At 49.8% G+C, this 71778-nt stretch overlaps 1 protein-coding gene across 1 annotated transcript; it reads right to left on the reverse strand.

Annotated features, from left to right (window-relative positions):
• Positions 1-9771: 9771 nt before the first annotated feature.
• Positions 9772-56973, reverse strand: LOC146334032 (TLE family member 5). Its single transcript, XM_084825385.1, has 7 exons — positions 56713-56973; positions 39403-39500; positions 24493-24556; positions 18713-18757; positions 16010-16072; positions 11529-11603; positions 9772-9993 (listed from the first exon to the last, which is right to left on the reverse strand). The coding sequence occupies exons 1-7, from the start codon at positions 56737-56739 to the stop codon at positions 9772-9774; spliced, it is 594 nt and encodes a 197-aa protein (XP_084681511.1). The 5' UTR covers positions 56740-56973.
• Positions 56974-71778: the final 14805 nt, after the last annotated feature.

Raw genomic sequence — 71778 nt, forward strand, 5'->3', positions numbered from 1 at the left:
TAGGACTTTGGGGCACAAGCCCAAGGCCCTGCTCAGCAGAATCTGGAGTGGTCCCCCAAAGTCAACAACCATTTTGAAGAAAGTGAAGTCATATCTTACCAGCTGAAGAGCCCTCCCTGTTAGACCATTAAGTCTAGAGTGTAAAATTACCTAACTGCACCACTGCCATCTCTTAGCCGACCCCATCTTAAGCCTGTGACCAATCAGTGCAGACTTTATGGCTTCAACACCATAGAATCACAGAATCATAGAATAGTAGGGTTGGAAGGGGCCTACCAGGCCATCGAGTCCAACCCCCTGCTCAGTGCAGGAATCCAGGTCAGAGCATCCCCGACAGGGGGCTGTCCAGCCTCGTCTTGATGCTTCCAGCGTGGGAGAGCCCACCGCCTCCCTGGGCAATGGGTTCCATTGTCGTATTGCTCCAACAGTCAGGAAGCTTTTCCTGAGGTTCAGCCGGAATCTGGCTTCCAGCAACTTCAGCCCATTATTCCGTGTCCTGCACTCTGGGGTGATTGAGAAGAGATCCTGGCCTTCCTCTCTGGGACAGCCTTTCAAGGACTTGAAGAGCGCCATCCTATCTCCCCTCAGTCTTCTCTTCTCAAGGCTAAACATGCCCAGTTCTTTCAGTCTCTCTTCACAGGGCTTTGTTTCCAGTCCCCTGGTCATCCTCGTTGCCCTCCTCTGAACCCTCTCCAGCTTGTCTGCATCCTTCTTCAAGTGTGGTGCCCAGAACTGGACACAGTACTCCAGATGAGGCCTAACCAGTGCTGAGTAGAGGGGAACTAGTACTTCCCGGGATTTGGAAGCTATGCTTCTATGAATGCAACCCAAAATAGCATTTGCCTTTTTTGCAGCCACATCACATTGTTTGCTCATATTCAGCTTGTGATCAACAACAATTCCAAGATCCTTCTCGCTTGTCGTGTGGTTGAGCCACGTATCCCCCATCTTGTAACTGTGCATTTGGTTTCTTTTTCCGAGGTGCAGAACTTGGCATTTGTCCCTATTAAATGTCATTCTGTTGTTTTCTGCCCAGCACTCCAGTCTATCAAGATCACTTTGAATTTTGTTTCTGTCTTCCAAATTATTAGCTATCCCGCCCAATTTTGTGTCATCTGCAAATGTGATCAGCATTCCCTGCACCTCCTCCTCCGAGTCATTCATAAAAATGTGGAAGAGCACTGGGCCCAGGACTGAGCCCTGCAAAGCACCAAGGTGGCTTCCCTCCACCCCTTCATCCAGCCTGATAACAAGTTCTGCAGAACTCAAAAGCTTGCTCAGTTTTGTGACATTTTGGCTGGTCCTAAAGAAGGATTTACCCAAACGTGTGACCAATTGAAGAAATCTGTGCCCATGCAATCCAGATCTTGCACCAACAAAATTGGGATACCAGGATGTGGTATACATTAAGACCCAGGAATGTCTTTGTGCAATCTTGTATTGTGCCCTGTTTATTCTGCATTTTAAAACTCTCTTGCGTCATTTCCTCTGAGTTTGGCCTGCCATAGGAAGAGAGCAAGACCAGAGAAACTCTGCCCCCCCAACCGTTAGGAATTATGGGAAGGGCTGTAACGCAGTGGTAGAGCCCCTACTTTGTATGCAAAAGGCCCCAGGTTCCATTCCTTGGATCTCCAGAGAGGGCTGGGAAAATACCCCTTACTGAAACCTTGGAGAGCTGCTGGCAGTCAGTGTAAACAATACTGAGCTAGATGGGTCAATGGCCTGAATGAATATAAGGCAGCTTCCTATGTTTCCTAGATATCTTAGTCAAAGCTCTCTGCCTTCTCAGATTATGGCAGCCATAGCCTACATGTGTGAAAACATTTCTTAAGGGCTAGAAACTTGATTAAAAAACAAACAAAACACAAATCCTGATGGCTGAGATTCCAGAGAGATGAATTCTGTGGCTTTTTTGTGTTCTTGGGACATGCACAAAACACTGATTCCTCTAGATTCACCCATGCAAGCCAGATGGCCACAAGCGTGAAGAAGAGTTCTGGGGGAGCCGCCACCACCACCACTGAGAAAGCCCTGTCACACATACCCACCAACTTGACTGAGTAGCTGAGTAGCCCAGAGAGCAGAGGCCTATGAGGCTGATTTCAGGGCTCACTTTTGCAATACTTAAAAACCTAGCTAAATTCAATTTCAGGCAAAATCAGACACTTTCCCTTCTTTCTGATGCACCTCTGAGATATAATTCACTTGCCTGCCTCCCCAAAACTGCCTACAACACATCATCCCTTGCAATTCTCCCCAGATCCCTTCCCTATCAACAGGTTTAGTGGTCTAGAAAAACCTTCCCCACCTGGAGCCCTGCAAATGTTTGGGACTACAGCTCCCATCACCCAACCATTGGCCATGTTGTGGGGGCTGATGGGAGTTGTCCCAAAAATCTGGAGGGCACCAAGCCACTCTGGGCGATGTACAACACACCATAAAACAATTTAAAACAATAAAATTCTACCATAATTTTTTTTTTTAAATGCCCTAACCCACCCCAAATGCCTGCCTGAACAACCATGTTTTTAATGCACGACGGAAGCTCATTAAAGAGGGGGCATGACGGAGTTCCCTAGGGAGGGAGTTCCACAGAGTGGGGGCCACCACAGAAAAGGCCCTGTCCCTCGTCCCCACCAGTCTAGCTGTCCTGGCTGATGGGACAGAGAGAAGGCCATCCGAGGCTGATCTTGTTAAGCGGCCTGTCTGGTGTTGCTGGAGGCGCTCCTTAAGATAGGCTGGGCCGGAACCATATAGGGTTTGAAAGGTTAAAACCAACACCTTGAATTTGGCCCAGAAAACAACTGGTAACCAGTGCAACTCCTTCAGCACTGGAGTGATGTGATCTCGCTGGCGGCTGCCTTTAATCAGGCGAGCTGCCGCGTTCTGTACCAGCTGCAGCTTCCGAACCATCTTCAAGGGTAACCCCACGTAGAGCGCATTACAGTAGTCTAAACGAGAGGACATCAGAGCATGTACTACCGATGGGAGCAGATGGCCGGGAAGGAAGGGACGCAGCCGCCGTATCAGATGGAGTTGATACAGCGCTGTCCGGCTCACAGCTGACACCTGAGCCTCCATGGACAGCTGGGAGTCCAAAATGACCCCCAGGCTGCGGACCTGGTCTTTCAAGGGTAGCCGTACCCCATTCAACACCAGATCAACATCCCCCAGCCTCCTCTTGTCTCCCACCAAAAGTACCTCGGTCTTGTCAGGGTTGAGCTTCAGCTTATTCCTCCCCATCCAGCCACTCACCGTCTCCAGACATTTGGACAGGGATTCTACGGCCAACCTTGGTGAAGATTTGAATGAGAGGTAGAGCTGCGTGTCAGCCGCATATTGATGACACTGCACCCCAAACCTCCTGATGATAGCCCCCAGCGGCTTCACATAGATGTTAAATAGCATCGGGGAGAGGATGGAACCCTGTGGCACCCCACAAGTAAGTGGCCACGGGTCCAAAACCTCCTCTCCCAGTGCTACCCTCTGGTACCTGCCGGAGAGGAAGGACCGGAACCACCGCAATACAGTGTCTCCAATGCCCAACCTCTCCAGGCGGTCCAGGAGGATACCGTGGTCAACGGTATCAAAAGCCGCTGAGAGGTCGAGGAGAACAAGGAAGGAGCATTCACCCCTATCCAGAGCCCTCCTCATATCATCCACCAAGGCGACCAAGGCCGTTTCTGTCCCATGCCCAGGCCTGAAGCCCGACTGAAATGGGTCTAGATAATCCGTTTCTTCCAAGTGTGCCTTCAACTGCACCGCCACCACCCGCTCAATCACCTTGCCCAAAAATGGCAGTGAGTGACCAGGATGTCTTTCCTGGTCACTCACTGCTAGCTCAGATCCTGTCAGGCTATACTTGAACTGCAGATTTTTTGCCCCAACGTGCATCACTTCACACTTGCTTACCCTGAACCACATTTGCCGTTCTCCCAGTTTGGAGAGATCCTTTCAGAGCTCTTCACAATCCCTCTTTGTTTTAACCACCCTAAATAATTTGGTGTCTTCTGCAAACCTGGACACTTCACTGCTCACTCCTAATTCCAGATCATTACTCGAAGCCAACATGGATTTGTCAAGAACAAATCCTGCCAGACTGATCTGATCTCATCTTTGGATCAAGTCACCTCCCTTGTGGACTGTGGGAATGCTGTAGACATCATATACCTCGACTTCAGCAAAGCTTTCGATGAAGTGCCCCATGATATTGTGATGAGCAAACTAGCTCAAAGTAGGCTGGATGAAACAATGATCCGGTGGATCCACAGTTGGCTACAGAATCGGACTCAAAGAGTGCTTATCCATGGGGCCTTCTCAAACTGGGGAGAGGGAACGAGCGGGGTACCGCAGGGCTCAGCCCTGGGCCTGGTGCGCTTTAGCATTATTAATGACTTGGAGGAGGAGGTGCGGGGAATGCTGATCAAATTTGCAGATGACACAAAATTGCGTGGGATAGCGAATACCTTGGAAGACAGAAACAAAATTCAAAGTGATCTGGATAGACTGGAGCGCTGGGCAGACAACAGCAGAATTACATTGAATAGGGATAAATGCCAAGTTCTGCACCTCGGAAAAAGAAACCCAATGCACAGTTACAAGATGGGGGATACATGGCTCAACAACATGACAAGCCAGAAGGATCTTGGAATTGTTGTCGATCACAAGCTGAAGATGAGCCAACAATGTGATGTGGCTGCAAAAAAGGCCAATGTTCTTTTGGGCTGCATTAATGGAAGCATAGCTTCCGAATCCCGGGAAGTACTGGTTCCCCTCTACTCAGCACTGGTCAGGCCTCATCTGGAGTACTGTGTCCAGTTCTGGGCACCACACTTGAAGAAGGATGCAGACAAACTGGAGAGGGTTCAGAGGAGGGCAACGAGGATGATCAGGGGACTGGAAACAAAGCCCTGCGAAGAATAGGGATGTCAGAGAATTCCGCCACGGACTCCAGTGAGTCCCTGGAATCCGTGGCGGAATGGCCTCCCCCCCGCCACCCCATGGAATCCCCCCGGGATGGAGCTCACCTGGTGGTGGATGTGGCAGTGGCGGTGGTGGCTCTGGCTGGTCTTCCAGAGGGCTGCTGCTGGGCTGCTGCGGCTACAAATGGTGGCCGTCGTAGCGGCCGCCATTTGCATGCTTGCAGTCAGCTGTGATAGGCAATGTTAAGTATTCATGTAGCCTATCATGGCAAAGAGCAGGGGTGCAAATGGCGTAGTGGACGCCATTTGTGTTGCTACTCTTTTTGCTACTCTATCATGGCAAAAGCAGGGATGCAAATGGTGTCCGCTATGCTGGATGCCATTTGTGTCTGCAGCCTGGCAGCAGATGGAAGTCTGGCTGTGGATGGGCCTGGCCGGTGGCTCTGCGGACTTGCTGTGGAGTGGAGCTGGCCAGGGAGGATTCCGGGGGGATGGTCAGATTGCTGCCCCCCGCCCCGCAGATGCCCTGGACCAGAACGGTGAGTGGATTTCATACACCCCTATGCTCAAGTAGGGATGGCGGAGAATTCTGCCACAGATTACAGTGAGGCCGAATGCACTGGCATTCAGCCCCCTGAAATCTGTGGCGGAATGGCCTCCCACCCTCTGCCACCCCACAAATCCCCCCGGGACGAGACTTACCTGGGGCAGATGTTCCGGGCGGCGGTGGCTCCAGTGGCGGCTTCGGTGGCAGCTGGTCTTCTGACCGGCTGCTGCCGCCGCCGCCATTTGCAGTCTGGTCTTTTTTTTTTTTTTACCCAGACATGATAGGCTACATAAAGACTTATGTAGCCTATCACATCTGGGTAAAAAAAAAATAAAAATGGCGTATGCAAATGGTGGTGGCTACAGCAGCCGCCATTTGCATTCCTTATTTTTCGCTGTAATAGCTTACATAAATATTTACGTAGGCTAAAACGGTGGGAAAAAAGGAACGCAAATAGCGCCCACTACGCTATTTGCGTTCCTTTATTTTCGCTGTAATAGTCTATGTAAATATTTACGTAGACTTAAGACGGCGAAAAATAAGGAACGCAAATGGCAGCGGCTGTAGCCACTGCCATTTGCGTACACGTTTCTTTTTTACTTTGCTGTGATAGGCTATGTAAATATTTACGTAGCCTATCACAGTTAAGTACAGGGATGCAAACAGTGGTGGCTATGGCTGCCGCCATTTGCGTCCCTGCTGCCCAGCAGCCGGATGTCCGGCTGCAGGCGGAGCCAGCTGGTGGCTCCACAGAATCCCCATGGAGCAGAGCTGGCTGGGCAGGATTCTGGGGGGAGGGACGGAGTGCCTCCCCCACCCCCACCGCGAAGCAGATCCGCGAAATGGTAAGTGACTTTCGTACATCCCTATTAAGCTCAAGTGGCGTGCACAGCAAGGCAGTAGCTCCCTCTTGTGGCAAAACAGCCATGGTGACACAGAGAGTAAAGGTGCTTGACTTGAGAAATTTGAGACCCCAGGAGTTTTCTAACCATTCCTGTTTTAAGCTTGGAAGCTTTTGGGTGTCCATAAATGAAAGAAAAGAAAGAGGAGGAGGAATGGAAAGGAAATAGTTACAGTTCAACCAACCATCTGATTTCTTTATTTGAAAAGGCACAGCTATTACAACCCCAATACAGAATTAATTTTTCTCAGTTCCTCTTAGTATAGGTCAAGTGATTAATAAAGACATAAAGCAAACAAGATTTTTCTCTCTCTTTCTCTAAAGGAATATATACAAACATGAAAAATGTCTCCTTTTGTTGTAAAATTTCTTTTGTTAAATGAAAAAAGTCAAGTGGGCATTCAGAAAGATAAAAGAAAAGCTGCAGTATCCTTTTTAACAAACAAACAAACCCAACATCGATAGAGTTCAAAACAAAAAAGGGGGGTGAGAATGCTTTAATGTCTTTCCCACCCCCCATTCTTCTCTGTTCCCCTCCTCACACAGAATTTCAAAAAAAGTCACACTGAAAAAGGGGGTCAGCCATTGTATGTTAGAAAGATTCCAAATTCACCAGGAAACTGGGGATGGTGCAGAGGGGGGAGGCAGATAGGGAGGGGGGTGAACCCAGAGATGGGGATACAGAATGAATACCTGTATATGTGCATATATATATATATATATATATATGCTTCTGTGCTACCTTAAAAACAAGAGACATGCATAATGACAAAAGTGGCTCATCATCTAAAACAGTGCTGGGGGGGAGGGGAGGGAGTGTGTGTGTGCAGGTGCAACAGCTTCTAGAACTCCAGCAGAAGATACTGCAGAAACATTATGTGGGAGAGCAACAGGGAGCAACTGTGTGGATGAAATTCAGACCAGGAGGGGGGTGTCTTGTGGTACAAAGGGTTAGATGAAAGATGCATGGGGGGGGGGGGTAGAGTTTGGCAGGGGGAGGAGTGAGCCAGCCAGCTCTGTGATGGACACCCCCTAAGATACCATTTTCTGGTGGTTGTTTGTGTATGCTAAGCCCTACCCATTTATGGGTGGAGATTAGAGTGAGCCAATGGATCAGAGCACAAGAGCTCATAGGAGAGTTCTGCTGCTCTGCCCTCACAAGGTGAGAGAGGACTTGGTGGTGGTTGTGGCTGCAGTGGCAGGAAACACTGTCCCACTGTGGGCTGAATGGGGTGGGGTTTGCCAGCGTCCATCTTCTCCCGCAGATTATTATTATTATTGTATGTAGTAAGGTACAATAAGGCAGGGATGCAGAACCTCTTTGCAGCCTGAGGGCCGAATGCTATTTTGGACCAGCTCTTGGGGGACCACCCATTCCAGTTGTGGGCAGGGCAAAAGGAGTGGGGCCCAAAATACAAACAATACCAGCATATTGTAGCATAAAGCTCTTATTGCCAGTAACTCAATCATAGGAGAGGCATTTCAGCCATTTAGAATGGGGGAAAAAACTGCACAAAACCTGGGAAACCACCAACCTATCAGAACTCAGGGCTGGCACTAATAGGAGCTCCTGCAAGAGCCAGGGGGAATTACCTCAGCCCACCTGAATCAATGGAAGGAGGACATAATGGGGTTGTGTCAAAGCTTTGCCCGCTCAATACCAGCTGGACCCAACAACCAATCAATGGAGGACTGGGGCCCATCTGCCAGGCAAATTGCCCCCTCTCCTAGCCAGTGGACTGAGCAGACACTAAGCAAACACTGGCACACTTGAAGGTCAGGCATATAGGGGCAGGCAGGCTGGCAGGATCTACTTTGGGTGTTTGTTTTGTAATTATAACTAGAACTCCAAAGTCCACAAATCTGCTGCAAAATAGCACCTTGGGGGTGGAGCCAGATGCAAAACAGCAGCTGAAGGGGAGGAGACAATTACAAACTGCACTCACAAGTCACACACTGAGATACACCTATGCATCCAAATTGACATCTGAGCAGAGCCAGATCATGCAGTCCCAGCACTGTATTAACAGGGACACTGGTGTCATCTGCCAGCCCACTCAAAATTCCCTGTTCCCACTGAGCTGCAATCCCCCAGCAGCTGGGGTAAAATGAATTTTCCCAGCAACCACATTTTGTTCCCTGTTATAATGTGAAGTGTTTTGGGGTGGCCCAGTATTGAACAGGCAACAAAGACCCATTCACTTGACAAAAGACCTGCTCCTGGTGGAGATAAAACTGCTAGAACTGGTTGGTTGACATGGATCCACACAGCTGCCTGCATTTTGGGCCTCTCCTTGGGGGCGTGGCTATAGGGACTGTCACGATGAGCACCAGAACTCTGAATTTACCACTACACTGCTGTATCTGAGTTATGACAGAGCGGAGATGCTAAAGCCCAACTTAGAAAAAAAGAAGAGCCCTTTTTGTTGGACAACTGGGAGTCACAAAGTCTTGCTAATCTGTTGCAAAGCATCCAGCAATCAACTGGGGAATCCCAGTCTACCCTCTGCCCAATGACGCTGTAGAGCTGGGGTGGACAACACCCAGGGCCCCCCTGCCCCTGCTGCTGGATTTGCTGGGGGGCAGGGGGGGCAGCAATTTCAGTCACAGGGAAGGGGTGCAGCCCCTGGTGGGTTCCAGGGGGGCAATGTGACCCCCTGACTATGGCCACTCCTGCTGCAGAAGACCAATCAAGCTGAATGTGCCACCATTTTAACTTTGTGCCCAACCCTGAGGAAACTCAAAATCTGTAGAAGTCTCTTGCATACAGCTCCATCTTGCCAGAAGTTTATCACAAAGCAAGCCTTACCCCATGCACTCCTGTCCCTTTATGGTGGCACACTGCTGGCTCAGGTACAGGTGGTCCCAATCCCCACCAACCTTTCCCTTGGACCTCAGCATACCCCTATGAAGGGAGTAGCAAGAGTTGCAGCCCAGGTTGTCCTGGAACACAGAATCCCAGGCAAGTTGCTGCAGGGGGTGGATACATCAACAGGACTTTAGTGTTCTGAGGCAGGCACCCATATTCAGAAAATGAATTTAAAAGCGCAGGGGAGGCAGGCAGGTCAAGCTCCTGCATTGTCCTGCCCCCCTCCCCCTAACACACTGACCCCCAGGGCAACCAAGCTGTGATTTTGGAGACATCACTCATGCAATGGCCATCTGCTATAAGTGGCTGGAATCAAAGAGGGAGAGGGGCCAAATGTTATTGCTGCATAAGTGGGTGGGGCAAACCTGTCACTCCCCCAGCAAACAACATCCACAGTTGCACCAAACATGGCAGGTCAGGGGGAGATACTGCACCTTTTGCTGACTCTTTCCTGCCCACCCGCCTGCTACCATTCTCTCCCCCCCCCTTCACAACCCAGGATCACCCACCCAACCCACGACCCCAAACCAGTCTAATCGGACTTCTCTCCGTCATCATCTTGGTGGGCGTCTCCATCATGGCCGTTCTTGTCCTCCTTGGAGAGGTGAGCTTGTGAGCCCAGGGCGGAGAGGGAGAGGAGCCCAGTGCTGGCGCTGACGGCGGGGAGGGAGGGGGGCTGCAACCCCACTGGCAGCGGGGTCAAGGGCAGGGCCAGGGCTTGGAGCTGGGACAGCTGGTGAGCCTGGAGCTGCTGCTGTAGGGAAACGAGAAAAGAGAGAAAGAGGCGGGAAGAGAGGGATGGGTGAGCAGCTGCCACTTGACCCACCAGACACATTGATCGATGCATGGGTCAATTTGCAGATGGGGAAAGCCAATATTTCTGAAGCAAGGAGCGTACACTATTGTTTAGGGCAGGGGTGCAGTAACTCCACCCCGGGGGCCAAATCCAGCCCTCTGGTGTTTCCCAGATGGCCACGCCCCTTCCTCTGGCTACAACCCCTTTCCTCCAACACCAAACATCTGGTGGATTCTGGCTTTTGCACAGTTTTTCCCCCATTCTAAAAGCTTCAAATGCCTCTCCCAAGGTGTCATTACTGGCAGTAAGTGCCATCAGCTAAAATATGTTGGTGTTTTGTGGCCCCTACCCCTTTTGCCTTTGAGTGCACCCACCACTGGACTGTGACCCTTGAGAGCATCTCCAAAACTGACTTTCGCCTTTGGGCGGAAAAAGGTTCCCCACCCCTGGGCTACTGGGTCATACTCTGAGCTAGGACAGGTGACCACCATTTTCTTTACTTACTTGTGTTTTAAAAAGGTAGTGGAGAGAATGAAGACAGGTGAGAAAGGAGGGAGAGAAGAAGGATATATACTAATAATTCTCAGAACTGGGTGTCATGGGAAACTATATGTGCCAAGGCTCCTCACTGATATGTCAAAGGGCACTAGTATGCCACAGGAAATTAACAAATTACATAATTGAGAAACAGCATGGTGTAGGGATTAGGGTGTAGGACTAGGACAGGGGGACCCAGGTTCAAATCTCTGCATAGCACTGAAGCTCTCTGGGTGACTTTGGCCATTCACTATCTCTCAGCTTAACCTACCTCACAGGGTTGTAAGGTCTGGGGGGGGGAACAGTGTACCCCATCCTGAGCCCCTAGGAAGAGGGCCAAGATAAAAATATAATAAAGGCTGTAAAATACATAGACAACTCTGAGCTCAAGTATGCAGTCACAGATGAGGGTGTCTCTCGCATCTCTGCATGCATCTGCATGTTCTGCATTGTGTTGCCTCCTGCCAACTCAACCTCTACTGGGGCAAGTACTGGGTGCAGCTGGATCATTCTCCCACTCTCAACTGAGAGACACAGCAGAAAATACCCACCCACAGAGATGGGTGCTGACTGCCTCCCTACATGAGGCGTGGTGACCCACATGGATCAGACAGAGGAGGAGGAATGATGGTGAATCATGCCAGCTGACTGAGGATTTGAACCCAGGTCTCTCTAGTCTTAGTCAGTCCCTCTAACTGCTACACCATGCTGCCTCTCCGAGGTTGGAGGAGCAATGACTTTATGGGTGACGGTGGAAGAATTAGACCTACAAAAAGGTCATAGCGCATCGACCCATGACGACTGGTCCCTTGCCAAGGGACTTGGGAAGTTACAGGGCTATTCATGAATCCCCTGAGAGAACAACCTCAACAAAACCAGGGAGTGTGCAGAAGCTGTTCTCCCTGACACCTCCCCCCCAGAGCAGCTACCAAGATCCCGTAAGGAGCGCCACAGACCCGGATAATGGAGTTCAGCTCTGGTGCGGTCACTTGCTTGGCTCGCTCAATGGCTCCAAGGACCTGCTGCTGGTGCTGGAGAAGGAGAAAGAGAGAAAAGGTGACCATAGGTTCCACATGGGCTGGCGAAAAGGAGGTATGGCTGTAACAGGCAACAAGAGAGAACAGGTGGAGCTGGTTTAAGAGAGACTTGGGAGTTGTTGAAGGAGGCAGAGTTAAGAGCAGGGGAGGGCAACCTCCAGCCCATAGGCCCAATTCAGCCATCTGGCCTGCTGGAACACTCCTGGATTCCAATCCGTGCCCCCTGGAGGAATCCCTGCTGTTTCCTCTGATCTGTGGTCAACAGGGGATGTGTGATGGCGTGGGGAGAAGGCATGGGGCAGGTGAGGCAGATTTATTGCCTGCAGGCCAGGTTGGGGCCTGCAGCTGCCCTTACCTAAAAAGCTGGTTCACAGCAGATGTGAGGATAATTTTCTCAATGTGCCTGCCAGGGACCAGCCCACAGAGTGCTGGGTGGGTGGGTGATCCAGCCCCCCAGTCCATTTGCCCCCCCCCACCCCCCACCCCCCGTCAGAGGAACAAAGGGCACAGATATAATGGGAAATACAAGAAGAAGGAGAAAAGGTGGAGAGAGCTTTCCGAGGGCAAGGATGTGGCTGAAGTTCAGGTTGGCTTGGCTCAGGATATGACCGTCTCCAGCTCAATAACACCCAGCTCCATTATGAATTGAGTGTCGTGTGTCAAAGACGTTCTTGTCTGGCTCAGAAAGTACTGAGCTTTGAGGCTTGCACATGTCAGCCAGGAGCCCTGGGACATGTGGTTTCCCATGGCCCCCAAGTACTAGGCACCTTAGAGACTCCCTATCCAAGTTCTACCTGTGGAGGAAGCCCTGGGGTGCAGTTGCAAGTGAGCAAGTGGCACTGGGAAGTATAGTTCCCAGAGCACCCTATTGTCCTGGAAACTGTATTGCCCGGGAAAAGCTACATTTCCCAGGGTCCCTGGTGCTTGGCATTTCAGCATCACAGGCACCAGGAGTGAATGGAGGCCTTGTGGAGTGGTAAATAGGGAAGGCTTGGGGGAATGGGGCAGGTTTGTGTAAGGCAGTTGGGCCCTGTCACACTTCTAATGAGACCCAGTGTGGTCTACTGATAAGAGTGTTGGACTGGGAGCTGGGAGATCCGGGTTCTAGTCCCCACTCGGCCATGGCAGCTCACTGGGTGACTTTGGGCCCATCACAGACTCTCAGCCCAACCCACCTCACAGGGTGGTTGTTGTGAGGATACAACGGAGAGGAGGAGGATCATGTAAGCCGCCTTGGGTTCCTTGCAAGAGGAAAAAAGGCGGGGTATAAATGCAATAAATAAATAAATAAATAAAATGTTATCAAGAGTGCGCCAGGTTGCCAAGGTCAATTGCAAAAGCAAACTGAGTGGAGCTTACCCAGCATCAGATAAAGTGGAAACGGAAGGGGGTAGGGAATGGAAACCGCCCCTGCCCATTTTTTCCAGGTTAGTTTTATCTATTTTATTTACTAAATTTCTTAATTGCCCATCTGGCCGGTCACCCGGCCACTCTGGGTGATGTACAATAATACAACAGTTTAAAACAATAAAATTCCACATTAAGACATTGTATTTCTAAAAATACCCTAACCCACCCCAAATGCCTGCCTGAACAACCACGTCTTCGACATGTGGCAGAACCTCATTGAAGAGGGGGCATGGCGGAGTTCCCTAGGGAGGGAGTTCCGCAGAGTGGGGGCCACCACAGAGAAGGCCCTCTCCCTCGTCCTCACCAGCCTAGCTGTCCTGCCTGATGGGACAGAGAGGAGGCCATCCAAGGCTGATCTTGTTGAGCGGCCTATCTGGTGTTGCTGGAGGTGCTCCTTAAGATAAGCTGGGCCGGAACCCTATAGGGTTTTAAAGGTCAAAACCAACACTTTGAATTTGGCCCGGAAAACAACTGGTAACCAGTGCAACTCCTTCAGCACTGGAGTGATGTGATCTCGCCGGCGGCTGCCTTTAATCAGGTGAGCCGCCGCATTCTGTACCAGCTGCAGCTTCTGAACCGTCTTCAAGGGTAACCCCACGTAGAGCGCATTGCAGTAGTATAGATGAGAGGACATCAGAGCATGGGAGCAGATGGTTGGGAAGGTAGGGGCGCAGCTGCCATATCAGATGGAGTTGGTACAGCGCTGTCCGGCTCACGGCTGACACCTGAGCCTCCATGGACAGCTGGGAGTCCAAAATGACCCCCAGGCTGCGGACCTGGTCTTCCAAGGGTAGCCGCACCTCATTCAACATCAGGTTGACATCCCCCAGCCTCCTCTTGTCTCCCACCAAAAGTACCTCGGTCTTGTCAGGGTTCAGCTTCAGCTTGTTCCTCCCCATCCAGCCACTCACCGTCTCCAGACATTTGGACAGGGATTCTACGGCCAACCTTGGTGAAGATTTGAACGAGAGGTAGAGCTGCATGTCATCCGCATACTGATGACACCGCATCCCAGACCTCATGATGATCACCCCCAGCAGCTCCACATAGCTGTTAAATAGCATCGGGAGAGGATGGACCCCTGTGGCACCCCACACGTGAGCGGCCACAGGTCCGACACCTCCTCTCCCAGTGCTACCCTCTGGTACCTGCCGGAGAGGAAGGACCGGAACCCCCGCAATACGGTGTCTCCAATGCCCAACCCCTCCAGGCGGTCCAGGAGGATACCGTGGTCAACGGTATCAAAAGCCGCTGAGAGGTCGAGGCGAACAAGGAAGGAGCATTCGCCCCTATCCAGAGCCCTCCTCATATCATCCACCAAGGCGACCAAGGCCGTTTCTGTCCCATGCCCAAGCCTGAAGCCCGACTGAAATGGGTCTAGATAGTCCGTTTCTTCCAAGTGTGCCTTCAACTGCACCGCCACCACCCGCTCAATCACCTTGCCCAAAAATGGCAGATTCGAGACTGGGCGAAAGTTGTTCAGAACTTGAGGATCCAAGGAGGGCTTCTTCAAGAGCGGTCTTATCACTGCCTCCTTGAGGGCTGATGGCATCACTCCCTCCTCAAGGGAGGCGTTCACCACCGCCTTGATCCCCTCACCCAGTCTCTCTCTGCAGCCCATAATGAGCCAAGATGGGCAAGGATCAAGTAAGCAGGTGGTCGGCCTTACAGATGAAAGCACCTTGTCCACTTCCTCAGGAGGAAGAAGCTGGAACCAATCCCACAAAACCGGTTTGCCACAGGCCGCCTCTTGCTCACTAACTGTATCCACAGCGTGCAGAGTAACACACCTAATCTGATCAATTTTATCTGCAAAGTGCCTTGCCAAGGCCTCACAGGAGGCCTTAGAATGCTCCAGTGGTTCTGGAGCCACTGGACTGACCAGGCTCCGGACCACTTGGAACAGCCTCCTGGGACAGCACTCTGCAGACGCGATGGAGGTAGCATAATATTCCTTTTTTGCTGCCTTCACCGGCACGTGATAGGCTGAAGATGCAGCTCTAGCCCGTGTCTGATCGTCTTTGGAGCGAGACTTCCGCCACCGGCGCTCTAGCTGTCTCACCTCCTGTTTCAGAGCTCGTAACCGCGGACTGAACCATGGTGCAGTCCGAGCTCTGTTCAGGGGAAGAGGGCGTTTTGGGGCCACCCGATCTAATGCCATGGTTGCGGCATTCCACCCACCCACCAGGGTCTCGACCGAGTGGTCCAGAGAATCCCCAAGCACATTTAGCAATCCATTAGGATCCATAAGACGCCTGGGGCGGACCATTTTCATGGGGTTGTGGAACCGAGAAGTCCAACGTCACCAGACAGTGATCTGACCATGACGGGGGGGGGGGGGGATGTACCCCCAACTTCCAGATCACACCCCGCTTCTCCAGAAACCAACACAAGGTCTAGCACATGACCAGCTACATGGGTGGTCCCAGTTGGAATCAGGTGCAGCTCCCGGGAAGCCATGGTCAGTCCCGAGGTGCCCCCATGAGGATGTCCTCTGAATGTACATTGAAGTCCCCCAACACTAATAAGTTAGGGGTCTGCACACGCACATCAGAGACCATCTCAAGCACCACAGCCAGGGAGTTGGTCGCGCCGCGCGGTGAGCGGTGCACGAGCAGAATCCCAGACTGCCCTTCGGGCCCAACCTCCAGTACATGCACTCGGCAACCTTGGTCTCCCGGAGAGGGGGTCTGGTACCAAGGACTCCCGGTAGATAACAGCCACTCCCCCTCCCTGGTCCCCAGCGCACAGCTCCTGTGCGCACGAAAACCTGGCTGGGCACATGGAGGAGCTATCTTCCTGAATAGGCAAATAGCTCTTCCCCCAGCCCAGCCTTCTCACGAGTAGGCTTCCCCGAGGACAACGGATGCTGACAGGCAGGAGCAGGTGGTAGAGCTCATGGCGTCCTCTGGGAGCTGCTGGCTGGGTCTGGAAACCATCCCTATTATACCTCCACACGCACGTTCCCAAGAGCAGGGGGAAAAGCCTACCTCTTGCGAAAGGTACGGCAACACTTGAGCACAAATCCCATTCAACCGCTTGACGATTTCAGCCTGAAATGAAAGACGAACGACACCAGTCAGACCTGCCGAAAGACTACGGCCATGAAGGGTCCTCCTCCCTCAGCTCGAGTCACCCACGCTCGTTTCAGCAGGCTGCAATATTGGGGGAGATGAGAGGGGCGGCCGCTCCACCCACCCCGCTGAAAGATGACCCCATCTTTTCCTCTTCCCTCCTCGTTCCTCTTTCCTTGTGTCTCGCATCGTCTCCCGATTGCAGGCGGGGGCTGCCTTGTTGGCCTGACTGCATGCAAACTGGCCGAAAAGTGGGATAGAAATACTTTTAAATAAAGAAATCAAAAGGATGCCAACTTAACCTTTGATGTGTATATGTTTTTTTTTTGGGGGGGGTAGTTTGAACTTCAGAGGCCAAGATTTCTCAGGAAATTCCGACTTGAATGAGCTTGCAATCCTTCATAAACCTGTATCCTTCTACTTGGCATCTTTCTATAAAATATCCCCAGGGATAGATTTATAGCTTTTCGGAGGAAAGGAACACAGTTCAGCTTTACTGAAACAGGCAGAACTCATGTTTAAATGATCATAATAATGTCACAGTCGTATCAAAAGGGCAAAGGGGAGTTTAGCCATCTGCACAGCCGAACTGCAAAAACCTAAGAACATCCAAAGCTTTTAAGGAATCAGAGCCTGAAATTCTGCCCAGATGTGCATTTCAAAGCTCCCCTCCGCTACAAACTCACTAGCCAATCTCACCTTCGCTGTGAACTCACAAGCCTCAACTCACCCCATCTGCAATATGGGATAATAAATACTGGCACATCTGTTATCTGTCTCTATTTCTTTGTGCCATGTTGTTCTCTCTCTCCACCACCCAGCAGGCGAGGGGCAACCTTCAGCCCTAGGGCCACATGCAGCCCCCAGACTAGCTTCATGCAGCCCTTGGCCTAATTCCAAAAGCCAAGTGATCTGTTCAGACCACTAGCAAGAGCAATTAGTCCCTTTTGTGGGTGGGGAGGAAGAGACAGCGTGCAAATAGAGTGGCACAGAGAGGGCGGGGGGGGGGGAGAGAGATAACAGGGTGGCACAGAGAAAGAGAGTGATAACAGGGTGGTGGGGAGAGTGAGAAAGAGAGAACAAGATGGCACAAAGGAATAGAGAGACAGATAATAGGTTGGTGCAGAGAGAGATAAAGATAACACGGTGGTGCAGAGAAAGAGAGAGAGAGAGAGATAACAGGGTGGTGGAGAGAGAGAGAGATCAAAATGGCACAAAGAAATAGAGACAGATAATAGGTTGGTGCAGAGAGAGAGAGAGAGAGAGAACAAACAAGATGGCATAAAGAAATAGAGACAGATAATAGAATCATAGAATCATAGAACAGTAGGGTTGGAAGGGGCCTACAAGGCCATTGAGTCCAACCCCCTGCTCAGTGCAGGAAACCAAGTCAGAGCATCCCTGGCAGGTGGCTGTCCAGCCTCGTCTTGAAGGCCTCCAGTGTGGGAGAGCCCACCGCCTCCCTAGGGAACTGGTTCCATTGTCGTATTGCTCTAACAGTTAGGATGTTTTTCCTGATGTTCAGCCGGAATCTGGCTTCCTGTAACTTGAGCCCATGATTCCGTGACCTGCACTCTGGGATGATCGAGAAGAGATCCTGGCCTTCCTCTCTGGGACAGCCTTTCAAGGACTTGAAGAGCGCTATCAGATAATAGGTTGGTGCAGAGAGAGACAGAGACAGATAACAAGGTGGTGCAGAGAGAGAGAGAGAGAGAGAGAGAGAGAGAGAGAGAGAGAACAAGATGGCACAAAGAAATAGAGATAGATAATAGGTTGGTGCAAAGAGAGACAGAGAGAAAGATAACAAGGTGGTGCAGAGAAAGAGAGAGAGATAGCAGGGTGGCAGCTACTGCCCTGGGCAGCACTACCACCGTGCACATACACAGGCAAAAAACAACAATTCAATTTTGGGTTAGAGGTAGATCCCAGTTCCAAACAGGTGGAAGACATCTGGGGTAGACCGCACCGTAAAAGTGGGCACGATAAGAAAACTAAGGTGAAGAAAAAAAAAGCAGGCAGGTGGCGGTAATGCTTAGGGTGTTGTTGCCTCACTTATTCATTTCTATAGCACCACCCACATAGGCATGATGCTCTATAGTGGAGGTGCAGGACCTCAGGCCTCCCTACCCGGGGGACCAATGTATGTCCTCCTTACACACCTCCTTCCCTGATCCCCTGACTGCTCGGTGATTTCCCAGTGTGTGCGCATTTTTGTCTCATTCTAGAAGGCCGAAATTCCTCTCCTAAGGCCGAATTACTGGCAGTGGGAGCGTGAAGCTGTAATAGGTATTGCTGTCTCTTGGGCCCCACCCTCTTCTGCCTTTGGTCCCACCCACCACTAGAGTGCGGCCCCCAAGAGCTTCTCCCAAATTTAATTTGGCCCTCAGCCTGGCAGAGGTTCAGCATCCCTGCTTTGTGGAGCGTGGGAGGGCAGGGTCCTCGCCCCACGGAGTGCATACGACAAGCATCAGCATTGGGGGAGCACGAGAGGAGGTGGAGGCACGGGAGGGGGCTGGTGGGGAGAAGCAGAGAAGCAACACATGGCCACAGCTGAACGTCTGTATGCTTAGCCATAAAGTAAGCAAAGGAAGTTAAGGGAAATATGAAGTGAGCTCTCACCTGCTTGTGCATTTCGATGTTCAGCCCGTAGGACATCTCGTAATACTTGAAGTGGGGCGGGTGGCCAGGTGAACAAGGCGTGTGAGAATTCAAGTGAGAAGAAGAGAAAAAGGGCGGCGTAAGAGTCGGCTCACTGCATCACATCAAAGGTTCATCTCTAGCACTGTTTTCATCCCTGGGCACGTGATGGCCCCAGTAAAGTCTACAAGCTGAGCAGAAAGGCATCAGCTCCCCTGTCCAGTTTATCCGCAGCATCCAGGACGGAGAGGTAGACTGCGCCTGCCTTTGGAAGATGCCTTTCGCAATCGTGGTCAGTCGCCGACAACGGACCATGCTGCTGTGCACGGGAGGGGTTTTTTCACGGGGGGGGTCACAGCTGGAGAGGGAAGAGTTAGTACTGTGACCCCCCCATCTCTCTCCCTCCCCCACCGCCAGGTAGCAGTAAGACTTTGAAAAAGAATCTTCCATTTGTTGCGCAGGGTGGGAGGATGTCCAGGGGAATGCAGCCCCCACAGGGGGAAAGTGTCCCCACCTCCGCTGTATGCATCTGCCTACCCAGGTGAACGGCAGGATTATTACATTAGCAGCAGCAAAAATGAATTTGGCTGAACCACAAGTCATAAAGAAACTAAAAATATCAATATGACATATACAACCCAAGAGCAGCACTTGCACAGCTTTGTTCAAAGAACAGGTCTTGGCAAGAACCATAGCTATTTAGGCAGGATACAAGCCATCAACATATATGCCACCAGTTGTTAAAATAATCTCTCGGGGGAAACCAGCGCCCCCCCGCCAAAGCTTTGGTGTGCGCGCTCCGCTTCGGGGGCAAAGAAAGCTGCCCTGTGTCAGGGTGGACACTGAGCCCATAGAATCCCAGAGTAGTTCTGATTCTGAGGAAGAGCAGTCGCTCCTGGGAGAGGAGCGCGCTCCTCTTTCCCAGGGCCAACAGCTGACGGAGATTCCTCCCACCAGCATTCCTAGCTTAGATAGCAGTCCAGGGAGTGACTGAGCGCGGGAAGCAGACTTGGTGGACGCGTGATGCCGACGCAGAGAGCGGCGCCAGATGGAGGGCGCAGAAAGGAGGCGTAGTACCCGGTTGGCGCGCAAACAACCGCTGTGCCCAGAGGCTCCAAGGGAAAAGGGGAGGGACTCTCCCTAGTCCTTAAGTTCAGGGTCTGCCAGTAATTCCCTTTCAAACGGGGACCAACTGTTCCAACTGAGGGCATAGGTACTGTGCTGCTCAGATCTAGTTGCAAACCGTAGAGTTGTTAAGTTGTAAAAGAAGAATAAAGCTTTGAAAGGAATTCCTTTGTCTGTGTCTGGACTTGGCTACTGGATTAGACTGAGAGAGGCCTCCAAGGAGCCCTTGACACCCTGTTAGTTACAGGGCAGTCACCACTGGCTAACAGAAATTCAGTCTGTTGGGAGCATCAGAAGCTGCCTTAAACCAAGTCAGAACCTCGGTCCATTTAGCTCAATGTCGCCTGCATGGACTGGCAGCAGCTCTCTGGGGTTTCAGGCAAGAGTCTTTCCCAGCCCTTTCTGGAGATGCTGGGGAACTGAACCCAGTGTTACAAAGTACCCCCAAATTCTGCTGCTCTGGGAAGATGTGGCCTGTATCTGGACAGGGACTAGGGGCTTTGGGGGGTCTCGGAGAAGGGCAGAAAAGCAAGTCCCAGAGGAAGAGGAGCTGCAGGCTTCTTGCATAAACTCTCCGGCCAGCTCTGATCCGATTGCCTTGATTCCTCTGTGTTCACACTTGCAAATGTCAGATCTTGCCCCGGGACAGCTGCAGAAACCCCCACCATGCAAAGACGTCATGCTGATTTCTAACCTTCCCGTTTGAGCCAAATAGATGGGGAAATCAAGAATTCGAGGTCTTCCAAAGCGGTACGACCCTGAAGCCCAATATTGTGTAAGCAAGCATGCTTACAGGACTCTCTTGTCACCTTTGCTTACGACCATCGCCACCGCCCCCCAGCTATCTTGCTAACCTGGACCTGTGAAAGCCAGAAACATGCACCCATCAACTCCCACCTGCAGAAGCCAGAAACATGCACCCGTCCTCGCCGTCCTTTCCTCACATCAGGAAAGAAAGAGAATCCCATTTTCCCGGCGCCGAAAAATCCATTTTCCAACATCCTTGAGTGATCTGGGAAGAAGGACTTCATAGAATCGTAGAATAGAATAGTAGGGTTGGAAGGGGCCTGCAAGGCCATCCAGTCCAACCCCCTGCTCAAGGCAGGAATCCAAGTCAGAGCATCCCTACAGAATCATAGAAGAGTAGGGTTGGAAGGGGCCTACAAGGCCATCGAGTCTGACCAACTGCTCAATGCAGGACTCCAAGTCAAAGCATCCCCATGGAATCATAGAAGACTAGGGTTGGAAGGGGCCTACAAGGCCATCCAGTCCAACCCCCTGCTCAAGGCAGGAATCCCAGTCAGAGCATCCCTGACAGGTGGCTGTCCAGCCTCGTCTTGAACGCCTCCGGTGTGGGAGAGCCCACCGCCTCCCTAGGTGGTGGGCTCTTGTTTGGTTTTATTCTGATTATTACATCCTGAGAGGAAAAGGAGAAAGACAGCAACCCAAATTCATGGAACAGGCAGAGAGGGACAGTCCTTTCTGCTCAAAAGAGTGACTCCCCCCACCTTTTCCTCCCTTCTTTCTCCCATCTTTCCCAGAGAAGGAACTCAACAGAGCTCCCCATCACTTCGCACACCAGCAGATCAGGAGGGGTAAATCCCCGCATCATCTTTTCTTCCCCTTCTCTCTCTTTCCTTCCCTTTCCCCAATATTCCACCCAAGACCAAACTCTCAAACTCCTGGGCTTTAGCTCTTTCTCCATCCACTTTCTCCCCAAACCCTGCACTTGCTGTAAAACTTTCTCTCAATCCCCCCAAACAGTTTGTTACTCCCCCATTCAAATCATCCCAAGCTGAAAGTTCCTCCCCGCCTTTCTCTCTCCTACACACACACACACACACACACACACACACACACACGATTTTATATGCATCCCAGTATACTTCACTATTGACTTTGAATGCTTGCCTTTAACCTTCTGATGTTCATGTATGATTCTAATTCCCCAAACATACGCATAGTTCTAATTCCCCTGATGGCTGATTTCAATTCCTCTTACATTCCTCTTTAACAAATCAAAGAATTGCTTTCAGAGACCTTGTTGTGGTCTCTCGACTCTCTCGACTTTGGGGAGGGGGGGATCAGGTTTTCCTAAGCACCCAGAGCTCAGCGCCAAAAGAACCCTCAGGTACATGTTTGGTCTACACGGACGTGATGTGCACGCCCATGTAAATTAAAGCTTTGTGACACCGGGGCCATCTGCATGCAAAACGGGTGCTTGGCCACTGAGCCATGGCCCTCCCGTGCCAAGAGATCCCCAATTCTGCACCCAGAAAAGCCTGACTGTGGGACTGCTAGAAATGATGCAGGATCAAGCCCATCTGCATTTATTTTTCCTGCTGTGCATCATGAGTGCTGTCTCAGAGGCCACGGGAGGGAGGTGAGGCGGAAGCCAGACCCGCCATGCTTGGCTAAGAATTCCTCCCCACCGGCACCACCACGCACACACGGCTCGGAATTTTATTTGAGTCACCACAGTTTTGTGGTACCGATTTCCGTCCCAACTTCTTTTTTTTAAGAAAAAGTGAGAGATTAAATCATCTGTTCCGCAGAACTGATGTGCCTTGCTTGCCGTGGGTCTTGCCTTGCTTGTCATCTCTTCCGCAGAACTGATGTGCCTTGAAGGGCCTAAACAACCCACGCCCATAGAGAGTCCAACTTGGCGTCTTTGGTTGATAACTCCAGGCTACACGGTCGAGTTCAAGTCTCCGAAAAGCCTCACAGCACTTTTCACAGCAAGGCCTTAACAGTCCAAAGTTCCAGTCCGTGTGCAGAGTGCCTCCAAACGCCCAGACAATGACGGATCCAAGCAGAGAAGGCTTCAGGGCTAGTCGCCCTGGCGCCAGCTGAAGAGGGGAGGCGTGACTGCGGGACACCCCCTCTGCATCCCCGGACGGACGAGGGCCTTTAGCCTTCCGGCAAGGCCCCTGTGGAAACAGGGCGGCGCTGCTCAGCCCCCCAGCAGTGATGCCCCAACCTGGGCGGCCCTTCTGCCAAGCCCGCCCCACCTGTGTGTGGTGCTTGCGGACAGCCTCCAGCCTCCCACGGCCAGACCAGCGGGCGGACAGGGAGTCGGGTGACTCCCCCGGCTCTGCTCTGCGAACACTGGCAGAGAGACGCTCGCGCAGACTCCCACATCCCAGAGGCTGAATAGGCCCCCGCCCTTCCAGGCTACTTCCAATCAGACCCTGGCTACCACCTACAAGGCCCACCGCAGCGCCAAAGCTGGGCCCTGACAGTTTTTTTGGGGGGGCAGTTTCCTGGGAGATACAAAACACTCATCCGCCGTCTGCTCTTATCTCCAGGGAGATAAGAGCTGCCCATCTCGCTAGGGCTTTGGAAATCTGTTGTTGCTGTTGTCAGCAGGAATGATTCCTTGATGGAGGAAAATAAAAACCCATCGAGCTGGATCTCGGTGGCTGCAACAAACACAGCCGGTGACCTTAAGCTGGCTGCCCCAAGGAGAACATGGCTAACTCTACCTGGGCTGTGGACGCGTTGCGCTCTGCGATTAAAAGCCCAGACACGCAAGCAGGCGGTTAGCAATCCCGCACCACCCAGAGCAGAGTTCTGTTGCCTGCATAAATTACACAAAGCATCGAGGCATTTTGCATTTATTATGGGGACTGATACATTTGTGTCATCTGCTGGACTTCTGCGCATCAAGGGGAGGGGCAAAAGCTATACAGGTTTCCGCGGGGAATCCTGACCAATCCCTGTTCTGGCATTTGAGGTCTCACCGGCATTGCCCCATATGCTTTCCTGAAGTCGCTAGTCCTTAAGCAACTGAGAGGCAACCAATGGCCCAAGCCTGCCTCCATCTTTCCCCAGCATGCTAAACCAACCTTCTGCCATACATCTCAGAAGATCCTTCCTTTGGAGGGACGCTTCCACCCTCCACCTCACCTTCTAAAAAAGTACTTTACTCCTCTGGTGTCAGGGCCAAACTGGCCCCCATTATCTCTTCCTTTAAACAACAGCAAAAATAGCCAGTGACACGTATTTAACCATGACCTCGATTTCATATTGGCGGGGGGGGGGGGAGCGAAAGTTGTGTTAAGGTGAATATTTATGGTACCAAGGGGTACAACTATACACAGAGGGTATTTGGAACCTGAAACAACCACCCGCAAAGTCTCCTAACTCCTCACACACCGAGCGAATGCCACACAAGTCTTCGAGAGAGTTACCGTCTTATTGTGAATCGCCGGCGAAGGATTCCTTGGCTTCCTCCTCTCGATACGGGCACAGTTCAGCCCAACCTGGCACCCTCCAGATGTGCTGAAGGGCAACACATCTGCAGGGCACCAGGTTGGCAAGGCCAATTCAGCCCCCGATGGACCTCGGCAAGCTGAGAGACAGGCAAAAGGGAGGGTGCAGGGGAAGGAACGTGCTGCCAAATCCTCTAATAATCCCTCCACTACTTTTCCATGGGGGGAAAGGGCTTAAAGATCCCCTTGCCTCTTAGATGGCAGGGGACCAAACCTGGGGGCCCAGCTGACAGTGCTGCCGGCTGCTCAGCCTGAAGTTTCTAGCCCTCAAGACAGAAACCACCGATGGGCGCAAGCCGAGGCCTTCAGATCACCCCGCGCCCACCCTCACCTCGGCCAGCCGCCCAAGAGCGCCAAACTTACCATCACGTAATGACGCTGCATTTCGGATTTCTCGCTCGCAAGTTTATCGCATTCCAACTTGAGGCTGCAGTGAGGTGCCCCACACAAAGATGGGGAAGGGGAGAGAGAGAGGGAGGGGGCATCATTGCTAGAGCTGATACATTTTTGAAAGACTTGGGCAGCATTTCTGGAATGGGTGCACGCGCACCGTGTACATTTTCAGGTGCTGCTTTTAATGCTTTGTATTCCATCTTATAGCACTTTCCCACTCTTTAAATGCATGAAGCGGCACAGTTTTGTTCCTTGTACAAGCAGAAGTACAATCCCGTAAAAAAAAAAAAAACCAGGGGTGAGACACCCAGTTAAAGAGCTCTTACGCTGCAATCCTATGTGCTCCTATGTGGGAGCAAAAGTCACCAAATACAGTGGAGTTACTTCTAGTGTCAGAGCTGGACCCAGGAGACCGAGGTGCAAACCCACACTCGGCAACAAAACTCACCAGTCGCTATCTCCCAACCTAGCCTACTTTGCAGGGCTGTTGGGAGGATAAAATGTGGACTCTGAGCTCTTTGGGGGAAGGGTAGGGCAAAATAGAGAGCCAGTGTGGTGTAGTGGCAAGAGTGTTGGACTAGGAGCTGGGAGATCCAGGTTCTAGTCCCCACTCGGCCGTGGAAGCTCGCTGGGTGACTTTGGGCCAGTCACAGACTCTCAGCCCAACCCACCTCACAGGGTTGTTGTTGTGAGGATAAAATGGAGAGGAGGAGGATCATGTAAGCCGCCTTGGGTTCCTAGCGAGAGGAAGAAAGGCGGGGTATAAATGCAATAAATAAAGAAATAAATAAAATACTAGGATTGCACTTAGTCTATTTATTATATGAATTTGAAGTCAATAATCACTTCATAAATTTGCATATGAAAAACAATCTTTCTCAAGAGGAGGGAAAGCCCCTTAGAAGAGGCATTCCCCCCCCCCCTCTCTCTCTCTCATGGGAAGGGGTGCCTCTTCTGAGATGGTACAAATGCCTCCTGGAGCTGCATGATACATGGGTTGCAACAGGCATCACCTAAGAAGAGGTATTTCCGCTTCAGCCTAGAAGAGACATTTCCTTTCCTCTCTCACACAGGAGGGAATACCTCCTCTGGATGGCACCAATGCCTCCTGGTACCACGTGATGTTACTTGCGTATGCCACAGCAGGCATCATCTTGGAAGAGAGCCAGTGTGGTGTAGTGGCAAGAGTGTTGGACTAGGAGCTGGGAGACCCGGGTTCTAGTCCCCACTCGGCCATGGAAGCTCACTGGGTGACTTTGGGCCAGTCACAGACTCTCAGCCCAACCCACCTCACGGGGTTGTTGTTGTGAGGATAAAATGGAGAGGGGGAGGATAATGTAAGCCGCCTTGGGTTCCTCGCAAGAGGGAAAAAGGCGGGGTATAAATGCATGCATGAAGAAAGAAAGAAAGAAAGAAAGAAAGAAAGAAAGAAAGAAAGAGGCATCCCTCCTTTGCTTTCATGTAGGACAGAATAACTCTTCCATGATGGTGTCAATGCCTTCAGGTGCTGTACAATGATGCATGCATTTGTCACAGAAGGCGCCATCTTGGAAGAGGGCATTCCCACTTCAGTCTTATATGGGAGAGAATGCCTCTGCTAAGATTGAGCTTTCTGCAGCGTATACATGCGCCATCTCAGAATGTGCATTCTTTCTAGCACACACACTTACTTTTTAAAAAACTGCCAGTGACAGGCACCATTCTGGAAGAGGCATTCTGTTTTGTTTTGTTTTATTTATTTATTTCATTTCTATACCGCCCAATAGCTAAAGCTCTCTGGGCGGTTCACAAAAATTAAAACCAAACAGCACACAATAAAACAATTTAAAATATATAGACAATTAAAACCACAATATAACAATACAACCACAATAAAACCTAGCAGCGCTCGCCTCTGGTTTCACTCGCCCAGAGAAGGGATTGGTACCAATGCTTTCCCATGCTGCAGAACGACACATGTATGCCTCTCAACAGCCATCTCCTTACAAAAGGCATTCCCACTTCCGCAGAATGCCTTTTTTAAGACGGCCTTTGCATCAAAAAATAAACATTAACAATTTAAAAATAAAAAATAAAAATAACGGGGGGCTTGTTTTCACCCGTCAAGATGCATTTAACCAATTAATCTAACAGATTTAAATTGCCTAAAAGGAAATCAAAAAGAACTCGGCAACCAACAGGCTGACAATGGCAGCAGAGTGAATCCTCAGTACCCACCAGCTTCTCCAAAAGGGGGAAAGTGTCAAGAGCCAAATTAGCATCTTTACGGAGGACATTCCGCAGTACGGGAGCAAGCACTGCCTGAGCTGCACCCCTGTGGCGGATTGATACTGATGTGCTTGTAAAAGCTTGGTATTGAGGGCAAATAAACCCACATAAATTACTGTTGATAAAAAGAAATAAAGCAAACAGCACGATGCATTTGATGGGGACCCTGACTTAGCGTAAGAGAAAATATGAAGCTGTCTGAAGGATGTTTTTGAAGAGCACAGTTCCAGTGGGATCACAGAGACTCCGATGGGTTCCTTGTGCAGTTTTCCCTTCCGCCCAAAACCTCCTTGAGGTATGGATTAAAACAAAACAAAGACTCCGTAAGTTCTGGCTTAGCTGGCGAGCCAACAGAAGGATTTGTTGGCCCCCAGGGACTTGCTCCTTCCCCTCGAGGGGCAGAGATCTTGCACTGCACCTTTGCTCATGGTCAGGGACAACCCCCTGTTCCTTCTCCTCACCAGAAGGGTGGAGGAATGGTTCCTACAGAATCTGCCCCCCAGACCCAGCTTGCAGTTGGAGATCAGCCCTGCAACTGAGCCAGGATTTCTTTTTTCTTTTGGAATATATTTTGTATTTATTTTATCTTTACAAATGAAACAGTACCGAAATTCCCAACAACCTGATCGATACTACCATTCCCCGACAATACAATATTCTGATGAGGACACCACAATAACAAAAAGAGGAGGAAAAAGAAGGGAAAAAAGGAAAAGGGAGGAGGAAAGGAAGTGAAGAAAAAAGATTTTTCCCCCTTCCCTCCCCCTCTCCCTCCCCTTTAAAGAATTAAGTTTAAACTTCAGTACCCGCCGGCCTCTGATGCCATTCTATTTTAAAAACTATATCTATAACCTTAACAACCTTACAGTTTAATAAACAACCTTACATTTCAGTATCATATCAATCTTCTATCAAAGAAAGAGGTCTACAGATCATTCCCAGTAGCCTATATTATTATTATTATTATTAATAATAATAATAATATAGTTATATAATAATAAAACTTAAAATAAACCTTCGACAATCAGTAATATATTTTATATATAAATGCACGTGCACAATCACCCTCAAGCAATAAATTTAAATACAGCATACCATATCTATTCCGAAATAAAAAATATAAAGAAAAGCGAGGAAAAAAAGATGAAAGAGAATAAACGAATATATTTCTAATTATTTATCTTCCGACCTAGCCTGGATCATGCAGACCGAACACAAGCAGTTAACAAAGCTTGTTTAAAGATTCCAGTTCATGGGGTTGTGACAGAATTCTCACGTACTGAGCTAGGATTTCTGAATAGGACAGTTAAATCGTAACCGCGTTAGGCATTAAAGAAAGAAGAAAGATTTGCTTTCTAACTCTGTCATCTCCTTTCCTTTCCTACTGAAATAAATGATCAAAGCAACTGACAACATAAAATTAAATATAAATTATATCTCTGTATCTTGGGGGCTGGACTAGATGGCCTTGTAGGCCCCTCCCAACCCTACTATCCTATGATCCTACTATTCGATGATCTATGAGATCCCATAAAACTAATCAGGAAATGCAACAGAAAGCTGCAACAGTAACCAAACACGCACAATGAAATGTAAAGCAGACAACAAAACTGACAATTTAATCAACAGGCAATGCAGCTGGGCATAAAGGCCATCCATCCATCCATCCATCCATCCATCCATCCTACTTTGATCCTGCTTAATATCCTAGAATCTCCAAGTGGTTCATGATATGCATATAGCGCAGGGGAGATAAAATAAATAAATAAATAAATAAAAAGGGTGCCTAAGACTGCAATCCTATACCCACTTACCTGGGAACATACCTCATTGAACTCAATGAGCAGAAAGGCATACAGTTGCACTGTAAATGACTGAAGCCAAAGAGGTGGCTGGTTCTGACCAGATCGAGATGGGAGTTTCTTGCCCCAGTATATGCATTCCTGTGCTTGCTGCGCAACTTGGCTCACCGCACCACCCATGTATGCCCACTTCCTTCCCGCTAATCTCAGGTTTTCGGCAAGTCAGTGCGGGCAGCACGAAGCGACATGGATGAGTGGCCTGGTTTGGTCTAAAGCCCTTTACCCCAAACCACGAGCGCCAGTGTGGTGTAGTGGCGAGAGTGACGGACTGGGAGCCGGGAGATCCGGGTTCTAGTCCCCACTCGGCCGTGGAAGCTCACCGGGTGACTTTGGGCCAGTCACAGACTCTCAGCCCAACCCACCTCACAGGGTTGTTGTTGTGAGGATAAAAGGGAGAGGAGGAGGATCATGTAAGCCGCCTTGGGTTCTCCAGGTAGGGCTAGGAAAGAATCCTGCCTGAATGCCTGGAGAGCTGCTGCTGCCAGTCAGCGTCGACAATACTGGGCTAGATGGACCCAGGGCCTGACTCGGTATACAGCAGCTTCCTATGTTCCCATTGACTGCCACCTCCTTCTCCTCTACGTCCCATTCCTTTTGTAGCGGGGTGGGTTAGGGTATTTTTTGTGATGTTTTTAATGTAGAATTTTATTGTTTTAACTGTTTTGTTGTACATCGCTGGGTGACCAGCCAGATGGGAGATTAATAAATTAAATAAATTAATTAAATCAATCAATCAACCAATCAATCAACGGGCACAGTCCATTGCCTCCTCTACACCCTTCCTTCAGCCTCCTTGCCTCTAAGCTGCCCAAGACTTCCCTACAGCCTAGTGCCGCTTTCCCAGGCATAAGCCTCCGGAAATTCCTCCTGCCTCTGAGGTGAGAGGTTTCCATCCCAGCCAGACTTCCCCTTCCCCTCCTGGAAGCTGGATGGCGAACATTCCCACAGCTTATAGAATCATAGAATAGAATCATAGAATAGTAGGATTGGAAGGGGCCTACAAGGCCATCGAGTCCAACCCCCTGCTCAATGCTTGGTTCCTTGGTTCCCAGCTCAAAGCTTGGTTCCTCAAGTAGTTGGAAATGTCGATGGACATTCCGTGTCGCCCCACTGAGCTCAGCGAGCCGGCACTGACACAAACGCAATGCAGCAGACAGAGCTGCTGTTGTTTTCCTGAGGCAGGCAATTCCAGGGGCTGGGTGCCACCCCAGAAAAGGATCTACTTCGAATAATTCCCAGAGTAGCGCCCTGCAAGGGAGTGGGCGGCGTGCAACAAGAAATGCATTTGCTTAGTTAAAGGGTTCTGTGGCACCAAAGAATCCACTCACAGGGGAGGTCACCCACTCTGTCCCTGCACGATTCCAGCCTTGGCGGTTTCCAAACAGCGCCCACCGAGGGCAGGTGATCCCGCCCTCAGTGGGTGGATCAAACCATTCCTGATGCTGAGACACAGCAGAACGACGTGGCCTTCCAAAAGGAGGCTGCCCATGACTCCGGAACAGTGACTCATGCAGAAACACAGGGGAGTGGGCTCTTCCAAGGGAAAATCACGCTTGCTTTCATACAGGAAACGCTTACAGGGTGCACAAGGGATTGATGTTGAAACCCATCCAGATTTTCGGAGGAGAGGGATTCTCCACGCTGCCTGCGAGGCAGCATGGATGCGGGGGGAGGTCGGTTCCTGGAAACACGCACATCTTCTGGCCGTCTAGCCGCTGTCTAACGGCCATAGGATTGCTCCCTAAATTTAGCTTAATAAGGTTATGTGGGTACATGCATGTCTGTGTCTGTGTGCGTGTGCATGTATATGTATACACATATGCGTGTATGTACACATACGAATACATCTCCAGATACAACATCAACTGAAATATCCCACTGGCTTTTTAATTCTTAAAAAAAAAAATCCTTATTATTACTATGCCTTGTTGGTTGAATTTGCTGGCTTGCAATTTTGCTCTGTCTACGTATTTAATATGCGGGAGGGGCCAGGCTGAGCACTGTGGTTACACATCAGTCCGAACGGAAAAGTTTTTATTTTGGGTTTTTGTTAAGGTTTTTTTGGTTTGGGTCTGTTGGGCAGGGGGGGTGTTTGGGGCAACTTTTATGGTAGGCGGACACAGATCGGATTATTTGAGTTTTATCTTGGTTTTGGTTTTTAGAATGTCAACTTTCGTTCATATCGTGGAATCATTTTGAATTTTTTCTACGCAACAGGAATTATTTCGATGGCGTCTGAAATGGCTAGCCCTAGATGTAAATTAAGGATGTATTTGCTCTAGCAATTATGGCATATAAATGTAGTCATTGCTTGTGAATCTAGAAAGATGTGTTTGGGCGGAGGGGCAAACAGTTTGCTTTTGTTTTTTCAGCGTTCAACGTGACTTCATGGAACGTCAAGGGGCTGCGAGATGCGAACAAGCAGAAAAGAGTTCTTTCCAAGTTAAAAGAGCTTAACGTTGACAGGGCCTTCTTACAAGAAACTCATTCGATGGCTGCAGATCGGCAGATGTTGCAGAAGGATTGGGTTGGGGGAGGCCTATGTCACAGACACTTCAACACAGGGTAGAGGGGTTGCGATTTTAATCCATAAGTGACCTTCTATCTCAGTTCAACAGGTGGTTTTTGATATTGAGGGGCATTTTTTGATCTTGGTAGGACAAATTAATTGCTATGATCAATGTATATGGGCCAAATATTGATTCTCCGGCTATGTTTCATGATTGTTTGGCTAAACTGGTTGATCTCGGCTATGATTATTAGATGGTGGGTGGGGACCTTAATGAGGTCTTAGATCCTTCGTTAGATAGGAGTGTGCCTTCTCCCAAGACCCAGCCTGTGGTGAGACTGGCACTCCAGGCTTACATGATGGAATATGGTTTAATTGATGCTTGGAGGATTTTACATCATGCCGACGGAGAGTATGCTTTTATTTCACCAGTTCAGCATAACTGCTTTAGATTAGACTATTTTTTGATGTCTACATCTTCAGTAAGTCAAACCAAAGACTGCAAGATTGACACATTGGTAGTGTCTGATCATGCCCCAGTATCTTTGGAACTGCAATTTTCTGACACTCCTTGGGCCCCCGGTCTTTGGCGTAATGGTTCACTTCTTAATGATGAGAATGTTTCACTTCTTAATGATGAGAATGTTTCACTTCTTAATGATGAGAAGTTCAAAACCCAGATGCTGGCTGCACTAACAGAGTATTTCAATACTAATGAGGGTACAGCAGGTTCGTCCGCCATTGAGTGGGAGGCTAGTCAAGCTTTTATAAGGGGCCAAACGATCTCTTATGCTTCCTATCAAAAGAAGCTTTAAAAACTCAACAGACGCACTTAAATAAGAAGCTGAAATCTCTCATAACTCAGCTTGCCACTTCTCCCACAGCACAACTTTATCAATCAACTTTTGATTGACTAATCAACTAATCAACTTTTAGCAGACTACTAAGCATGAGTTGAAGAATATCCTTTCACAACAGGCGGAATTTGCTCTGACTTGTCTACGACAGAAATATTGGGAAAATGGTGAACGTCCTAGTAAGATCCTTGCACATCGTCTTAAACAGCGCCGACATCAAAATGTCATTCCCGCTATTAACGATGAGAGTGGCAAAGTATATACTTCTCCTACAGATATAAATTCACAATTTTAAAAGTTTATTCTGATCTGTATAGTACCGATCATAATATATCAGAGCAAGATATGGAAACTTTTTTTCTCAGATTAATCTTCCAAGTTTAGATTCTTCACAACAACAGCTCCTTTTAGCTCCTCTGCGTTTGGAGGAAATTATGAATGCAATAATGAAAATGAATACTGGGAAATCACCTGGACCAGATAGTTTTCCAATTGAATGGTATAAAACATTCTCTAGTTTTTTAGCTCCGAAGTCGTATCGCCTCTATAATCATATTTTTGAAGTGGGCTCCCTTTCTTCCTTGTTAAATGATGCTTACATTACTGTGATTCCTAAGACAGGCAAGGACCATACCTATTGCACAAACTATTGACCTGTATCATTGCTTAATGAAGATATCAAAATATTAACAGCAATCTTGGCCGATAGATTACAACAGGTCATGGCTGCATTGGTTAGATAAGACCAGGTGGGATTTATTAAAAATAGACAGGGGGCTGATAATCTCAGATTAGTTGTTGATCTGGTTGCTTTAAACTCTGAAAGAACTGACCAGGTGGCCATCATTTCCGTGGATGCAGAAAAGGCCTTCGACAAAAGTCATTGGAAATTTATTTTTACTACATTGACTACTTTTGGTCTTCCTATAGAATTTTTGAAAAGGGTTAAAATTTTATACTCAGCTCCTAGAGAGTAACTTTTTCAACGGTTTATTCTCAGCTTTTTTTGTTTACTTATTTGGCAGGGCACCAGACAAGGTTGCCCACTGTCCCCATTGATATTCAATTTATGTTTGGAACCCCTGGCATGCGCTATTAGACAAAATAATAGTATTCATGGATTTGTCCATTTTGGATTAGAATTTTAAATTAGCCTTCATACTGATGATCTTTTGTTGTTTATCTCGAGACTCCAGTCGTCGGTTCCGGCTTTGATGAAACTGATTAATACCTTTGGTGAACTGTCGGGCTATTCAGTTAATTGGTCAAAGTCGGAAATAATGCTGATTGGACATAGGATATACTCTAATGTATTAGCCAATTGGCAATTTTGACGGTGCCCAGAGTTTATTACTTATTGGGAATAATTATTCCTAGAGATATATCTCAGATGATTAGTTTAAATTTAAACAAGTTAATTAATGATATTTCACGAGATATAGATAGATGGGCATCTTTAAAGTTGAGTTTATGGGGTAAAGTGAATACACTCAAGATGAAAACCATACCTCGAATTATGTATGTTATACGCGGGATCCCTATGTATAACCTGGCAAATATTTACAAAAACTCAATGCTTTGTCTCGTACATTCTTTTGGGGTTCCTCTCCACCAAGAATATCTTTAAAAAGGATGCAACTTCTAATTAATGAAGGTGAGTTTGGTTTTCCGGATCTATCTACGTACCATTGGGCCTATTTGCTGACCTCTACTAAATTTTGGTCTTTTCAACTCAAATTAGGTTTTCCTCCGTGGTCAGTGTTGGAATCTTCTTGTCTGGAGCCTCTCTTTAAATGGATGGCATTAGCTTCTCGGCATATCAAGGCAGACAGAGCTCCTCCCACAATTTGGGCAGTTAGGGAAGTCTGGCGTATAACGCCACATCAATTACAGTTTGATCCATTTTCCCATGCTAAACTGACTTTGCGGGGAAATCCAGATTTCAGAATTGGCAAGAACATGTTTTTATGGCGGACCTGGACAGATGATGACCTTGACTTTCGATCAATCAGTGGGGGCTGATGATGAGTTTTTGGTATTTTCAACTTGGCGAGATCAGTTTGATCTGCCGGCTTCAGCGGAAAGGCAGGGCTTGCAATTGAACCATTTGTTGGTATCTAGATTCGGTCCTGCTGCTTTCACTGCCTCGGAGTCTCCTTCGCTACTGGAAATACTTACTGAAGCTGATCAGATGTATCGACCTACATTCATGTTTACAAACATTTATTATCAATGAATAAATATGACACAAGTGGTTTACAGCAGGAATGGAACAGGGAATTGGAACGTCCTATTTTGCTTTATCAATGGACTGTCGTTTTGGCATCTGTGTCGGACATTTCAACGGATCTTCGGTTATGCCTTATCCAGCAAAAGCTCTTGTTTTGGGTCTATTGGACGCCACAACGTCTTTTTAGCAAAGGCTTGTCAAACTCAGCTAATTGCTGGAGGTGTAATGCAGTCAATGCTTCTCTTATTCGTATGTTTTGGAAATGCCAATGGCTGCCTCCTTTTGGGAGGAAGTTACGATATGGATACATTTTGTATTGGAAAGCTCTTTTTTATTATTATTATTAATATTATTATTATTAAATTTATTAATCGCCCATCTGGCTGGTCACCCAGCCACTCTGGGCAATGTACAACATACAATAAAACAGTTTAAAACAATAAAATTCTACAGTAAAAACATTTTCTAAAATACCCTAACCCACCCCAAATGCCTGCCTGAACAACCACGTTTTTAATGCACGATGGAAGCTCATTAAAGAGGGGGCATGGCGGAGTTCCCTAGGGAGGGAGTTCCACGGAGTGGGGGCCACCACAGAAAAGGCCCTCTCCCTCGTCCTCACCAGTCTAGCTGTCCTGGCTGATGGGACAGAGAGAAGGCCATCCGAGGCTGATCTTGTTAAGCGGCCTGTCTGGTGCTGCTGGAGGCGCTCCTTAAGATAGGCTGGGCCGGAACCATATAGGGTTTGAAAGGTCAAAACCAACACCTTGAATTTGGCCCGGAAAACAACTGGTAGCCAGTGCAACTCCTTCAGCACTGGAGTGATGTGATCTCGCCGGCGGCTGCCTTTAATCAGGTGAGCCGCTGCGTTCTGTACCAGCTGCAGCTTCCGAACTGTCTTCAAGGGTAACCCCACGTAGAGCGCATTACAGTAGTCTAAACGAGAGGACATCAGGGCATGTACTACCGATGGGAGCAGATGGTCGGGAAGGAAGGGGCGCAGCCGCCGTATCAGATGGAGTTGATACAGCGCTGTCCGGCTCACAGCTGACACCTGAGCCTCCATGGACAGCTGGGAGTCCAAAATGACCCCCAGGCTGCAGACCTGGTCTTTCAAGGGTAGCCGTACCCCATTCAACACCAGATCAACATCCCCCAGCCTCCTCTTGTCTCCCACCAAAAGTACCTCGGTCTTGTCAGGGTTGAGCTTCAGCTTATTCCTCCCCATCCAGCCACTCACCGTCTCCAGACATTTGGACAGGGATTCTACGGCCAACCTTGGTGAAGATTTGAACGAGAGGTAGAGCTGCGTGTCAGCCGCATATTGATGACACTGCACCCCAAACCTCCTGATGATAGCCCCCAGCGGCTTCACATAGATATTAAATAGCATCGGGGAGAGGATGGAACCCTGTGGCACCCCACAAGTGAGTGGCCACGGGTCCGAAACCTCCTCTCCCAGTGCTACCCTCTGGTGCCTGCCGGAGAGGAAGGACCGGAACCACCGCAATACGGTGTCTCCAATGCCCAACCCCTCCAGGCGGTCCAGGAGGATACCGTGGTCAACGGTATCAAAAGCCGCTGAGAGGTCGAGGAGAACAAGGAAGGAGCATTCGCCCCTATCCAGAGCCCTCCTTTAATATTCACTGATGTAAATGTTCTTTTGAATTACTTACCTGCTTCTTGGAATGTAACACATGGTCAGTGTAAATGAGTTTTTCATAGAATCATAGAATAGTAGGGCTGGAAGGGGCCTACAAGGTTGCTAAAAGACTGATATTACGCTATTGGAAGGATAAATGCTCACGGCCTATAACATGATGGACTGAAGACTTAACAACACCAGCAACATTTGGAAGAGTGATACATAGGCGTAACTTGCAGATGGACTTATATGCAGATATTTGGTCTGCTTTCACTGCAGTAATCCAGACGAGAGGTTATCAGAGCATGGATAACTGGAGCTAGGTTCTCTCTGTCCAGAGAAGGGCACAGTTGCTATACCAGCCTAAGCTGATAAGAAGTGCTCCGTGCCACCGAGTTCACCTGTGCCCAAAGTGACAGTTCTGGGTCCAGGAGCACCCCTAAACTACGAACGTGATCCTTCAGGGGGAGTGCAACCCCCTCCAGAACAGGTCGAACATCGCCTAGCCGGGCAGAGGAACCACCCACTAACAGCACCTCCCTCTTGTCTGGATTGAGTTTCAAGTTACTGGCCCTCATCCAGTCCACTGCCGTTCCCAGGCCCTGATTCAGAACAGCCACTGCCTCACCTTGGTTGGCTAAGAGAGGTAGAACTGGGGGTCATCTGCATCTTGATGGCACCTCAGCCCACACCTCTGGATAACCTCTCCCAGCAGTTTCATGGAGATGGTAAACAGCACAGGGACTAAAATAGAGCCCTGTGGAACCCCATGGCACAATTGCCATGGCACAGAGCAGTAATCCCCCAGCACCACCTTCTGGAATCGGCCATCCAAGTAGGAGCGGAACCACTGCAGGGCCGTGCCTCCAACCCCCAACCCAGACAACCTGTCCAGAAGGATACCATGGTCGATGGTATCGAAAGCCGCTGAGAGGTCCAGGAGAATCAACAGGGTCGCACTATCCTGGCAGAGGTCATCCCACAGGGCGACCAAGGCAGTTTCCGTTCCAAAACCAGGCCTGAAGCCCGATTGAAACGGATCTAGATAATCCGTTTCATTCAAGAGTGCCTGGAGCTGTCCTGCAACCACCCGTTCAAGCACCTTGCCCAAGAAGGGGATGTGTTGGCCACTGGCCTGTAATTGTTAACATCCTCCGGGTCCAGGTTAGGCTTTTCCAGGAATGGTCTGATTACCGCCTCTTTTAAAGCAGCCGGCACCATACCCTCTCTCAAGGAGGAATTTACAACCTCTTGGACCCAGCCGACATCCCCTCCTTATTTGATTTAATAAGCCATGAAGGGCAAGGGTCAAGCACACAAGTGGTCGATCGGACTTGGCCAAGCACCTTGTCCACATCCTCAGGCCTCAAGAACTGAAACTCATCCAAAAGAACTGGACCAGACAGTGCTCTGAATGCCTCTACCAAGGTCCACAGCATTCCCACAGTCCGCAAAGCAGGTGACCTGATCCGAAAATGAGATCAGATTCGTCTGGCAGGATTTGGTCTGGACAAATCCATGTTGGCTTCAAGGAATCACTGCCTTCTTTTTGATGTGCTTCCAGATGGATTGCTTTATCATCTGCTCCAGAATTTTCCCAGGGATTGATGTCAGACTGACTACTCTGTAGTTCCCAGGTTCCTCCTTTTTACCCTTTTTGAAGAGAGGGGCAACATTCGCCCTCCTCCAGTCATCTGGCACTTCCCCCATCCTCCATGATTGCTCAAAGAGAAGAGACAGCGGTTCTGAGAGCTCTTCTGCCAGTTCCTTGACTACTCTAGGGTGCAGCTCATCTGGCTCTGGAGATCTGAACTCATTCAAAGTAATGAGGTGTTCCTTGACCATATATATGCCTGTCGATCTCAAGCTGCAATCCTGCCCCTTCAGCCTGCGCTTCGCCTTTGCCAGGGGGGTCGTAGACCCTCTTTTGGGAGAAGACTAAGCCAAAGTAGGAATTGAGCACCTCTGCCTTTTCTTTGTCATCTGTGATCATTTGGCCATCCTTATTTAATAGCTGAACACCCATTGCTTTCCTCTGCCTTTTACTATGCACGTGGCTGAAGAAAGCCTTTTTGTTGCTTTTAGCCTCCCTCGCTAACCTCAGCTCGTTCTCAGCTTTAGCCCTGCAATTCTGTGCTGCCTGCCTGGACTCTTCCTTTGTAGCTTGGCCTTCCTTTCACTTCCTATGTGTGTCCTTTTTTTGGTTTTCAGCTCATCTCTAAGCTTTTTGTGAAGCCACATTGGCTTCTTCCATTGTCTTCTGCCTTTTCCTCTTGTTGGAATTGTTTGCAATTGTGCCTTGAGAATTTCCTTTTCTTAAAACGCCCACCCATCTTGGACTCCTTTTCCCATTAGAGTTGCTTGCTATGGGACCTCACTTATCATTGTTCTGACTTTATTAAAATTGGCTTTCCTAAAATCTGGGGAACACGTTTGGCCACACTCAGCTTTTGCTTCCTTCAGAACCAAGAGCTCAAGTATCACATGGTCACTTTCCCCCAGAGTTCCCGTAACTGCTACTTTACCCACTAAGTCATCTCTGTTGGGCAGGATCAAGACGATAGCTGATCCTCTAGTCCCTTCCTCCACTTTCTGTAGGAGGAAGTTATCAGCAACACAAGTCAGGAATTTCCTGGAGGGGCCATATTTTGCAGAATTTGTCTCCCAACTAATATCGGGGAAATGGAAGTCCCGCATTGCTACTACATCATGCTTCCTTGAAACATTGGCTATTTGCTTTTCAAAAGTTTCATCCTCGTCTTCTCCTTGACTGGGTGGCCGGTAGTAGACTCCGACCACCATGTTCCTTTAATTTTACCCCATTTATTTCAACCCAGATGCTCTCGATGGGGCTACCAAGCTCCTCCTCCTGTATTTCTGTGCAGAGATAAGTATTCTTCACATACAGGGCAACCCCTCCTCCCTTTCTGTTCCTCCTGTTCTTTTTGAACAAGTTATATCCTTCAGTTGCTGTATTCCAGTCATGAGAGTCATCCCACCAAGTCTCAGTTACACCTATCAAGTCATAATTTCCCTCTTGTATTACGAGTTCAAGCTCGTTCTGTTTGTTTCCCGTACTCTGGGCATTAGTATATGGACATCGAAGACCATGTGCTTCACAGTCTGGCTTTCTTCCTACATGGGTCTGAAGACGATTATTGGGCGCTCTTAGAGCTGTTCTCTCCGTTGTGGTGCATGAGCCTTCGTCCATTGTTACCCCCAACATTACATCTCCCTTCCCTGTAGCATCAGTTTAAAGCCCTCCTGATGAAGTTCTTCATGCTGTGGCCAAAGACATCCTTCCCAGCCCTTGTGAGGTGCAACCCGTCCCTTGCCCACAGCCCATCGTCCAGGAAGCATAGCCCATGGTCCCCGAACCCAAATCTCTCGTGTTGGCACCACCTTCGGGGAAAGCTGACCTGAAGAAACCATTCATATTACTGTGGCCTAGAAAGAGGAAGCTGGCAAAGTGGAATAACATGGGGCTGGGGGAATCTAGGAGAACTTACCTGTGGTACTGGGCCTGGAGCAACTGGAACTCATCCTTAATCCGGTCACAGGAATCCGACGTTGTGAACTTCAACTGCTGGGGCAGGTGCGAAGAACCCTAGGACACCACAAAGAGGGAACACAAAGTTTAGCCATCGCTGAAAGACGACGAGACTGGATTGTATTTGTTATGGCGCTAGGCTGCCTTTCAAAGACCCTAGTCCTCAAGGTGGCCGCAAAACATGTTTCACCCATTGCTGAAGGTTGGCGACAGGCTGACTATATTTCAGTACAGAAATGGAAGGGGTGATTTACCCATCGAGCCCGACCCCCTGCTCAGTGCAGGAATCCAGTTTAAAGCATCCCTGATTATATTATATTCCTAGGCTGCCTTTCTCCTTGATCTCTCCCGGCTTGCGATACCATCGACCACGGTGTCCTTCCGGGGCAGCCCTCTGAGCTGGGGGTGGGAGGCGCCGCACTGCGCTGGTTTCACTCCTACTTGGAGGGTCGGCTCCAGAAGGCGGTGCTTGGGGAATATCGCTCGGCCCCGTGGACTCTCCAGTATGGGGTTCCGCAGGGGGCAGTTCTGTCCCCCATGCTGTTCACCATCTACATGAAAGCGCTGAGCGCGGTCATCCGGAGTGCGCTGTCATCAGTACGCCGATGACACGCAGCTCTATTTCTCCTTCTCACCTCCTTCTTCAGGTGAGGCTGTGGCTGTGCTGAATCGGTGCCTGGCTGCGACAACGGGCCGGGTGAGGGCCAAAAAACTGAAGCTCAACCCAGCCAAGACTGGGGTGCTGTTGGTGGGTGGTTCCGCTGACCGGAGGGAGGGTGCTCACCCTGCTCTGGATGGGGTTGCACTCCCCCCGAAGGAGCAGGTCTGCAGCTTGGGGTCCTCCTGGAGCCGCCTTTGTCACCTGAGGCTCAGGTGGCCTCAGCGGCACGGAGTGCCTTCCACCAACCTCGGTCGGTGGCCAGCTACGCCCCTGTCTGCACAGGGATAGCCTGGCTGCAGTTGTCTATGCTCTGGTGACCTCCAGGTTAGATTACTGCAATGCGCTCTACGTGGGGCTGCCCTTGAAGACGGGTCGGAAGCTGCAGCTCGTGCAAAATGCCATATTGCTAACAGGGACCAGAAGGTCCAAACATACAAGATCGACTCTGGCCCGCCTGCACTGGCTGCCTGTATGTTCCCGAGCCCAATTCAAGGTGCTGATTTTAACCTATAAAGCCTTACATGGCTTGGTACCACAATACCTAACAGGGTGCCTCTCCCAACACAACCCTATCCATATAGTATACCCAACATCTAAGGCCCTCCTCCAGCTGCCTACACCGAGGGACGCTTGGAAGATGGCAACAAGGGAGAGGGTCTTCTCGGTGGTGGCCCCCAAATTGTGAAATGATCTCCCTGGTGAGGCCTGCCTGGCGCCAACATTGTCATCTTTTCGGCGCCAGGTTAAGACCTCTCTCTTCTCCCAGGCATCTGGCAGCATCTGACGAGTCTCCATCGATCCTGGATTGTCTTATGGCTGTTTGCTTGAGAGGGCTTGTTCGAAGTGGTTTGAGAGGGATGTTCTCTTGTGTATATTGGCTGTTGGGGTGCTTTTTATGTAAATGGCTTTTAATCCTTGCATACTGTATTTTTAATGCTTTTAATCTTTGTAAACTGCTCAGAGAGCTCCAGCTATGGGGCGGTACAGAAATGTAATAAACAATAATGGTAATTCCAAGGACGCTGGTCTTTAGGGTGGCTTACAAAACCAGGCAGAATTTAAACCCCATGAAAAGAAAAGAGAAAAGAGAAGGGCATCACTTAAATGGTATCATTAAAATGGAACACAAAAGGGCAGTGAAAACAAGGCATTTCCCTCGAGGAGAGGGAAGCCCGGCAGGAGTAATTCAGTCTGGGAAATCTGAGGTGGCAACGCGATGTCAGTGTCAAAATATGGGCCCTTCTCCACCACCCATTTGCAGAATGATGTGGAAATACGGGATGGGAAATACGGGGATGATGGGAAATATGGCCTCAAGCACAAGAAGGAGGGGGAAGTCACGTTTCTGACTCAGATGTGCTCAGATGCCCCTCATTCCCCAATTCTGTGCCCACCTTCCTGCACCAGTTCCAGTGAAAAACAAAAGAGATCCTGCAAGCCTACAGTCTGCCCACTCCTGGACTAGCCTGACTGGAAGTGGCTCTCCGGGGCCTTGGGCAGAGTTTCCCCCCACCCCTTGCTGCCTGAAAGCCTTCCTAGGTGGAGATGACGGAACCCGCACCCTGGGGGCCTCTGCAAGCCAAGCAGGTGCTCTGCCACGAAACCATGTCCCTTTCCCTAAAGGCAAAACAAGATTCCAGTCCTCGTGGCGCTGAATAAAGGGCCGATATCAACAGGGGCACAGACCTGAAAGCCTTCCTAGCACAGGCCCTGAAAGCCTTCCTAGCTGGAGATGACGGAACCCGCACCCTGGGGGCCTCTGCAAGCCAAGCAGGTGCTCTGCCACGAAACCATGTCCCTTTCCCTAAAGGCGAAACAAGATTCCAGTCCTCTGGCGCTGAATAAAGGGCCGATATCAATAGGGGCACAGACCTGAAAGCCTTCCTAGCACAGGCCCTGAAAGTCTTCCTAGCTGGAGATGACGGAACCCGCACCCTGGGGGCCTCTGCAAGCCAAGCAGGTGCTCTGCCACGAAACCATGTCCCTTTCCCTAAAGGCAAAACAAGATTCCAGTCCTCATGGCGCTGAATAAAGGGCCGATATCAACAGGGGCACAGACCTGAAAGCCTTCCTAGCACAGGCCCTGAAAGCCTTCCTAGCTGGAGATGACGGAACTCGCACCCTGGGGGCCTCTGCAAGCCAAGCAGGTGCTCTGCCACGAAACCATGTCCCTTTCCCTAAAGGCGAAACAAGATTCCAGTCCTCATGGCGCTGAATGAAGGGCCGATATCAACAGGGGCACAGACTGGAAGCTGCCTTCTATTCCACCGCTAGGAAACTGCCAAAGGCCACGTTGGCTGGGGAAGATGGGCATCCTAGCCCTACGCATCTAGAGGGCAGCAGGTTGAGGACACCTAGCCTACTCTCACTGGCAGCTCTCCGGAGCCTCATGTGAGAGGACGTCCGTCCCATCAACTGCTGCCCTGCCTTAGGTAAGACCCTTGGCCAGGTGTCTTTAGTCCCATCCCACCCAGGGACCTGCCTTTGATCCTGACCTGCAACACGAGCCCCACTTTTAATGTGCTGTTCAGGGTCTTTGGCATGGGGCTCCTTTGCCTTGGGACGCAGAGCTGGGCCCCTTTCCGTGGGGTGCACAGAAGAGGGCATCTGGGGCAGGCTTTGCGGCACGCCCCTCTGAAAGCCTCAAGGGTCTTCCAGCGTCCACTGTGGTCCAACGCTTTGCTCTTGGGGATGTTCGAAGGGGGTGGGGGGCCACGAGGGTTGGCGCTGTGCCGAAAATCCTTCCACTGGGTTTCCAGCCATGCTCGTTTAGCTCGAGAGGCCAGCAACCGCTTTCGAAAAGAAATGCAAAGGAGAGGCAACTTGGGAGGCGTCCTCGCGGGTTGGGCCCCGGAGTTCGCCTTGCTTAGGAGGCGGCCCAGGTGCGTGCACAGACATCTTCGCCTTTTGCGGCACAATCATCTCTGGGGCAGCCTGCCGCCTCCTCAGCTTCCCACACTTCCATTAAAGCCCAGGGGAAGACATAATAAAACCATCCCACCCACAGGGCTGCTTCAGATCAGGAGGCGCGGGCAGCCTGGGAGGCCGCAGGGCAATTGGGCGGCACGTAACCGACAGAAAATGCACTCACGCACGGTGCCCTTCACCACCTCGCAGTGGTTGAGCAAGCTCAGAAACTCTGGAGAGTTTTGAGAGGCCATTTGTGCCCAGCTCCCGTTGGAACCCAGCTCCCCTTCCCTGCACCCGGCGGCCCAGTTTATACAGCTGGCAGAAACAGTGGAAGACAGGAAGCCGCCTCACGCCCGCTCAGAGGCATCTGTCACTCGGGCAGGCGGCTGGCGTCGTGGGGACGGGATGGAGAGAGATGAGCAGCGCTCCTTAAGCTCATGGTCGAGTGATACCGAAAGCTGTGGGATGCAGTTACATTGCCCAGGGAGAGTAAACCAGGGCGTGCAGAACAGAGCCCTGTCGAAGTAGACCTGACTAAGCTGAAAATACCGTGTTACGTTCCCCTTTAACTCTTTGTGTATGTCACTCAGGGGCAGCCCTTCTACTTAAAGCAAAGATGCAGCACCTATCTCAGTCATGCCTCTCCAACATTCTGTTTTTCTCCAGCAGTCACATGATTGAGTGATTGCATTTATACCCCGCCTTTTTCCCTCTTGCAAGGAACCCAAGGCGGCTTACATTATCCTCCTCCTCTCCGTTTTATCCTCACAACAACAACCCTGTGAGGTAGGTTGGGCTGAGAGTCTGTGACTGGCCCAAAGTCACCCAGCGAGCTTCCACGGCCGAGTGGGGACTAGAACCCGAGTCCCCCAGCTCCTAGTCCAACAGTCCAGCCACTACACCACACTGGCTCTCGATGCATGACACTGTAACACCGTTCCACTCCGAACCCTGCCCCTTTGTGGCCCGATCCTGCTGCTGGGGGCATCCCTTATGATGGTTTGGAGGTGGCTGAGCCCCTAGCAAAGCCACGTCCAGACTTGTGGGATAAGCCACGGGCCACGGCAGGCGGTGCGCATTTTGTGGATGGGTCTTGTCGAAGAAGTGCTGGAGAGAGAAGCTGTCTGCGCTTCCCCCAAATTCTCCTGCCGGACTGCGCTTCTGCTTAAGCGGCAGGACATTTTGCCCTTGCGAGGGCTGCCGCCTCGCCTCATTCCTCTCGGGAATAAGCCAGCCTCCTGCGGCAACTTCTGAAGATGGGTGTCAAGGGCTCCTTGGAGGCCTGTCTCAGTCTAATCCAGTAGCCAAGTCCAGACACAGACAAAGGAATTCCTTTCAAAGCTTTATTCCTCTTTTACAACTTAACAACTCTACCGTTAGCAACTAGATATGAGCAGCAGAGTACCCATGCCCTAAGTTGGAACAGTTGGTCCTCGTTTGAAAGGGAATTACTGGCAGACCCTGAACTTAAGGACTAGGGAGAGTCCCTCCCCTTTTCCCTTGGATCCTCTGGGTGCAACCGTTGTTTGCACGCCAACCGGGCACTACGCCTCCTTTCCGCGCCCTCCATTTGGCACCGCTCTCTGTGTCGGCGTCGCGCGTCCATCAAGTCTGCTTCCCGCGCGCTGTCACTCCCAGGACTGCTATCTAAGCTAGGAATGCTGGTGGGAAGAATCTCCGTCAGCTGTTGGCCCTGGGAAAGAGGAGCGCGCTTCTCTCCCAGGAGCGACTGCTCTTCCTCAGAATCAGAACTACTGTGGGATTCTATGGGCTCAGTGTCCACCCTGACAATGGGGCACAGCTCCAAAATCAGGCCCCGATGTTGGAACCGCGGAGGCTGGCTAGCTGTCCTCAGGACGCTGACCATTCGTGGTGCTCCCCGGACAGCCGCTGGGGAGCGCCCACGGTCCGACTTCCCCACCTTGCAGTAGCAGATAGGAAGGGCAGGGTCGATTGAGTCAATCCCCTATGGGGTGAAGGTGCCCCAATGCTTCTGATTGGGGGTTGGACTTGATGGCCTTGTAGGCCCCTTCCAACCCTACTATTCTATGACTATTCTATTAACGATTTTCTTGCGTGGTCTTTTTGCTTTGTATGCAGCATCGTAATGATTTCAGAGTTGTTTCAATAGTTTAATAAACAACTAGAACCTAATAAACCTAATAAATAGTCTAATAAACAACCAGCATATAGAACCTGTGAGAATTCAAGAAGTGGCATGTATTAGGTTTAGTTTCAGAAGAACGGCAAGCAGTCAGGTGTGAACATACCCGGAATCACACGCAGTCATCAATAGCACAAGTACACTCATAGAATAGTAGGGCTGGAAGGGGCCTACAAGGCCATCGAGTCCAACCCCCTGCTCAAGGCAGGAATCCAAGGGGCAAATCTGCCACTGATTTGCTAAAAAAAAAGGGGGGGGCAAGATTCAGGATTTCAGTTTGTTCTCACAGCTGCATTCACATGCAACGAAAGCCACGCTGTTTGCGACGAACGGAAGCCGAAACGACGCGCCGTACTCGCTCTTCACACCATGGGCCTCTTCTAACTGATAAGGGATGCTACTTTCTGGACCGTCAGGGAACTTTTGCTGCCAGAAGAGAGAGGCCTTGGCCAGCGGTGTCTGTACTTCCTGACAGTTTCCTAATTCAGCGAGACCCGCTCTACAGAATCCTGTGTGAATTAGCTGGCTGCCTGTTCTCGCCTCGGAAGACGGTGCAACTCCTGCTCGGATAGCCAGCCCCAAAATACGGTGCCCTGTCGCTCCCCTGGAAAGCGGAGTGACGGACCCGAGGGTGAAGGGACGTGCGAGCTTTCTTTTAGCGCACAAACAGATTTCGTTCAGATGGAGACGTGTTGCTCCTTTCAATGGGTACTGGGAGTTGTGTGCACAAAGCTTCGCAAAGCGTTTCCAGGGCCCCGACCGTCCCCAGCCAGCAGCGCTGGTGGAAAAGAAAAATGGGACGGCGTCTTAAAGAACAAGGTCGCCCAAATCTGTGCTGGAACTGGACCTGAGCGGTCCGATGCTCTACCTTTGGCCCCGCCGAGCACGGGTGCCGCTTCACACTGACAGACTGGACTCCGTCCCCATGAGATCCCTATGGAAGGCCCATGAGACTCCCGTCTCGCCACCTGTGAACGCACATCTGACGAACCGGGACGCAAGTGACGCGACTGCGTTGCGCTCTTGCCAGGCATTCATGTAGCATGCGAAGGCTTTCCGTTCACAGGTTCAAAAGCGCTCGGTGCCTGTGCGTGAAGACAAAGTGGTCTCCACCTCCACCAGGGGCACATTCTCACGATGTGACCTCCCTGCATCCTGCTCTTGCTTGGCACTTTCAGTTGCATGAAAGCAGAGAACACTTTCCTGAAAGCAGTGAACCAGATTCAAGTGGTCTGGTTCAAACGAGCTCAAAGTGGGCTAGATGAAACGACGATCTGGTGGGTCCACAGCTGGCTACAGAATTGGACTCAAAGAGTGCTTATCAATGGGACCTCCTCAAACTGGGGAGAGGGAATGAGTGGGGCACCGCAGGGCTGAGTCCTGGGCCCAGTGCTCTTTCACATTGTTATTAATGACTTGGAGGAGGAGGTGCGGGGAATGCTGATCTGCAGATGACACAAAATTGCGTGGGATAGCTAATACCCTGGAAGACAGAAACAGAATTCAAAGTGATCTTGACAGACTGGAGCGCTGGGCAGAAAACAACAGCATGACATTTAACAGGGATCAATGCCAAGTTCTGCACCTAGGAAGAAGAAACCAAATGCACAGTTACAAGATGGGGGATACGTGGCTCAACAACACGACAAGGATCTTGGAATTGTTGTCGATCACAAGCTGAAGATGAGCCAACAATGTGATGTGGCTGCAAAAAAGGCCAATGCTCTTTTGGGCTGCATTCATAGAAGCATTGCTTCCAAATCCTGGGAAGTACTAGTTCCCCTCTACTCAGCACTGGGTAGGCCTCATCTGGAGTCCTGTGTCCAGTTCTGGGCACCACACTTGAAGAAGGATGCAGACAAACTGGAGAGGGTTCAGAGGAGGGCAACGAAGACGATCAGGGGACTGGAAACAAAGCCTTATGTGGAGAGACTGAAAGAACTGGGCATGTTTTGCCTTGAGAAGAAAAGGCTGAGGACAGATAGGATAGCGCTCTTCAAGGACTTGAAAGGTTGTCACAGAGAGGAAGTATCTCTTCTCGATCGTCCCAGAGTGCAGGACACGGAAGAATGGGCTCAAGTGACAGGAAGCCAGATTCCGGCTGAGCATCAGGAAAAACGTCCTGACTGTTAGAGCAATACAACAATGGAGCCCATGACCTGGGGAGGCATTCAAGACGAGGCTGGACAGCCACCTGTCAGGGATGCTCTGACTTGGATTCCTGCATTGAGCAGGGGGTTGGACTGGATGGCCTTGCAGGCCCCTTCCAGCCCTACTCTTCTACGATTCTATAGAGATGCTCTGACTTGGATTCCTGCATGGAGCAGGGGGTTGGACTGGATGGCCTTGCAGGCCCCTTCCAGCCCTACTCTTCTATGATTCTATAGGGATTCTCTGACTTGGATTCCTGCATGGAGCAGGGGGTTGGACTTGATGGCCTTGCGGGCCCCTTCCAACCCTACTCTTCTATGATTCTAAGTGGACTTGAATGTATCCAGCTGCTAGATCTGCAGCCATGTCCATGCCCAGAGAGGCACCCCAATGATCCAAATCCCACTAAGTCAGACTGAAATGACTAAAACTGGACCTACTAGAAACAGCCGCCTAGCCCGATGTGCAATGGAATAAGCATGACGGCTGCCTGCATTGTTTTGCTCCATGTGGTCACTGCTCTGATTCCCTGACTAACACTATGCACAAAGCTGAACCGCGCCAGACAGAGAATGCACAGAGAACTGTGGAGAGAAGGGAAAGAGACAGGCAAAGCAGCTGAACGGCTGATCACGATACCAGCATAGATGGTGAGCCGGAAAGGCTCAAGGGGGGGATTGTGAAGGTCGGCTTGATGAGGCTGCATGAGTGGTTTGGTTCAGGCGAGGTGCCTGATGGGAACGTGTGTGTGTCTGGCCATGAGAAGGGTAACTGGGACTCACTCATAAGCAGGAATTCCCACCTGCCAAAGTAATTCACCCCTAAAGATGAGAAGGCCGCTGTGCTGGGAAGACTGTGCTGAGCACCAGCTGGTTTCTGAGCATGCGTAGTGTGTTTGTCTGGCTTCTCCCACGTCCGGTCCAAATAAACGCGTCGTGCTCCTTTCACTTGGGGAGACACCGTTTCGCCTGCCTCTCCCATGGCCGTGCTGTGCTCCAGCACATTCCTGACTGCTCGCCCTAACCTGCCTGGGATATTTCCTCGACACCCCCAAAGCGTGAGCTCCGCCTATATCCAGCTGTCTCCTATGGGGCAAATGTCCAAGACACAGAGCACTCCACTGCTGAGGGGTGTATCTTGCTCAGTTCTTTTGTCCCTTATTATTATTATTTATTAAATTTATTGATCGCCCATCTGGCTGGTCACCCAGCCACTCTGGGCGACATACAACATATTAATAAAAGTTTAAAAGAATAAAATTCTACAATAAAAACATTTTCTAAAATACCCCACCCCAAATGCCTGCCTGAACAGCCACGTTTTTAATGCGTGGCAGAAGCTCATGAAATTGAACTGCCCGGAGAGCTTCGGCTATTGGGCGGTATAGAAATAAATAAATAAATAAAATAAATTAAAGAGGGGGCATGGCAGAGTTCCTCAGGGAGGGAGTGCCACAGAGGGGGGGCCACCACAGAAAAGGCCCTCTCCCTCACCCTCACCAGTCTAGCTGTCCTGGCTGATGGGACAGGGAGAAGGCCATTCGAGGCTGATCTTGTTAAGCGGCCTGTCTGGTGTTGGGAACAGGGTCAGGGCTCAGTGACAGAACAGCCACTTTGCCAGTGGACGGTCCCTGGCTCATGGAGCAGGCGACGATCCTTCTCTGATGGGGTGGCTCTCCCACACTGGAGGTGTTCAAGGCAAGGCTGGACAGCCACCTGTCAGGGATGCTCTGACTTGGATTCCTGCACCGAGCAGGGGGTTGGACTCGATGGCCTTGGAGGCCCCTTCCAACCCTACCCTTCTATGATCTATGATTCTGCCCGAAATCCTGGAGAGCTGCTGCAAGTCAGAGGAGACAGTACCGAGCTGGAGGAACAACACAGCTCCCCTTATTTAAAACCAGCCCTTTATTTAGAACCATGAGGACTGGACTCTTACTTGATTTAGAGGGAGAAGGAGCACAGATTGGCATCGGTTGCCCCTCTGTGGGAGGCAAAGACCCCACTGCCAGTTTCACCTCTGGGGAACCTGCCCAAGAGAAGTCACGCCTCCCAGACTGAAAGGGGCAGGAAGCCACGGATGACCAATTTTGGCTCCCGCATGGGCCTCGTCTTGCGTGCCCAAAGCCTCCAGCCTTGCAAAGCACAGAGTGGAGCGTGGTGACGAAGCAGGCCAGGCCTGGGTTCACCCCGTATCATCGCTGGGTCCGCCAAGCCTCTCCCGCCCCTGTCCAGCAGTGCCCCAAATTCCCCCTGCCTGTACCATGAGCAATGGCGTGGGGCCGTCGGGGGGAGAGGAGGTGACACGGTGTTGCGCGCCGGCCTTCCAAGATGTCACAGGCACTGTCCAATGAGTGCCCGTGCCACCCCACTGCCCGCGGGAACTCCAAACTGCAGCAGCTCTGCCTTTCCTTCCACAACAGATACATTGGCGCCCAAGGGCTGCCAATGTATTGGGGAAGGGCTGTAGCTGGTAGAGTCCCTGCTTTGTATGCAAGGGGGCCCAGGTTCAATCCAGGCTTCTCCAGATATGGCTGGGACAGAGCCCCATCCGAGAACCTAGACAGCTGCTGCCAGTAAGTATAGACAATATCGGCCTAAATGGACTGCTGCTAATCCTCAGTGTAAGGCGACTTCCGATGTTCCTACTGGGAAAAAGTGCAGCTTCTCCACGGGGAGCTGTTTTGGTGTGGGGAAGACATCTGGGTCCTGTGCAACGGATGAGAAGCAAGTGCGCATTCATTGCACTATTCACTGATCTTCTGGGGCGGCTCTGTTTCAGGGGGTCAACAGAATCAGGGGGCAAAACCGATCCTGGACTTTATCACTTGAGGACCTGTTTGTGGGCTCCCCAGATGCCTCTGGTCGGCCGCTGGAAGAAGCAGGGACACGGTCTGATCCAGCGGAGCTTGTCTCATAAGGTGGGAGATCACGTTTAAAAAGAAATACGTGCCCAATAAAAAAAAAAAAGAGCCATTCACATGGAAAGCTAGCTCATCAGGGTAAAGACGGAACCTTCCTCTCTGGCTTGCTAGTTTTCTACATGAAGGGGGTTTGCATTTTATTTTATTTTCTGGTATGCAAACAGTGTGAGAGCTTGGAAACACGTGGAACCCCCACCTCTCCACCACACACACATACACACGCATGTGTGCGTGTGTACACCATCAAGTGGTGAAGTCTTTATCACTTGAACCCGCTAAGGGTATAAACTGGGCACTCGGAAGGCCTTTTTTCCTTCTACAAACTTTAAAAAAAAAGTTGTCTCCGGTGCTACTAATGGATGCAGTGTATTAGCCCTGTTGCTGTTGTATAGTTTCGCTGCAAGAGGGTAGCTATAGTCGTGATTGTTTCTTTTATATGTGGATATATATGTATATGTGGATATATATATATGTGTGTGTGTGTGTGTGTGTGTGTGCGCGCGCACGCGCGCGTATACCTATACGCATATATGTGTGTGTGTGTATACATGTGTGTGTGTGTATACATGTGCGTGCGTGCATACATGTGCGTGCGTGCGTATATACGTGCGTGCGTGTGTATATACGTGCGTGCGTGTGTATATACGTGCGTGCGTGTGTGTATACGTGCGTGTGTGTGTGTATACATGCGTGCGTGTGTGTGTATACATGCGTGTGTGTGTGTATGTGTGTGTATATATGTGTGTGTATATCTATATGCGTGTGCGTGTATATATACATATGCGTGTGCGTGTATATATACATATGCGTGTGGGTGTATATCTATATGCGTGTGTGTGTGTGTGTGTGTATATATATATGTGTGTGTGTGTGTATGTGTGTGTGTGTATATGTGTGTGTGTCTGTATATATCTATATGCGTGTGTCTGTATATATCTATATGTGTCTGTGTGTATATCTATATGCGTCTGTGTGTGTGTATGTGTGTGTATATATGTGTGTGCGTGTGTGGATATATGTGTGCGTGTGTGGATATATATGTAGGTGTGGATATATGTGTGTGTGTATATGTGTGTGTGTGTGTATTATATGTGCGTGTGTGTGTATATATGTGAGGTTGTGGGTGTATATATATGTGGGTGTGGGTGTGTATATATATGTTTCTGTGTGTATTATATATGTGTGTGTGTATTATATATGTCCCCTTCATGGATCACTGCCTTGCTGTGGCGAAGGGGCTTGCGTAACTCAGTGAAGCCATAAGCTATGCTGTGCAGGGCCACCCAAGACGGACAGGTCATGGCGGAGAGTTCTGACAAAATGTGGTCCACTGGAGAAGGAAATGGCAACCCACTCCAGTATTCTTGCCAAGGAAACCCCATGGAACGTATCCCAAGGCTAAAAGATATGATGCCGGAAGATGAGCCCCTCAGGTCGGAAGGTGTCCAATATACTACTGGGGAAGAGCAGAGGGAATTTCCAAGTAGCGCCAGAAAGAGTGAAGCGGCTGGGCCAAAGCCGAAAGGACACTCAGCTGTGGATGTGTCTGGTGGTGAAAAGAAAGTCCGATGCTGTAAAGAACAATATTGTTTAGGAACCTGGAATGTCAGATCAATGAATCAAGGTAAGCTGGAGGTGGTCAAACATGAGATGGAAAGATTGAACATCGACATCTTGGGAATCAGTGAACTAAAATGGACAAGCATGGGCGAATTCAATTCAGGTGACCATCATATCTACTACTGTGGGCAAGAATCCCTTAGAAGAAATGGAGTAGCACTCATAGTCAACAAAAGGGTGGGAAAAGCAGTCCTGGGGTACAATCTCAAAAATGATAGAATGATCTCAGTACGAATCCAAGGCAAACCATTCAACATCACAGTAATTCAAGTCTATGCCCCAACCACTGATGCCGAAGAAGCTGAGGTTGATCGGTTCTATGAAGACCTACAACACCTTCTAGAACTAACACCAAAAAAAGATGTCCTCTTCATCATAGGGGATTGGAATGCTAAAGTAGGAAGTCAAGAAATCACCAGGATAACAGGCAGGCATGGCCTTGGTGTACAAAATGAAGCAGGACAAAAGCTAATAGAGTTTTGCCAAGAGAACACGCTGATCATAGCAAACACTCTTTTCCAACAGCACAAGAGACGACTCTACACATGGACATCACCAGATGGTCAATATCGAAATCAGATTGATTATGTCCTTTGCAGCCAAAGATGGAGAAGCTCTATACAGTCAGTCAAAACAAGACCTGGAGCTGACTGGCTCAGATCATGAGCTTCTTGTTGCAAAATTTCGGCTTAAATTGAAGAACGTAGGGAAAACCACTAAACCGTTCAGGTATGACCTAAATCATATCCCTGATGAATATACAGTGGAGGTGAGGAATAGATTTACGGGATTAGACCTGATAGACAGAGTGCCTGAGGAACTATGGACGGAGGTCTGTGACATTGTTCAGGAGGCAGCAACGAAATCCATCCCAAAGAAAAAGAAATGCAAGAAAGCCAAGTGGCTGTCTGAGGAGGCTTTACAAGTAGCTGAGGAAAGAAGGGAAGCGAAAAGCAAGGGAGAAAGGGGAAGATATATCCAACTGAATGCAGAGTTCCAGAGAATAGCAAGGAGAGACAAGAAGGCCTTCTTAAATGAACAATGCAAAGAAATCTAGGAAAACAACAGAATGGGAAAGATTAGAGATCTCTTCAAGAAAATCGGAGATCTCAAGGGAACGTTTTGTGCAAAGACGGGCACGATAAAGGACAAAGAAGGCAGGGACCTAACAGATGCAGATGAGATTAAGAAGAGGTGGAAAGAATACACAGAAGAACTATACAGGAAAAATCTGAATGTCCCTGATAGCCATGACAGTGTGGTCACTGAACTTGAGCCGGACATCCTCGAGAGTGAAGTCAAGTGGGCCTTAGGAAGCATTACTAACAACAAAGCTAGCGGAGATGACAGTATTCCAGCTGAGCTATTTAAAATCCTAAAAGATGATGCTGTTAAAGTGCTGCATTCAATATGCCAACAAATTTGGAACACTCAACAATGGCCGCAAGTCTGGAAAAGGTCAGTTTACATTCCAATTCCAAAGAAGGGCAACGCCAAAGAGTGTTCAAACTACCGCACAATTGCGCTCATTTCACATGCCAGCAAGGTGATGCTCAAAATCCTACAAGCTAGGCTTCAGCAGTATGCGAACCGAGAACTACCGGAAGTACAAGCTGGGTTTCGAAGAGGCAGAGGAACTAGAGATCAAATCGCCAACATTCGCTGGATCATGGAGAAAGCAAGAGAATTCCAGAAAAACGTCTATTTCTGCTTCATTGACTACGCTAAAGCCTTTGATTGTGTGGATCACAACAAACTGTGGCAAATTCTGAAAGAGATGGGAGTACCAGACCACCTTACCTGTCTCCTGAGAAACCTGTACGAGGGTCAAGAAGCAACAGTAAGAACCAGACATGGAACAACCGAGTGGTTCAAAATTGGGAAAGGAGTACGACAAGGCTGCATATTGTCGCCCTGCTTATTTAACTTATATGCAGAGTACATCATGAGAAATGCCGGGTTGGATGAATCACAGGTCGGAATTAAGATTGCCGGGAGAATTCTCAACAACCTCAGATACGCAGATGATACCACCCTAATGGCAGAAAGTGAAGAGGATCTCAAGAGCCTCTTGTTGAGGGTGAAAGAGGAGAGTGCAAAAGCTGGTTTGAAACTCAACATTAAAAAAAATAAGATCATGGCATCTGGCCCCATCACTTCCTGGCATATAGAAGGGGAAGAAATGGAAGCAGTGACAGATTTTACTTTCTTGGGCTCCAAGATCACCGCAGACGGTGACTGTAGCCATGAAATTAAAAGACGCTTGCTCCTTGGGAGGAAAGCTATGGCAAACCTAGACAGCATAGTAAGAAGCAGAGACAAAGGTCCGTCTAATCAAAGCTATGGTTTTCCCAGTAGTAATGTATGGCTGTGAGAGCTGGACCATAAGGAAGGCTGAGCGCCGAAGAATTGATGCTTTCAAACTGTGGTGCTGGAGAGACTCTTACGAGTCCCCCGGACTGCAAGGAGGTCAAATCAGTCCATCCTAAAGGAAATCAACCCTGAGTGCTCATTGGAAGGACAGATAGTGAAGCTGAAGCTCAAATATTTTGGCCACCTAATGCGAAGAGAAAACTCCCTGGAAAAGACCCTGATGCTGGGAAAGACTGAAGGCAAAAGGAGAAGGGGACGGCAGAGGATGAGATGGCTGGATAGCATCACGGATGCAATGAATATGGACTTGAGCACACTCCGGGAGAGAGCGCAGGACAGGAAGGCCTGGCGTGCTCTGGTCCATGGGGTCACGAAGAGTCGGACACGACTGAACGACTGAACAACAACAACATTATATATGTGTGTGTGGGTGTATGCGTGCGTGTGTATATGCGTGCGTGTGTATATATGTGCGTGTGTGTGTATATACGTGTGTGTGTATACATGCGTGTGTGTGTATGTGTGTGTATATATGTGTGTGTGGGTGTATGCGTGCGTGTGTATATGTGTGCGTGTGTATATGTGTGCGTGTGTATATATGTGCGTGTGTGTGTATATATACGTGCGTGTGTGTGTATACATGCGTGTGTGTGTATACATGCGTGTGTGTGTGTATGTGTGTGTGTGTGTATATATGTGTGTGTGTATATATGCGTGTGTGTGTATATATGCGTGTGTGTGTATATATCTATATGCGTGTGTCTGTATATATCTATATGCGTGTGTCTGTATATATCTATATGCGTGTGTCTGTATATCTATATGCGTCTGTGTGTGTGTATATATATATGTGTGTGTGTGTATATATATGTAGGTGTGGATATGTGTGTGTGTGTATTATATGTGTGTGTGTGTATGTGTGTGTGTATGTGTATATGTGTGTGTGGGGGTGTATATATATGTGGGTGTGTATATATATGTCTTTGTGTGTATTATATATGTGTGTGTGGGTGTATATATGTATGGGTGGGTGTATATATGTGTGTGTGTATATGTATATGTGTGTGTGCGCGTAGATATATATGTGTGCGTAGATATATAGGTGGTGTGTATATATATAGGTGTATACACACACAGATATACACTCGTATAGAACAAGCAAAGATGGAGAAGAAGACATACACTTTGAAATTTGTTCTCTGGTACTCATGATCAGTGATTGGGGAAACCCCAGAGGGCCGAATTTGGCCCCTGGGCCTGAGGCTCTATACCAGTCTTACCCCAATGGGACCCTCAAATTTGCTGTGATCATTCTACCCCCTCAAGAATTCCTCCCAGGCACCTACACTTTCTGTTGCACCTCTTTCGCCAAGAAACCCCAATCCATTCCCCCCCTTTTCTTGCTGTAACCCTGAACCCTTCTCCTCCACTGCCATCCTCTTAGAAATACCCCCCCCCCCATTTATTTCATGTATTTCTAGCCCTCCCTTCCTTCCATCATGGGGCTCTAAGGGTCTCCCAGCCGTGCAATGCCCAGGGCCAGGCCTGTGTGCTTCTACAAGCATGGGTCCTCCCTGAATCCCACCCGCCACAGGACCCCCACGTACCCTCAACCCCCCCTTTCGTTTCTCCCCACCACCACCCCCGGCCTGATCCACACCCTTCTCTCTGCATCCCGATTTCTGGATAGCCCATCACCATTTCTCCTGCTCTGCTTATCAAACAAAGCTCTTCTCCCTGAAACTCGGGGAGCCCATCTATATTCCATCGTTAAACTGGTTTCAAACCGGTTTATCTCAAGGGATCGTGCCGTTCCAGGAGGGTGCTGAGGATTCTTGGCTTAGACACCCCCCGTCCCCTGCCCAAGCGGCCCCTCTTCCTAGAGCGACAGTCCCCAGAATGCCCGTCTCACTAAAAACCGGATTGAAGCCGGCTTAAAGTTGGAATGTAGATCGCTCCTCGCTAATCCAAATTCTTCTCCCCCCCCCACCCCCGCCCCGCCACTCCCGGGCACTCCATTTCGCACTGCGGCTCCCCCGCCCAGTTTCTCTCCTTCTCTCCCTCCGCCTCCAATGCCTTGCTCCCCAAATCGGAGCGAACCCCCCACACACCCCATCATTTTCCCACTCACTTCACCAAGCGTCACCTTCGCAGGATGGTAGCCGCCCCTCCCTCCCCCGTTTCGCAACGCCCTGCGCCCTCTTCGAGCCTCGGCGCTTTAAATCGCTGCCCATACAATTTTCCGCGTGCGGGGAGTAAACCGAATCCCCCTCCCGCCCCGGCCTCTCATCTGTCCTGGGCAGTTTCCCCTTTGTACGCCACCCCCCCCCGCGCGCCCCCGGCATCGTGACATCCAACCCTCCCCACCCAAACTCCCTCCTCCCCCGCGGCACGCCAATCCCCCCCCTCTCCGCGTCCCCTCCCATTTTCCCTGGGCGCCCCCCTCCCCTCCGGCCCCCTCCCTTACCGAATGCCGGCTTTGGGGAAACATCATGGCAGGCTCCGCCGCGCGCGACCTGCTGCGCTCCGGCCCGCGATGGCGAAGCCGCGGAAAGGCGGCCGGGCGCGCGCTTTGCGCCAGGCGCCTTTGTGGCCGGCTGCCGCGACCTCCCCGGGCTCTGGCGGAGCCGCCGCCCCAAGCCAAGAAAGGGCAGGGGCGAGAGGGAGAGACTGGCGTTTTCCCGCCCTACTCCGCGATGGCCATCGCCGTGGCCTCGGGCCTCGCGCGAGACAGAGCCGCCGTGCTACTTCGCCGTTCGCTGCTGTGGCACCTATTGTTTCAAGGCGGCTGCGGACTCCTTCCTCTGGCGGCTGCACAGCAGCTCCACCTGCTGCCCCGCCGCCGCATTGACAGCCTCCTCTCCCCCTATCTTTTTCACCCCAGACGCCAGGGGCCAGCAACTTGTGGCCCTTGGATGCTTGGCTCTACAGCTCCCTTCAGCCGCACCCGACATAGCCAATGGTGAGGGACGAAGCAGCCCTTATCTTGGGCTGCAGCATCCTACTGCCTGGCTCGGATTTCAGAGCATCACAGAAGAGCAGGGTTGGAAGGGGCTTGTCAGACCAAGTCCAGCCCTCTGCTCAAGGCAGGAATCCAAGCCAGGGCATCCCTAACAGATGGCTGCCCAGCCTCACCTTGAAGCTTCTCTCCAGTGTGGGAGAGCCCCCCCACCGCCCTAGGGAACTGCTTCCATTGAATCATAGAATTGTAGAATAGTCGGATTGGAAGGAGCCCACAAGGCCATTGAGTCCAACCCCCTCCTCAAGGCAGGAATCCAAGCCAGAGCATCCATGACAGGTGGCTGCCCAGCTTCGTCTTGAAGGCCTCCAGTGTGGGAGAGCCCACCACCGCCCTAGGGAACTGGTTCCATTGAATCATAGAACAGTAGGATTGGAAGGGGCCTACAAGGCCATCAAGTCCAACCCACTGCTCAAGGCAGGAATCCAAGCAGATCATCCCTGCACAGCCTCGTCTTGAAGCCCTCCAGTGTGGGAGAGCCCCACCACCACCCTAGGTAACTGCTTCCATTGAATCATAGAATCGTAGAATAGTAAGATTGGATGGGGCCTACAAGGCTATTGAGTCCAACCCCCTGCTCATGGCAGGAATCCAAGTCAGAGCATCCCTGACAGATGGCTGCCCAGGCTCGTCTTGAAGGCCTCCAGTGTAGGAGAGCCCCCCACCACCCTAGGGAACTGGTTACATTGAATCGTGGAATCCTAGAATAGTAGGATTGGAAAGGGCCTACAAGGCCCTCGAGTCCAACCCCCTGCTCAAGGCAGGAATCCAAGCCAGAGCATCCCTGACAGATGGCTGCCCAGGCTTGTCTTGAAGGCCTCCAGTGTGGGAGAGCCCCCCACCGCCCTAGGGAACTGGTTACATTGAATCGTGGAATCGTAGAATAGTAGGATTGGAAAGGGCCTACAAGGCCATTGAGTCCAACCCCCTGCTGAAGGCAGGAATCCAAGCCAGAGCATTCCTGCCCAGCTTGGACATGAAGCCCTCCAGTGTGGGAGATTTTTTTTTTTTTTACTCAGCCGTGATAGGCTACGTAAATGTTTACGTAGCCTATCACGGTATTTTCGAAAAATCTAGCCATGATAGGCTACGTAAATCTTTACGTAGCCTATCATGTTTTTTTGTTTTTGTTTTTACTGGAAATTGCAGCGGCAGCCAGTCTGAAGACCGGCCGCCGCCGCCGTGCCGCGCCGCTGGAGCCGCCGCCGCCGGCAGGAGGATTCGCCCAATGTAAGTCCCATCCCGGGGGGGGGGGGGGGAGACCGTTTCACCACCAATTTCGGGGGGCCGAATGCACTGGCATTCGGCCTCCCCGAGATTTGTGGCGAAATTCCAGTCTGTTTCCCGCCTCCCAGCTGAGCAGAGCAGAGCAAGCTGCTCTAGCTGGTCCAGGGACTACAGAAGCAGGCAAGCTCCCAGAGAGTGAGCGAACAGAGCGAGCTGACAGGGGAAGCAAACAGGAGTTGGCCAGGGGAGGCCAAGGGGGAGGCCCCTAACATTTTTTTTAATTATTTTTTTTAACTAACTTTTTTCCATTTATTTGTCTTGTAACACACACTTTCACACCAGTGGGACTCTGCTTTTAACCTCTACTGAGTAGAGGAGCAGGCACAGGCTAGTCTAGAATAATCACAAAGCTAGACACAAAAAGGGAAAAGAGGCTATGGAAGGACAAGACTCTCCACTGGTGGTGACCTGCAAGGTGTGTGCAATGTTTGTTTTCTTGCCTGAGAACAACATGGCCCACACCTGCAACAAGTGCAAGTTGATCATGCTGCTGGAAGAGAAAGTAAGAGGACTGGAGCGGCGACTGTCGACCCTCCGGGGAATAAGAGAACACGAAGAGTTCTTGGACAGAACGGGGGAACTGCAGCAGCAAAGGGAAGACCAGAAGCTTGAAGAGCAACAGCAAGCTGAGGCAGAAGTGGGAAATGCTGAGGTGAGGAAAAATGGAGCAGAGGATACTCCTTGGAAAGGGGTGACAGTTAGGAGCAGAAGAACTAGACGCCACTCGGCACCCGTGGAAGCAGTGGAGCTGTGGAACCGATTCCAGGTACTTGTGGATGAGACTGGAGGACAGCCTGCAGAGGAAGAATCACAGGGGAACCTGCATGAGAGTGAGCAAGAGGCTGAAGGTCAGTCAAACAGAGGCGATGAAACCCAGGCCTACAAGAAGAAGAAGAGAAGAGAAGAGTGGTAGTAGTGGGAGACTCCTTGCTGTGTGGGATCGAGACCCAAGTATGTCACAAAGACCCGTGGACTCGCCAGGTATGTTGTCTCCCAGGAGGACAGATAAGAGAGATGACTGAAAGGTTGCCTGCACTCATAAAGCCCACTGACAGGTATCCCTTTCTTCTCATCCATGTGGGAACAAATGATACCGCCAAGCGGAGCTACGAAGAGATCACGTCAGACTTTGAAGCTTTGGGAAGGACACTCCAGAACTTTGGGGCCCAGATAGTTTTACCATCCATCCTTCCAGTAGTTAGAAGAGGGATAGAAAGGGAACGAAAAATACTCCAGGTGAATGACTGGCTACGAAGGTGGTGCCCATGAGAGAGATTTGGATTCTGGGACCATGGGCTATAGTTCCTGGAAGATGGGCTGTTGGCTTCGGGTTGCACCTCACAAAGGATGGGAAGAATGTGTTTGGCCACAGCATGAAGAACTTCATCAGGCGGGCTTTAAACTGAATCCTGCAGGGGAGGGAGACATAAAGTTGGGGGTAACAAGGGACGAAGGCTCATGCACTGCAACGGAGAGAACAGCTCTGATAGCGCCCAATAATAGTCTTCAAACACATGTAGGGAGAAAGACAGACTATGAAGCACATGGTTTTTGATGTCTATATACTAATGCCCAGAGTATGGGAAACAAACAGAACAAACTTCAACTCTTAATACAGGAGGGAAATTATGACCTGATAGGTATAACTGAGACTTGGTAGGATGACTCTCATGACTGGAATACAGCAATTGAAGGATATAACTTGTTCAAAAAGAACAGGAGGAACAGAAAGGGAGGTGGGGTTGCACTGTATGTGAAAAATACATATCTCTGCACAGAAATACAGGAGGAGGAGCTTGGTAGCCCCATCGAGAGCATCTGGGTTGAAATAAATGGAGTAAAGAATAAAAGGAACCTGGTGGTCGGAGCCTACTACTGGCCACCCAATCAAGGAGAAGACAAGGATGAAACTTTTGAAAAGCAAATAGCCAATGTTTTAAGGAAGTATGATGTAGTAGTAATGGGGGACTTCAATTTCCCCGATATTTGTTGGGAGACCAATTCTGCAAAACATGGCCCCTCCAGGAAATTCCTGACTTGTGTGGCGGATAACTTCCTCCTACAGAAAGTAGAGGAAGGAACGAGAGGATCGGCTATCCTTGACTTGATCCTAACCAACAGAGATGACTTAGTGGATAAAGTAGCAGTTACAGGAACTCTGGGGGAAAGCGACCATGTTATACTTGAGTTCTTGGTTCTAAGGCAAGCAAAAGCCGAGTGTAGTCAAACGCGTACCCTGATTTTCATAAATTCAGAACAATGATCAGGAAGGTCCCATGGCAAGCGACGCTAACGAGAAAAGGAGTCCAAGATGGGTGGGAGCTTTTAAAAAAGAAAATTCTCATGGCACAATCACAAGCAATTCCAACAAGAAGAAAAGATGGAAGACAAGAGAAGAAGCCAATGTGGCTTCACAAAAAGCTTAGGCATGACCTGAAAACAAAAAAGGACACATATAGGAAGTGGAAAGAAGGCCAAGCAACAAAGGAAGAGTACAGGCAGGTAGCACAGAATTGCAGGGATGGTGTCAAGAAGGCTAAAGCTGAGAACGAGCTGAGGTTAGCAAGGGATGCGAAAAACAAGAAAGAGAAAGTAGGAGAAAGTATAGCAGTGTGGAAGCTACTGTGATTAAAAAAAAGAATTAAAGGAAACTCCTGACTGCATGATAAGGCATACTTCTGATCCAGTTTCGGAAAGAATCTTGTGTAACTGGGAAGTTTGCACTTTCCTTTTTGTTTGAATCGGCAGAAATTGCCTGAGAAGATGTGGAATTACTGTCCTTATACGCTATTGGCCTGACTTGAACCAGAAAGTCATGGATCGGGGCGGGGGGGGTGTTGAGTGTGTTGAACCATCAATGCCCTGCAGCATTTTCCCATCCCCATAGCCAAGTCGATCCCATTCCTAATTATGCCTTGGAAAACGTGGGATGTGCCTTTTTTCATAGCAGCTGCACACTGGGTTGACATTGTCATCGAACTGTCGACCAGAAGCCCAAGATCTCTGTCTTGGCCAGTCACGAGCATACAAGTGATGTTGGGATTGCCCCCCACATCCCCACCCCAATGTGCATCACTTTACACTTCCTTACATAGAACTGCATTTGCCATGTTGATGTCCATTTTCCCACTATGGAGTGACCCTTCTGGAGCTCTTCACAATCCCTCTTTGTTTCAACTATACCAGATTGTTTAATGATACCAACTTATTTATTTATTTATTCATTTCATTTCTATACCGCCCAATAGGCGAAGCTCTCTGGCGGTTCACAAAAATTAACTTATTATACTAAATGATTTGGCATAATCAGCAAGCTTGGCCACCTTGCTGCTTAGTCCTAGTCCCAGATATTTGGATTATTACTGTCAGTATTCCTACTACTATTCCTACTACTACTACTATTACATTTGTTATTCTTACATTTATATCCTGCACTTTGTCCTCTTGCAGGTAACCCAAGGCAGCTTCCATGGGCATCTATCTCCTCCTCCATTTCATCCTTACAACAACCGTGTGAGGTAGGTTAGGCGCAGAGTCAGTGAGTGGCCCAAAGCCACCCAGGGAGCTTCATGGCCGAGAGGGGACTGGAACCCACATCTCCCAGGTTCCAGTCCGGTGCTCTAACCACTACACCACACTTCAAACAAACAAACAAATATATGACCAGAAAACAAACCATGTACAGAAATAATGGACTTGATTGGATAGATGTATTTTTAAATAAAATAAAGTACAATGACTCCTGTAAGGATACATAGCATGGGGAAATGTGACAGAGGGACTGGACAATGAATTCACCGTGAATTCTCTACAGTAGTAAAAATCACAGAATCTTTCTCCTTATTAGATGATCCTTGGAATTGAGATGGGGCCTCAGGAGAATAATGTAGCATTTGGGGAGAAAGATGCAACCCAGGAGACCAGTCGCAGAGGCCAAGATGGAGAGGATCTCCACGGCCACCATGGACTTTCCCTTGGTGCTCAGGTAAGTTGGCACGAAGGAGACCCACACGCTGCAAAACACCAGCATGCTGAAGGTGATCAGCTGGGCTTCATTAAAGCTGTCCGGCAATTTCCTTGTTAGGAAAGCCACTGTGAAGGTGAGGAGAGCCAGGAAACCCATGTAACCCAAGACACTGATAAACATGGTGACCGAGCCTTCCTGACATTCCACGATGATCTCTCCAGCCAGGGAATGGAAGTCCAGGTTTAGGAACGGGGGAGAGGTTGCCAGCCAGACAGCACAGATCACACCTTGCACAAGGGGACAGAACAGGACAATGGAGCTGGTCAGTTGTCTCCCCAAGAGTTTTCTGGCCACGTTTCCTGGCTTGGTGGCCATGAAGGCCAGAACCACGGTGACAGTTTTGGCCAACATGGAAGAAACAGCCAAAGAGAAAATTATAATGAAAGCTGCTTGTCGGAGAAGACAAGTGATGTTTGTGGGTTGGCCGATGAACAAGAAGGAGCAGAGGAAGCCGAGCAGGAGGGAGATGAGGAGGACATAGGTGAGGTCTCGGTTGTTTGCTTTGACTATCGGTGTGTCGTGATGTTTCATGAACGTTGCCAGCACTAGGACAGTGATCAGAGCGAGGAAAGCAGCAAGAGTTGCTAAAATGAATCCAAGTGTCTCTTGATACGAAAGGAAGTGAATAGTTCTGGGGATACACTGGTCTTGGTTCTCATTAGGGTGTTGATCTTCTGGGCACTGAGTACAGCGAACTGCATCTGCAATGAATAACAACGAGTGAAGTACCGGGAACATGACACAGATGCTGGCGCCAGATCAGCCCACAAGGGAGTCGATGGAATTCTCCTTTCTGTGGCGGATAACTTCCTCCTACAGAAAGTAGAGGAAGGAACTGGAGGATCGGCTATCCTTGACTTGATCCTAACCAATAGAGATGACTTAATGGATAAAGTAGCAGTTACAGGAACTCTGGAGGAAAGCGACCATGTTGTACTTGAGTTCTTGGTTCTAAGGGAAGCAAAAGCTGAGTGTAGTCAAATGCGTACCCTGGATTTTAGGAAAGCTGATTTTAATAGACTCAGAACAATGATCAGTAAGGTCCCATGGCAAGCGATGCTAGCGAGAAAAGGAGTCCAAGATGGGTGGGAGCTTTTAAAAAAGGAAATTCTCATGGCACAATCACAAACAATTCCAACAAGAAGAAAAGGTGGAAGACAACAGAAGAAGCCAACGTGACTTCACAAAAATCTTAGGTATGGCCTGAAAAAAAAAAAGGACACATATAGGAAGTGGAAAGAAGGCCAAGAAACAAAGGAAGAGCACAGGCAGGTAGCACAGAATTGCAGGGATGGCGTCAGGAAGGCTGAAGCTGAGAACGAGCTGAGGTTAGCAAGGGATGCTAAAAACAACAAAAAGGCTTTCTTCAGCTACATGCATAGTAAAAGGCAGAGGAAAGAAATGGTGGTTCAGCTATTAAATAAGGATGGCAAAATGATAACAGATGACCAAGAAAAGGCAGAGGTGCTCAATTCCTACTTTGGCTCAGTCTTCTCCCAAAACAGGGTCTATGACCGCCCTGGCAAAGGCGAAGTAAAGGCTGAAGGGGCGGGATTGCAGCTTGAGATCAATAGGCATATGGTCAAGGAACACCTAATTACTTTGACGGAGTTCAAATCTCCAGGGCCAGATGAACTGCATCCTAGAGTCATAAAGGAACTGGCAGAAGAACTCTCAGAACCGCTGTCTATTCTCTTTGAGAAATCATGGAGGACGGGGGAAGTGCCAGATGACTGGAGGAGGGCTAACGTTGTCCCTATCTTCAAAAAGGGCAAAAAGGAGGAACCTGGGAACTACAGACCAGTCAGTCTGACAGCAATCCCTGGGGAAATTCTGGAGCAGATGACAAAGCAATCCATCTGGAAGCACCTTGAAAATAATGCCGTGATTCCTCGAAGCCAACATGGATTTGTCAAAAACAAGTCCTGCCAGACAAATCTGATCTCATGTTTGGATCAAGTCACCTCCCTTGTAGACCGTGGGAATGCTGTAGACATCATAAACCTCGACTTCAGCAAAGCTTTCGACAAAGTGCCCCCTGATATCCTGATGAGCAAACTAGCTCAAAGTGGGCTAGATGAAGCAACGATCCGGTGGATCCACAGTTGGCTACAGAATCGGACTCAAAGAGTGCTTCTCAATGGGACCTTCTCAAACTGGGGAGAGGGAACGAGTGGGGTACCGCAGGGCTCAGTCCTGGGCCCAGGGCTCTTCCACATTTTTATTAATGACTTGGAGGAGGAGGTGCAGGGAATGCTGATCAAATTTGCAGATGACACAAAATTGGGAGGGATAGCTAATACTTTGGAAGACAGAAACAAAATTCAAAGTGATCTGGATAGACTGGAGCGCTGGGCAGAAAACAACAGAATGACATTTAATAGGGAGAAATGCCAAGTTCCGCACCTAGGAAAAAGAAACCAAATGCACAGTTACAAGATGGGGGATACATGGCTCAACCACACTATAAGTGAGAAGGATCTTGGAATTGTTGTTGATCACAAGCTGAAGATGAGCCCACAATGTGATGTGGCTGCAAAAAAGGCAAATGCTTTTTTGGGCTGCATTAATAGAAGCATCGCTTCCAAATCCCGGGAAGTACTAGTTCCCCTCTACTCAGCACTGGTTAGGCCTCATCTGGAGTACTGTGTCCAGTTCTGGGCACCACACTTTAAGAAGGATGCAGACAAACTGGAGAGGGTTCAGAGGAGGGCAACAAAGATGATCAGGGGACTAGAAACAAAGCCCTATGAAGAGAGACTGAAAGAACTGGGCCTGTTTAGCCTTGAGAAGAGAAGACTGAGGGGAGATAGGATAGCGCTGTTCAAGGACTTGAAAGGTTGTCACAGAGAAGAAGGCCAGGATCTCTTCTTGATCATCCCAGAGTGCAGGACACGGAATAATGGGCTCAAGTTACAGGAAGCCAGATTCCGGCTGAACATCAGGAAAAACTTCCTGACTGTAAGAGCAATACGACAATGGAACCAATTACCTGGGGAGGCGGTGGGCTCTCCCACACTGGAGGCCTTCAAGACGAGGCTGGACAGCCATTTGTCAGGGATGCTCTGACTTGGATTCCTGCATTGAGCAGGGGGTTGGACTCGATGGCCTTGTAGGCCCCTCCCAACCCCACTATTCTATGATTCTATTCTATGAAGGTTATTGTACACCAAAGTGCAGAAACTCCCTTTCCTGGCCCTCTCTGTAAGCATTGACAACATATTTAATAAGAACCGAGTCAGAAAAGGTGCAAAATGCCTTCTTTTCATATGACACTCCCTGATATCAGACTCATGCTCAATAGTGTGCAATGAAGGAAAACCCAAATTCTGTACGCAGAAATGAAAATCTGGGAACGAACAACTGAGCCACAATCTGTCACCTGCAGCGCCTTCTGCATGCACCGATAAACCATCCAACCAACCAACCAACCAACCAACCAACCAACCTACCACCAACCAACCAACTTCCGTCATTTTCTGTAGATTGAGGGCTGAGGACATGAGTTGGGGTAGAAGATGGGAAGCAGGTTCTGGAAAACACTACAGAAAAAGGGGGTATCTGTCTGACACTGGGGTTACGAGCTCCAGTTGTTAAAAGGATGACCAGCCATCTGCCCGGATCAGTGTGCCGCCCAAACAGCTTCAGGCCTGATGCCAAAACAACTGAGGATGGAAACAGGGTCTTTAACAATGTACCCCTGGAAAGGTGAGCCAATGGGAATGAGGAAGTGCCAGATATTGTTTTTGTGAGCATGAGTAGACATAGAAATAGAAGATTTCTTCAGGAAATTGTGAATACTTTGCAAACAAGGAAACCACAGAAATATGCGACCTGGAATGGAATTAACCGAAAAAAATCCATTCCTGGGGAAATGGCAGACTCCTTGTCTAGGTTATGCTCTTCTCCCAGCTCCACGCTTGCCCCAGTACATCCTGCACATCTACATGGCTCCCAGACTTTGAGCTACCTGTGCAGTTAGAAATCGTCCCTTCTGGGCAACGATCACATCTGTAGCAGCAAACCGGCTTCTCCGCTGGATCTTTTTTCCAGTGTCCTGAACGGCACCTCTGCACACACCTCGCAAAGGGGGGCTCCTAAAAGGCAGGAGACAAATAATTCAGGATATCCAGATGACAGAAATTGCACCAAGCTAGACTCAGAATGACTCAAGTTCCCATTACAGGACGGATATTTCACCAATTGAGGAGGGTCGAATTGACTTAGAACTATAGTATTCAAGGATGATTATATATACACACACACAGAGAGAGAGAGAGAGAGAGAGAGAGAGATGTATGCATGTATCCATGCATGCATACACACACACATATAAGTTGGAAGCTGCTTTCTAGCGAGTCAGACACTTGGTCCACCTAGTCTGGTGTAGTCTGCATGAATTCCAGCAGCTCTCCAGGGTTTTAGACAGAGGCCTTTCCCCAGCCTATGTGCAGACGTGGAGATTAAGCTGGACCTTCCTGCCTCCAAAGATTGTGTTTGGCCATAGGGCGATACAGGCACCCTGCACCCTGGACTCAAAAAGACTTTGGTCTCATCCAGAAAGACTTCTGTTCTCAAAGGACAGACTGCAACATCCCTTACTTCTCCCATGACCCCAGAAGATTCAACTCCACCTCTGCAGGCCAGATGATTGCGTCCGAGTTAATGGTGAAGTCTTGTCCTGGGGGAGAGTCTGGATGCAGCCATCCGACTTTCGCAGGGGCAAAAGTGTGATTTGGAAGGAAAATCCAGTTCACAATATCATAAGGAGAGGACATCTCAGAATTATCGGTGAAATAGACTTCATCTCCAGCGCTGTTGTTAAAGCGGATGGCCTTCAAAGAGCCAAGAATCTGAAATGTAAGAGGTGCTTAGAAAATGGGCTGACTGGTTCTTGGGACTGTGAGGGAGGTCTGAAGTCTTCTCAAGTACTGTGCCTGCCATTCAGGTTGGAGATTGCTTGGTTCTGCATTGTGTTGTTTGGTTTAATGCGTAAGATCCTTCTTCACTGTGCACTGGCCGTGAGAAGCTGCTTACCCAGTGTTTTCGGGGGCTTGCTTGGTTCCTTCTTGCTCCTTCTTGCTCCAACGCACCCTATCTAGGCCACTAACTGTAAAAACATACATGAGAGTCCTTGGTCTTCACCAGACCCCCTCTCCGGGAGACCAAGGTTGCTGAGTGCATGTACTGGAGGTTGGGCCCGAAGGGCAGTCTGGGGATTCTGCTCGTGTACCATCCACCCCGCTGCACGACTGAGTCCCTGGCCGAGGTGCTTGAGGTGGTCTCTGATGTGCGTGTGCAGTCCCCTAACTTACTGGTGTTGGGGGACTTCAACGTACATTCGGAGGCCATCCTCACAGGAGCACCTTGGGACTTCATGGAGACCATGGCCTCCTGGGAGCTGCACCATATTCTAACTGGGCCCACCCATGTAGCCGGTCATGCGCTAGACCTTGTGTTTGTTTCTGGAAAAGCGGGGAGTGATCTGGAAGTCGGGGGTATATCCACCACCCCCTTGTCATGGTCAGGTCACTATCTGGTGACGTTGGACTTCTCGGTTCCACAACCCCTACGCAGGGGTGGAGGACCCATTAAAATGGTCCGCCCCAGGCGTCTTATGGATCCAAATGGATTCCTGAACGCGCTTGGGGATTCTCTGGGGCATGCCAACGGCCACTCGGTCGAGACCCTGGTGGGTGGCTGGAATGCCGCAATCACTGGGGCATTAGATCGGGTGGCCCCAAAACGCCCTCTCCCCCTGAACAGGGCTCGGACTGCACCATGGTTCAATCCGTGGTTACGAGCTCTGAAACAGGAGGTGAGACGGCTAGAGCACCGGTGGCGGAAGTCTCGCTCCAAAGACGATCAGACACGGGCTAGAGCTGTATCTTCAGCCTATCACGTGGCGGTGAAGGCAGCAAAAAAGGAATATTATGCTGCCTCCATCGCGTCTGCAGATTGCTGCCCCAGGAGGCTGTTCCAAGTGGTCTGGAGCCTGGTCAGTCCTGTGGCTCCGGAACCACTGGAGCATTCTAAGGCCTCCTGTGAGGCTTTGGCAAGGCACTTTGCAGATAAAATTGATCAGATTAGGTGTGTTACTCTGCACACTGTGGATACAGTTAGTGAGCAAGAGGCGGCCTGTGGCAAACCAGTTTTGTGGGATCGGTTCCAGCTTCTTCCTCCTGAGGAAGTGGACAAGGTGCTTTCATCTGTAAGGCCGACCACCTGCTTACTTGATCCTTGCCCATCTTGGCTCATTATGAGCTGCAGAGAGAGACTGGGTGAGGGGATCAAGGCGGTGGTGAATGCCTCCCTTGAGGAGGGAGTGATGCCATCAGCCCTCAAGGAGGCAGTGATAAGACCGCTCTTGAAGAAGCCCTCCTTGGATCCTCAAGTTCTGAACAACTTTCGCCCAGTCTCAAATCTGCCATTTTTGGGCAAGGTGATTGAGCGGGTGGTGGCGGTGCAGTTGAAGGCACACTTGGAAGAAACGGATTATCTAGACCCATTTCAGTCGGGCTTCAGGCCTGGGCATGGGACAGAAACGGCCTTGGTCGCCTTGGTGGATGATATGAGGAGGGCTCTGGATAGGGGCGAATGTTCCTTCCTTGTTCTCCTCGACCTCTCAGCGGCTTTTGATACCGTTGACCACAGTATTCTCCTGGACCGCCTGGAGGGGTTGGGCATTGGAGACACTGTATTGCGGGGGTTCCGGTCCTTCCTCTCCGGCAGGTACCAGAGGGTAGCACTGGGAGAGGAGGTTTTGGACCCGTGGCCACTTACTTGTGGGGTGCCACAGGGTTCCATCCTCTCCCGATGCTATTTAACATCTATGTGAAGCCGCTGGGGGCTATCATCAGGAGGTTTGGGGTGCAGTGTCATCAATATGCGGATGACACGCAGCTCTACCTCTCATTCAAATCTTCACCAAGGTTGGCCGTAGAATCCCTGTCCAAATGTCTGGAGACGGTGAATGGCTGGATGGGGAGGAATAAGCTGAAGCTGAACCCTGACAAGACCGAGGTACTTTTGGTGGGAGACAAGAGGAGGCTGGGGGATGCTGACCTGGTGTTGAATGGGGTACGGCTACCCTTGAAAGACCAGGTCCGCAGCCTGGGGGTCATTTTGGACTCCCAGCTGTCCATGGAGGCTCAGGTGTCAGCTGTGAGCCGGACAGCGCTGTATCAACTCCATCTGATACGGCGGCTGCGCCCCTTCCTTCCCGACCATCTGCTCCCATCGGTAGTACATGCCCTGGTCTCCTCTCGTTTAGACTACTGTAATGCGCTCTACGTGGGGTTACCCTTGAAGATGGTTCGGAAGCTGCAGCTGGTACAGAACGCGGCAGCTCGCCTGATTAAAGGCAGCCGCCGGCGAGATCACATCACTCCAGTGCTGAAGGAGTTGCACTGGTTACCAGTTGTTTTCCGGGCCAAATTCAAGGTGTTGGTTTTGACCTTTAAAACCCTATATGGTTCCGGCCCAGCCTATCTTAAGGAGCGCCTCCAGCAACACCAGACAGGTCACTTAACAAGATCAGCCTCGGATGGCCTTCTCTCTGTCCCATCAGCCAGGACAGCTAGACTGGTGGGGACGAGGGAGAGGGCCTTTTCTGTGGTGGCCCCCACTCTGTGGAACTCCCTCCCTAGTGAACTCCGTCATGCCCCCTCTTTAATGAGCTTCCGTCGTGCATTAAAAACATGGTTGTTCAGGCAGGCATTTGGGGTGGGTTAGGGTATTTTAAAAAAAATGTTTATGGTAAAATTTTATTGTTTTAAATTGTTTTATGGTGGGTTGTACACCGCCCAGAGTGGCTGGGTGACCAGTCAGATGGGTGATTAATAAATTTAATAAATAAATAAATAAATAAATGTCCAGTGTAGGGATGGGGGAACAAGTGATGTGGGAATTCACCAGTACAAGCCCGATATTTGCCTCTCCTTGATTTGTGCTCGCCTTTGATTTGGCATGAACGGTAAAGTTGTGCAAAAAAAGAATGAATCTCGCATTTGCATACATTTCTAAAGTTGCACAAATTTCCTCCGTAGACTAAAGGGTGAAATGGTGCATTTGAAAAGTTGCGCAATTGCAAACTGTTTTCTCTTCCAAAAGCATGTATTTTCGAAAGTGAGCACCAGTTCGAGAAGCTGTGAATGTTTTGGGAGAGCACGTTCTCCTGCTCACACTCCCGTTTGGGGTGGTGAGCAGGGCATTTTTTCATGTTTTGTAAGTAGAAATTAAATTCCCCTATAGCCCTTGGATCATGAGAAATGCCGGGTTGGATGAATCAGAGGTCGGAATTAAGATTGCTGGGAGAATTATCAACAACCTCCGATATGCAGACGATACCACCCTAACGGCAGAAAGCGAAGAGGATCTAAAGAGCCTCTTGTTGAGGGTGAAAGAGGAGAGTGCAAAAGCTGGTTTGAAACTCAACATTAAAAAAACTAAGATCATGGCATCTGGCCCCATCACTTCCTGGTGTATAGAAGGGGAAGAAATGGAAGCAGTGACAGATTTTACTTTCTTGGGCTCCAAGATCACCGCAGACGGTGACTGTAGCCATGAAATTAAAAGACGCTTGCTCCTTGGGAGGAAAGCTATGGCCAACCTAGACAGCATAGTAAGAAGCAGAGACATCACCTTGCTGACAAAGGTCCGTCTAATCAAAGCTATGGTTTTCCCAGTAGTAATGTATGGCTGTGAGAGCTGGACTATAAGGAAGGCTGAGCGCCGAAGAATTGATGCTTTCGAACTGTGGTGCTGGAGAAGACTCTTACGAGTCCCCTGGACTGCAAGGAGGTCAAATCAGTCCATCCTAAAGGAAATCAACCCTGAGTGCTCATTGGAAGGACAGATAATGAAGCTGAAGCTCCAATATTTTGGCCACCTAATGCGAAGAGAAAACTCCCTGGAAAAGACCCTGATGCTGGGAAAGACTGAAGGCAAAAGGAGAAGGGGACGGCAGAGGATGAGATGGCTGGATAGCATCACCGATGCAATGAATATGGACTTGAGCACGCTCCGGGAGAGAGCACAGGACAGGAAGGCCTGGCGTGCTCTGGTCCATGGGGTCACGAAGAGTCGGACACGACTGAACGACTGAACAACAACAACAAATAGCCCTTGGAGCTTTTTGGCTCATGTCTGCTTGCTTCAACACATTCTAATATCTCTGTGTGGCCATGAGAAGGAGCAGG

Source organism: Heloderma suspectum, chromosome W (assembly GCF_057233095.1).
Source record: "Heloderma suspectum isolate Gila_16-S chromosome W, 16-S_ref, whole genome shotgun sequence".
Lineage (NCBI taxonomy): Eukaryota > Metazoa > Chordata > Lepidosauria > Squamata > Helodermatidae > Heloderma > Heloderma suspectum.

Excerpts from the sequence above, each read along its gene's own strand:
- LOC146334032 (XM_084825385.1), bottom strand. The coding sequence starts at position 56,739 with ATGATGTTTCCCCAAAGCCGGCATTCG. Across the intron at positions 39,501-56,712 it reads TTCCCCAAAGCCGGCATTCG|GGTTCTTCGCACCTGCCCCA; the intron begins GTAAGGGAGGGG and ends GTGGTGTCCTAG. Across the intron at positions 18,758-24,492 it reads TGCAGCGTCATTACGTGATG|TATTACGAGATGTCCTACGG; the intron begins GTAAGTTTGGCG and ends CCCCACTTCAAG.